At 48.2% G+C, this 57,973-nt stretch overlaps 5 non-coding genes across 5 annotated transcripts; all 5 read right to left on the reverse strand.

Annotated features, from left to right (window-relative positions):
- Positions 1-22,590: 22,590 nt before the first annotated feature.
- On the reverse strand, positions 22,591-22,663 carry trnar-ccu (transfer RNA arginine (anticodon CCU)). Its single transcript has one exon. It is a non-coding gene; the product is annotated as a tRNA-Arg (tRNA).
- Positions 22,664-27,683: 5,020 nt separating this feature from the next.
- Positions 27,684-27,756, reverse strand: trnar-ccu (transfer RNA arginine (anticodon CCU)). The gene has a single exon. It is a non-coding gene; the product is annotated as a tRNA-Arg (tRNA).
- Positions 27,757-28,113: 357 nt separating this feature from the next.
- trnar-ccu (transfer RNA arginine (anticodon CCU)) lies at positions 28,114-28,186 on the reverse strand. The gene has a single exon. It is a non-coding gene; the product is annotated as a tRNA-Arg (tRNA).
- An 8,849-nt stretch (positions 28,187-37,035) lies between these two features.
- trnar-ccu (transfer RNA arginine (anticodon CCU)) lies at positions 37,036-37,108 on the reverse strand. The gene has a single exon. It is a non-coding gene; the product is annotated as a tRNA-Arg (tRNA).
- Positions 37,109-51,467: 14,359 nt separating this feature from the next.
- Positions 51,468-51,541, reverse strand: trnar-ccu (transfer RNA arginine (anticodon CCU)). The gene has a single exon. It is a non-coding gene; the product is annotated as a tRNA-Arg (tRNA).
- Positions 51,542-57,973: the final 6,432 nt, after the last annotated feature.

The raw sequence follows: 57,973 nt of genomic DNA on the forward strand, positions 1-57,973 counted from the left end.
CCAGATATAATTGTCAGCTCATCGGCTGCTGAAATCCTCATCCATGGCCTTGTCACCTCCAATGTTAACTTGTCTGAATTCCGGCACGGGAGGTTGCCTGCCCCAGGAGAAAAAGAGGCGGGAGTGGTGGGGCTAATTTAAATGGCCATTTTAACGGTGGGCCCGACTAAGTCTCGCACACTTGAACCTGTGAATGAAAGCTGGTGTCAGGCAAAATCCTGGCCATAGGAAGTCCAGGTCAGGCCCATTTATTTTTACTTTTTATGGTTCCTTGTGAGGGCAGGGGAGGAGATGGGGAGATTGAGGGGGGGTGATGGGGAGATTGAAGTGGGGGGCGACAGGGAGAGGGAGAGGAAGTGATGAGGAGATTGAGGGGGGCAACAGGGAGAGGAAGAGGAGGTGATGAGGAGACGGGGGTGCGATGGGGAGAGTGATCGAGGGAGAGGGCGAGGGGTCTAGTGACTGAGAGATGGAGAGGAGGGAGGGGCGAAATGGGGGAGTGACGGAGTGAGGCAGGGGTCAGGAGGGAGACGGACGGAGAGGGATGGGGGGAGTGATTGAGGGAAGGAGGGGAGAGTAAGGGGAGCATGTGCTAGGGATGCTGATGTGGCCTGGGGTCTAATTTCCATCGATCTTCGGGCCTCTCGGTTCGGGCCTGTCCTGGTCGGCCCAGACCAAAATCTAACCCACAGATTTCATGCCACAGCCTGAAAGCTATGAGAATGACATCGAAACAACAACACAGAAACTGGGCGTTGGCCCCAACCAGTCGGTGCTGGTCTTGATCCCCCACACGAGCAGTATCCTAATCCCATGTGTCCGCCCTATCCCTTCGTTCCCCTTTCCATCAATCACCTGTCTAACCTGTTCTTAAATGTTGACACCATCCCTGCTGCAATCACTGTCTCCAGTAGTGTATCCACCATAACCCACAGCCTCACAGCCCTCTGTGCAAAAACCTTTCTACTGCTCTCTGTCCTCAATCTCTTCCATTTAATCCTGTATCTAGATTCACCATTACCTCTTGCCTTAAACCCGCTATTCCATGAACTTTTTCTATAACCTTATCTACTTGAGGTGCTGCTTTTAATGTCTTGTGCAGTTGAAGCAGATATTGCTGGCACCTTTTGTATTGGGTTATTTTAAAAGCTGTTTTCCTGACCCAGGATGCAGTGATCAACCTGAAGTCTGTCCAAGAACTCGCCAAAGACCTGGGCTTTGAATGGACCATTGTGGCTTCCGAGCTGGGATTCACAAGGGCGGAGATCGGCCGTTTTCACACGGCCTCTGTTCAGAAAAAGGTGCAAGCAAAGAAAATGTTAGAGAGCTGGTATGTCGAAAGCTCCATCACTAAAAATGAATAGTCTTAAGGAGTGGGATCTCACTAATGTTTCTGAGCCAGCATTTAATGCAATGACCCTCTCACCGTTCTGATATTGTCCGCAGCTCTCCAAACCGGCAGACAATGGGCCGTCTCCCACGGTACTTCAATGAAACATGTTTCAAGTGCAGTCACTTCAAAGTGAAGTTGTAACGACACCAAATAAGGGGGTAGAGTTAATATTTTTTTTTATTTGTTCATGGGATGTGGGTGTCGCTGGCAAGGCCGGCATTTATTGCCCATCCCTAAGAGGGCAATTAAGAATCAACCACATTGCTGTGGGTCTGGAGTCACATCTCGGCCAGACCGGGTAAGGACGGCAGGTTTCTTTCCCTAAAGGACATTAGTGAACCAGATGGGTTTTTATGACAATCTGGTAGTTTCATGGCTGTCATTACTGATATTAGTATTTTAATTCCAGATTTTTTAATTTTTTAAAATTTAATTAATTGAATTTAAATTTGCCAGCCGCCGTGGCTGGATTTGAACTCGCAACTCTGGATTTTCGTCCAGGCCTCTGGATTACTAGCCCAGTAACATAACCACTACGCTACCGTACCCTAATACTGAGGAGGACTGGGAGAAAATACAAGAAGACATCAATAAACTTGCAGAATGGGCGTGTAATTGGCAAATGAATTTCCATATACATTAAGTGCGAGGTGGTACATTTTGGGAGGAAGAATAAAGAGGCCACCTACTCCTTGGAAAATCAGAGTCTAAATGGGGTCGAGGAGCAGAGGGATCTGGTGGTCCAGATACGCAAATCACTAAAAGTAGCAACGCAGGTGAAGAAGGCCATAAAAAAGGCAAATCAAGCACTAGGGTTCATTTCTGGAGGAATAGAATTGAAAAGCAGAGAAGTTATGTTAAACATGTATCGAACCTTAGTTAGACCACACTTGGAGTATTGTGAACAGTCCTGGTCTCCATATTATGAAAAGGATGTGGAGGCATTGGAGAAGGTGCGAAAAAGATTTATTCGTCTGATACCAGAACTGAGAGGTTATACCTATCAGGAAAGATTGAACAAGCTGGGGCTCTTTCCTCTAGAAAAGAGAAGACTGAGGGATGACCTGATAGAGGTCTTTAAGATTATGGGAGGGTTTGAGGGTGTAGATTTAGAGAAAATGTTTCCACTTGCAGGGAGACCAGAACTTGGGGCCATAAATATAAGATAGTCGCCAATAAATCCATAAAGGAATTCAGGAGAAACATCTTTCCCCAGAGAGTGGTTAGAATGTGGAACTCGCTACCACAAGGAGTAGTTGAGGCGGCTAGTCTAGATACATTTAAGTGGAAACTAGATAAACACATGAGGGAGAAAGGAATAGAAGGATATGCTGATCGGGTTAGATGAAGAAGGGTGGGAGGAGGCTCGTGTGGAGCATAAACGCCGGCATGGACCTGTTGGGCCGAATGGCCTGTCTCTGTGCTGTACATTCTATGTAATGTAGGAAATGTGGCAACTAATTTACACACAGCAAGGTCCACAAACAGCAATGAGAGAAATAAACAGGTGATCTGTTCTCGATTTGATGTTGGTCGTTTTTCTTTTCCCAGAGGACATTGGACCAGTGGAACAGGTTGCCGGCTCGTGTGGTGAACACTGATTGGCTGTGTTGGTGGTTCCAGCTGTGGCTCAGTCAGTATCACATGTGTTTTTAATTCCGATGAGGTCACGGTTTCAAATCCTACTTCAGAGACTTGAAGTACATAATCTAGACTGACACTTAAGTGCTTTAATGAGAGAGTGTTGTGCTGTCTTTCAGGTCAGGTGTTTGTAAAAGATCACATGATGTTATTTTGGAGTTGCCCCAGTGTCCTGGCCAATATTCATCCCTCAACCAACATCACTAAAACAGATTATCTGGCCATTATCTCATTGCTGTTTGTGGGATCTTGCTGTGTGCAAATTGGCTGCCGCGTTTCCGACATTGTGACAATTACGACACTTCAAAATGACTTCATTGGCTGTAAAGCGCTTTGGGACGTCCTGAGGTTGTGAAAGGCGCCACATAAATGCAAGTTCTTTTCAAAAAATATATTTGCTCGAAGTCCTGTTTCTAGGACCAAGGGTGGAGATCACCTCGTCGAAGCGTTAGTTATCCTATAATATAAATCAGGGTCCATGTGATCTCCTGGACTAGTTTTGATCACCTCAAGGGGTCAGAGAGGAATTTTCCAGATTTTATTTCCCTAATTGTCCTACATTTATAATCTGTTTTTTTCACCTCTCCCAGGGGATTACACGGCTCTGGGTGGGTGGGGAGTATGTGTATCGAGATGCATAGGGCAGCACAAATTCATGGGACAGGCTAAATAGACCAGTTGGTCTTTTACTGTCTGTCACTTTCATTTGCTCGAGTGACTCCCAAACTCATTGCCTTCCCCATTAGGCCACTGGGGTCACAGCTACTACCACAGCCTTTGTGCAATTGGTCATTGCTCTACGCTCTCATAACATTCCACCTGTTCTTGTCGCCACTCACATTGTTTTTATCAATAAAAAAATCTGCCAATTCCACGCACTTCAGCAATAATTGGCAGCAGTTGTGAACACTTTTGATTTCCTAAAACAGTCCTGGCAAGTGTAGAAGAGAGTTCCGATCCCTGAATGGTGGGTTGACATCCGGTGGGGTACTCGTGTCTGATGGGAGCAGAGTAACGACCCCCCCCATTATATCTATCTGGTGGTCCTGGTAAGGAGTTGCGAGTCAGGGTAACAACTGTTCATGTTAGAATGGACTCTGACACGGGAAAAACCCAGAGCTGGATGGAAAGCAGTGCAAGAAATGGGTTTCCTCTTGTACTGTTAGGCATGGAAGAGGAGGAGAAGAAGAAGACAGTGTTCAGTAAAATGAGGAAATGAGGTAAAGGGACATGATTTGTCTGATAAATGCAGGTGACATTGTTCCCTGAGTATTGGGATGGCGCACAGCTCGGTAGAAGCATCGCATTGGTTTGTGCCACTGGAAAGCAAGTGACAGAGTGAGAAGGGTGCTGGACAGGAGCTCCCTGGATTGGTTGGTAAGTTAAAAGGAAAGCTCCCTGACTGTCACGGAATGCAGCAATGTTCAGAGAAGGTGTTTCAGCTTTTGTTTCAGTGCAAAAAACTGCTCCATCCCAGATGGAACTTGAACCCACAATCCCTGGCTTAGGAGGCTAGTGCCTTATTCATTAGGCCACTGGGGCTGAATGTAATAGGAGCTTGGTGCTTGCAACTTGCCCCTTTGTCCCTATCAATTCACTTCAAATTTGATGCCTTTTTATGGGCCATCCCTTTCTTTTCATCCACAATCACATTGTATCAGTTCCAAAGATCCCAGCAATGACGTGACAGGATCTGACTTGCTTTTGTGTGTCAGCAATTGGTACAGTTGAGTGTTGGGCAAAATGTTGACGGTTGGTGAAAAGCAAGTGGCTTTGTCGATGTTTCCTTGCTCGCCCTGGATATAAGTTCCGTCAATTTACAGGACATCTCCTGTGATTGAGCTCTTTGATCTCTCTGTAATTCAGCAATGAGGACAAAAAGCTGGCTTTCACACAATGTTGTTTATTTAACATCAAACTAACCCCACATGGAACTTGAATCCACAATCCCTGGTTTAGGAAGCCAGTATCTTATCCATTAGGCCACTGGGGCTAATGGATAAGATACTGGTTCTTGTGACCTGTCCCTTTGTCTCTATGGATTTACTTCCAAACTTGAGGCCTTTTTATTCACAATCACATTGTGTCAATTCCCAAGATCCCAGCAATAATGTGACAGGATCTGATTTGCTCTTGTGTGTCGACATCCCAGAGTATGAAAGGAAGTGGCCCTGGAAATAATGGATGCATTGGTGATCATCTTCCAAAATTCTATAGACTCTGGAACAGTTCCTCCAGATTGGAGGGTGGCAAATGTAATCCTACGATTTAAAAAAGGAGGGAGAGAAGAAACAGGGAATTACAGAGGTGGGGAAAATGCTCGAGTCTATTATAAAAGATGTGATAACAGAACACTTGGAAGGCATTAACGGGATTGGACCAAGTCAGCATGGGTTTATGAAAGGGAAATCATGCTTAACAAATCTACTGGAGTTTTTTGAGGATGTAACTAGTAGAATAGATAGGGGAGAACCAGTGGATGTGGTGTATTTGGATTTTCAGAAGACTTTTGATAAGGTCCCACACAAGAGGTTAGTGTGCAAAAGTAAAGCACATGGGATTGGGGGTAATATACTGGCATGGATTGAGAATTGTTTGACAGACAGGAAACAGAGAGTAGGAATAAACGGGTCTTTTTCCGGGTGGCAGGCAGTGACTAGTGGGGTACTGCAGGGATCAGTGCTTGCGCCCCAGTTATTCACAATATATATCAATGATTTGGATGAGGGAACTGGATGTAACATTTCCAAGTTTGCAGACGACACAAAGCTGGGGTGGAATGTGAGCTGTGAGGGGGATGCAAAGAGGCTCCAATGTGATTTAGACAAGTTGGGTGAGTGGGCAAGAACATGGCAGATGCATTATAACGTGGATAAATGTGAGGTTATCCACTTTGTTGTAAAAACAGAAAGGCAGATTATTATCTGAATGGTGATAGATTGGGAAAAGGGGAGGTGCAATGAGACCTGGGTGTCCTTGTACATTCAGGTGCAGCAAGCAGTTAGGAAGGCGAATGGTATGTTGGCCTTCATTGCAAGAGGATTTGAGTACAGGAGCAGAGATGTCTTACTGCAGTTGTACGGGGCCTTGGTGAGACCACATCTGGAGTATTGTGTGCAGTTTTGGTCTCCTTATCTGAAGAAGGATATCCTTGCCATGGAGGGAGTGCAACGAAGGTTTACCAGACTGTTTCCTGGGTTGGAAGGACTGATGTATGAGGAGAGATTGGGACGATTAGGCCTATATTCACTAAAGTTCAGAAGAATGAGAGGTGATCTCATCAAAACATATAAAATTCTAACTCCGTCCGAATATGGGTGAGATTCACTGGAATCGGTCCATATGGCTGAGCCTCCTCGGCACACTCAACTGAGTCAGGGTCAATTGTGGATTTTAGCCCCTCGATGGCTTTGGCTACAGGCCAGATGTAATTGTCAGCTGATTGGCTGCTGGAATCCTCATTCATGCCCTTGTCACCTCCAACTTTGACTATTCCAATGCTCTCCTGGCCAGCGTCCCATCTTCCACCCTCCGTAAACTTAAGCTCATCCAAAACTCTGCTGCCCATATCCTAACTCACACCAAGTCCCGTTCTCCCATCACCACTGTGCGCACTGACCTACATTGGTTCCCAGTCCGGCTCCTCCAATCCCTGCCTCTTTCACATCCCCGATTTTAATCACTCCACCGTTGGCGGCTGTGCCTTCAGCTGCCTGGGCCCCAAGCTCTGGAATTCCCTCCCTAAACCTCTCTGCCTCTCCACCTCTCTCTCCTCCTTTAAGACGCTCCTTAAAACCTACCACTTTGATCAAGCTTTTGATCACCTGTTCTAATATCTCCTTTTGTGGCTTGGTGTCAATTTTTGTCTAATTCCACTCCTGTGAAGCGCTTTGGGACATTTTACTACAGTAAGGATGCAATATAAATACAAGGTGTTTTTGTTGTTGATGTTGGAGCAGGTAATAACTCTGACGGTATCCAGCCTGCTGACCCACTGCCCAGTACATCCCAGACTCTGTTTCCCTTCACAGCAAGGGCTCTCCTCTCCACCACCTTTGTGTCACTGAAACTGATCATGTGTGGATGGGTTTATGGAAGAGTAGCACAGACAGAATGGCCAATACCTCAGACTGGGCAGAAATCCTGCTGGATCTCTTAGCAACTCCCTGGATAAGACAGGCAGCTCCTGGAAGGATGTATGTATTCCTTGCAGTTTTATGAAAAAGAACTGCCTGTCATAATTTCGGCTGTGCGTCTGGCAGAAAAAGATTGTCACCAGCGCACAGCACTTTGGATGAATTTCCATGTGCAGCACCTGAAGGTGGAAAGTTCCAAGCTGGGTGTGGCTGCACGTGAGTCTCAGAACCAGAGCAGAGACCCAGTGTCTCCGACTGAGTTTCCACTGAATCTTGGTGACAAATTCAGGGGGGAGGGATCAAAGTGAGAAACTGAAATCAAAAGATAGTGGTCACCTGTTGGTTTATGACCAATGCACTTCTCCCAATTGATTGTTGTGAAGGATGCAAATACAAATATACAACATCTTTGAAGGTGGCAGGACAAGTGGATAAGGCTGTTAAAAAAGCACAGGGGATCCTTGGCTTTATAAATAGAGGCATAGAGTTGAAAAGCAAGGAATTTATGGTCAATCTTTATAAATTACTGGTTAGGTCTCAGCTGGAGTATTGTGTTCAATTCTGGGCACCACACTTTAGGAAGGATGTCAAGGCCTTGGAGAGGGTGCAGAAGAGATTTATTGGAATGGTACCAGGGATGGGGGACTTCAGTTATGGGGAGAGACTGGAGAAGCTGGGATTGTTCTCCTTAGAACAGAGAAGTTTAAAGGGAGATTTAATCGAGGTGTTCAAAATGATGAAGGATTTTGATAGAGTGGATAGGGAGAAATTATTTCCACTGGCAGGAGGGTCGGTAACCAGAGGACACAGAGTTAAGATAATTGGCAAAATCTCCAGGGGGGAAATGAGGAGAAATTTTTTTACTCAGTGAGTTGTTCTGATCTGGAATGCACGGCCTGAAAGGGCGGTGGAAGCAGATTCAATAATTACTTTCGAAAGTGAATTGGATAAATACTTGAAACGGAGAAATTTTCTGGGCCACAAGGAATGAGCAGGGGAGTGGGACTAATTGGATAGCTCTTTCAAAGAGCCTGCACAGGCACGATGGGCTGAATGGCCTCCTCCTGCGCTGTATGATTCTATGACATGACAGAGTTCACCTGCTGGCACTCGCGCATCCTCCACAAGGCATTGGGATCCCTCACCGTGAGGAGTGCATCATCGGAGGCAGAGGAGTCTCTCACGGGCTCCTATCTGGGTTCTGGACCAGACAGGGAGCAGCAGCCTGGGACCCCCCCACCGCACCCCTCCTTTGGGCAGTGTGACGCAAGCATCAGGCACGGGGGATAAAACCATGCCTAACGCAAAGCCCGGAGACAGGGAAAGGGACCGTCCCCTTCACCACCACCGCTGCCCAACCCAGCCAAGGGGGGAAACCTATTTACATCCGCCAGGTCAAGCACATCCTGGGAGAGGTCAACCAGGGCCAAGGTAGGAACATCTTGACTTCAACACTTTTAAGTGTATAGACTCAAGCACCCTGGGTTCATAGTCTGAAAACCCTAAGTGCAGACATGTCAACACTTTAAGAGCACGAAGGACGATTTACCAAGGAAACAGACAAATCCTTAATTTCTCACTGAGGAACTCCCTGGGGTTTACCACTCAGTCTACGAGTGAATTTTTTAATATTCATTCATGGGATGTGGGCGTTGCTGGCGAGGCCGGCATTTATTGCCCATCCCTAATTGCCCTTGAGAAGGCGGTGGTGAGCCGCCTTCTTGAACCACTGCAGTCCGTTGGTGAAGGTTCTCCCACAGTGCTGTTAGGAAGGGAGTTCCAGGATTTTGACCCAGCAACGATGAAGGAACGGTGATATATTTCCAAGTCGGGATGGTGTGTGACTTGGAGGGAACATGCAGGAGGTGTTGTTCCCATGTGCCTGCTGCACTTGCCCTTCGAAGTGGTAGAGGTCGCGGACTTAGGAGGTGCTGTCGAAGTAGCCTTGGCGAGTTGCGGTAGTGCATCCTGTAGATGGTACATACTGAGGCCACGGTGCGCCAGTGGTGGAGGGAGTGAATGTTAAGGGTGGTGGATGGGGTGCTAATCAAGCGGGCTGCCTTGTCCTGGATGGGTGTTGAGCTTCTTGAGTGTTGTTGGAGCTGCACTCATCCAGGCAAGTGGTGAGTATTCCATCACAATCCCGTCTTGTGCCTTGTAGATGGTGGAAAGGCTTTGGGGAGTCAGGAGGTGAGTCACTCGCCACAGAATTCCCAGCCTCTGACCTGCTCTTGTAGCCACAGTATTTATGTGGCTGGTCCAGTTAAGTTTCTGGTCAGTGGTGACCCCCAGGATGTTGATGGTGGGGGATTTGGCAATGATAATGCCGTTGAATGTCAAGGGGAGGTGGTTAGACTCTCTCTTGTAGGAGATGGTCATTGCCTGGCACTTATCTGGCATGAATGTTACTTGCCACTTATCAACCCAAGCCTGGATATTGTTCAGGTCTTGCTGCATGCGGGCTCAGACTGCTTCATTATTTGAAGGGTTGCGAATGGAACTGAACACTCTGCAATCATCAGCGAACATCCCCAATTCTGACCTTATGATAGAGGGAAGGTCATTGATGAAGTAGCTGAAGATGCTGAGGCCTAGGACACTGCCCTGAGGAACTCCTGCAGCAATGTCCTGGGGCTGAGATGATTGGCCTCCAACAACCACTACCATCTTCCTTTGTGCTAGGTTTCACTCCAGCTACGAGAGAGTTTTCCCCCTGATTCCCATTGACTTCAATTTTACTAGGGCTCCTTGGTGCCACACTCGGTCAAATACTGCCTTGATGTCAAGGGCAGTCACTTTCACCTCACCTCAGGAATTCAGCTCTTTTGTCCATGTTTGGATCAAGGCTGTAATGAGGTCTGGAGCCGAGTGGTCCTGGCGGAACTCAAACTGAGCATTGGTGAGCAGGTGCCGCTTGATAGCACTGTCGACGACACCTTCCATCACTTTGCTGATGATTGAGAGTAGACTGATGGGGTGGTAATTGGCCGGATTGGATTTGTCCTGCTTTTTGTGGACAGGACATACCTGTGCAATTATTCTACATTGTCGGGTAGATGCCAGTGTTGTAGCTGTACTGGAACAGCTTGGCGAGAGGCGCAGCTAGTTCTGGAGCACAAGTCTTCAGTACTGCAGCCGGGATATTGTCTGGGCCCAGTAGCCTTTGCTGTGTCCTGTGCACTCAGTCGTTTGTTCATATCGCTTGGAGTGAACCGAATTGGCTGAAGACTGGCTTCTGTGATGGCGAGGATATCGGGAGGAAGCCTCGATGGATCATCCACTTCTGGCTGAAGATGGTTGCAAACGCTTCAAGCCTTGTCTTTTTTTACTCACGTGCTGGACTCCACCATCATTGAGGATGGGGATGTTTACAGAGCCTCCTCCTCCCGATAATTGTCCACCACCATTCACGACTGGATGTGGCAGGACTGCAGAGCTTTGATCTGATCCGTTGGTTGTGGAATCGCTTAGCTCTGTCTATGGCATGTTGCTTCTGCTGTTTAGCATGCATGTAGTCCTGAGTTGGAGCTTCACCAGGTTGGCACCTCATTTTTAGGTACACCTGGCGCTGCTCTTCTACACTCCTCGTTGAACCAGGGTTGATCTCCTGCCTTGTTAGTAATGGTCGAGTGAGGAATGTGCCGGATCATGAGGTTACAGATTGTGCTGGAATCCAATTCTGCTACTGCTGGATGCCCAGTTTTGAGCTGCGAGATCTGTTCTGAATCTATCCCATTCAGCACGGTGTAAGTGTCACACAACACGTTGGATGGTGGCCTCAGTGCGAAGACGGGACTTCATCTCCCCGAGGACTGTGCGGTGGTCACTCCTACCAATACTGTCGTGGACCGATTGATTGGTGAGGACGAGGTTAAGTAAGTTTTTTCCCCTCGTTTTGGTTCGCTCACCACCTGCCGCAGGCCCAGTGTGGCAGCTTTGCCCAACTGAGCCACCCTTGGTGATGGACATTGAAGTCCCTCCACCCAGAGTCCATTCTGTGCCCTGAGTGCTGCTCAATATGGAGGAGGACTGATTCATCAGCTGAGGGAGGGCGATAGGTGGTAATCACCACAGCAGGAGGTTCCCTTGCCCATGTTTGACCTGATGCCATTAGATTCGGAGTCAATCTTCTGGACTCCCAGGGCCACTCCCTCCTGATTGTATATCACTGCATGACTCCCTATGGTCGACTCTGTCCTGCCGGTGGAACAAGGCGTACCCAGGGATGGTGATGAAAGAGTCAGGGACGTTGCCTGAAAGGTATGATTCTGTGAGTGTGGCTATTGCTTGACCAGTTTGTGGGACAGCTCTCCCAATTTTGGCACAAGCCCCTTGCTCTTGCGTGAGGAGGAAATTTGCAGGGTCGACTGGGCTTGGTTTGCTTTTGTCGTGTCTCGGTACCTAGTCATCCTGTTCGTTTTTTTTCTTACTTCAACTCTTTTTTAAATGAGATTTTACAACTGAGTGGCTTGTTCCGCCATTTCAGAGGGCAATTAAGAATCAACCACATTGCTGTGGATCTGGAGTCACACATAGGCCAGACCAGGTACGGACTACAGGATTCCATGACTATCAGGTAGTTTCATGGCCACCTTCACTGATACTGGTATTTTAATTCCAGATTTTATTTAATTAATTGAATTTAAATTCCCCAGCTGCCGTGGTGGGATTTGAACTAATGACTCCGAGATTATTCGTCCAGGTCTCTGGATTATTGGTCCAGTAACACAACCACCATGCTACCGTACCCGTTAGTACAAGAATGATGTCAACATTTGCCCCACCGAACTGCCTTCCATCACCCAGTTCCTATTGAACATGAGTTCACCTTACCAACACCCAGTTGGGATGCCCACAAGTTACTGAGTGAATGAATTAACCCTATCTTGCCATATCGTCACAGAAGTCAGACAAGTCTTGCACTAACAATTGTTTATTAACTTCAAATCATGATTAGCAATAATCAAACATTGAGATGCAAATAATTAGTAGATCGGGTTATTAACAAAATGAATAGCAGGCACTTCAGTGATATTACAATAATTCAGCATTAACTGGGTCGCTGCTTATCAAATAGTCGTTGAGATCATTGCCTGAGATTGATATAAATTGGTGAAATTAATTTAGGACTAAACTCCTTAGTTAGCTGGCAAGTTAACAGCATTAGATAGCTAGTCTATTGGATAGATGATAGTGTGTGTGCTGGTGGTTAGCAATGTTTCCGGAACTTATATGAATTGCATTGATCAGCTGCTTGGTTAAACTGGTCGTCTTCACTTGGGACAATGGTATTGGCTTGTGGGATGTTGAGGTGATCAGCCTCCTTGTGTTGAGGTGTTCTCCGTTCCTCATGGATCCTCTGTCCTTTGGGCAAATCCACCTTACGCAGTGATAGCAGTATCCGGACTAGGTGGAGAGGGGAGAGGAGTGAGGGAGGTGAGAGAAGGTGAAAGTGGAGAACAGAAACTGAAGTTGAAAAGAGAGAGAGAGAGAGAGATGAATGGAAGGGAGAGAGTGAAACAGACGGCAAGGAGGTGAAAGATAGACACAGAAGCAGAGAGGAAGATACGCAAAGTGAGGGGGGAGAACGATGAAACTGGAGAAAAATGAGGCAAAGATGGAGGAGAGGGAGAGAGCAAGAAACAGAAATGGAGGAAGAGAGAAAAATGAATGTGAGGGAGGTGAGGGGGCGATGGAAGTGAAGGTGAGGCTCCAGCATTGAGGAGAGAGATATGAAAGGAGTGAGAGAGAAATAGAAGAAGATGAGAGAGCAATAATAAGTGGAGGAGGAGAAAGAGAAATAGAAGTGAAAAAGAAAGTGAGAAGCAGAATTGGAGGAGGAGAGAGAAAAACAGAAGTGAAGGAGGAGAAAATAAAAATGAGAATGGTGGAGAGAGAAACATAAGTGACGGAGGAAAAAGTGAGAAACAGAATGGGGCAGGAAAGAGAGAAAGTAAGAAATAGAATGTTGGAGGAGAAGAAAGTGGGAAATAGAAGTGGAAGAGGAAAAAGAGAAAGAGAAATGGGAGAGAAGAGAGAAACATAATGGTTGAGGAGAAGAAGGTGGGAACAGTTGTGGAGAAGATGGTGAGAAACAGAAGTGGAGAAGAGAGAGAAACAAAGCAGTGAAGCAGAGTGAGACTTTACTACACCCAGTATCCTCAGCTAGAGGAGGGAGAAAGACTGAGGGGGAGTTGGTGGGATGACATCACTTGCCAGAAATATCGACAGTCCTGCCTGACATGTCCCCGTGCCTGGATCGTGCATTGTCAGGGTAACATCCTGGTGGAGAGAGGAACATAGGAACAGGGGGAGGCCATTCAGCCCCTCAAGCCTACTCCGCCATTCAATTAGATCATGGCTGATCTGTATCTTATCTCCATCCCCTTAGTTCCCTAACCCTCAATACCCTCACCCAACAAAAATCGATCAATCTCAGTTTTGGAATTTTCAATTGACCCTCAGCCTGAACAGCTTTTTTGGGGGAGAGAGTTCCAGATTTCCATCACACTTTGTGTGAAGGCGGGATCAGCGATCGGGAGAGGGAGGGGGACAGAGATCGGGAGTGGGAGAGGGACAGCGATCGGGAGAGGGAGGGGGACAGCGATCGGGAGTGGGAGAGGGACAGCGATCGGGAGAGGGAGGGGGACTGAGAACCGGGGTGAGGGACGGGATCAGCGATCGGGAGACGATGCAGGACTGAGAACCGGGGTGGGGGGGGGGTCGAGTAGGGGAGCGGGCGGCAGTGGTTTTACTTTGGTGCCCACACGACCCCTCCTGCACCTCCTGGTTCCACATTCAGCGAAATATATTTAAAAATTGACCATTTTGATGGTGGCCCTTTAAGGACCCCTGGTGAGGCCGCACTTAGACCAGATTTTCCTGAATCCTGCCGGCGGGAACAGTACGAATGGGGGGGATGGTTAAGATGGGGAGAGTTCGGACTGTGTTTCCGACGTGTTCCCACACATCTTAACTTGGCTAAATTCAGGCACGGGAAGTTTGCCTGCCCCAGAGGAAAGAGAGGCGGGAGGGGGGGGCTGGTCGGCCCAGACCAAAATCTAACCCACAGTTTTCATGCCACAGCCTGAAAGCTTTGAGAATGACATAGAAATTACAACACAGAAACCGGGCGTTGGCCCCAACCAGTCGGTGCTGGTCTTGATCCCCCACACGAGCAGTATCCTAATCCCATGTGTCCGCCCTATCCCTTCGTTCCCCTTTCCATCAATCGCCTGTCTAACCTGTTCTTAAATGTTGACACCATCCCTGCTGCAATCATTGTCTCCAGTAGTGTATCCACCATAACCCACAGCCTCACAGCCCTCTGTGCAAAAACCTTTCTACTGCTCTCTGTCCTCAATCTCTTCCATTTAATCCTGTATCTAGATTCACCATTACCTCTTGCCTTAAACCTGCTATTCCATGAACTTTTTCGATAACCTTATCTACTTGAGGTGCTGCTTTTAATGTCTTGTGCAGTTGAAGCAGATATTGCTGGCATCTTTTGTATTGGGTTATTTTAAAAGCTGTTTTCCTGACCCAGGATGAAGTGATCAACCTGAAGTCTGTCCAAGAACTCGCCAAAGACCTGGGCTTTGAATGGACCATTGTGGCTTCCGAGCTGGGATTCACAAGGGCGGAGATTGGCCGTTTTCACACGGCCTCTGTTCAGAAAAAGGTGCAAGCAAAGAAAATGTTCGAGAGCTGGTATGTCGAAAGCTCATTTGCTAAAAATGAATAGTCTTAAGGAGTGGGATCTCACTAATGTTTCTGAGCCAGCATTTAATGCAATGACCCTCTCACCGTTCTGATATTGTCCGCAGCTCTCCAAACCGGCAGACAATGGGCCGTCTCCCAATGTACATGGTGACTGGGTGAGGTGCTGAGTGCGTAGTGGCAGGCATGGAGGAGAAATACTTGCATTTATATAGCACCTTTCATGGCCTCGGGACATCCCACAGTAGAAATACAGGGGCCTGTCAGTGCGAACTGCACAGTGTGAGCTGCTGAGAGTTTGGTATGTGTGGGAGTTTAAGGGTTAATCTCTTTAAATCTAGTGCCTATTGCTTTAACTTTTTAAGTTCAATTTTAAAGTTTACATTTTAAAGTTTCTGTCAGGCTTCAGCAGAGAGCTGCTGTAGCAAGTTAATTGTTTAGCTAGATTAAACTGGTACCTGAAGGTGGGGCAGGTCTGACTTCCCTGAGTCACAAACTGTAGAAATACAGGGGCCTGTCAGTGCGAACTGCACGGTGTGCGGACAACACAGTGTGAACTGCTGAGAGTTTGGTACGTGTGGGAGTTTAAAACAGTAGGGGAAGCACGTGCTGCTTTGCCTTGCTTTTCCGAACTTTTTCCCCAGAGCGGCAGTGGACCTGAAAGTAGAAGACTGAGATTGGGGAATAAAAGCAGCAGCAGACCTGCAACAAGAGACAACTACTGTGCGACGTCACAGGTGAGGCAGGAGAGTCCGAGAGGTGAGCAGAGTATAAAAGGGGAGACCTAGAGCGGGAAGAGAGTCTGAGAGTCTAAGGCAAGTCATGGCAGCAGAGCTCGCACCCGTGATATGCTCCTCCTGCACTATGTGGGAAGTCATGGACACTACCAGTGTCCCTGGCGACCATGTGTGCAGGAAGTGTGTCCAGCTGCAGCTACTGGCTAACCGTCTTTCGGAGCTGGAGCTGCGGGCGGATTCACTGTGGAGCATCCGCGATGCTGAGACAATCGTGGATAGCACGTTCAGTGAGGAGGTCACACCGCAGGTAAAGATTACGCAGGCAGAAAGGAAATGGGTGACCGCCAGGCAGAGTAAAAGCACTAGGCAGGTAGAGCAGGAGTCCCCTGGGGCCAGCTCCCTCTCAAACAGATATTCTGCTTTAGATACTGTTGGGGGAGATGACTTATCAGGGGAAAGCATCAAGAGCCAGGTTCGGGGCACCATGGGTGGCTCTGCTGCACAGGAGGGGAGGAATAAGAGTGGCAGAGCTATAGTGATAGGGGATTCAATTGTAAGGGGAACAGATAGGCGTTTCTGCGGCTGCAAACGTGACTCCAGGATGGTATGTTGCCTCCCTGGTGCTGGAGTCAAGGATGTCACGGAGCGGCTGCAGGGCATTCTGGAGGAGGAGGGTGAACAGCCAGTAGTCGTGGTCCATATCGGTACCAACGACATAGGTAAAAAAAGGGATGAGGTCCTGCAAGGTGAATTTAAGGAGTTAGGAGATAAATTAAAAAGCAGGACTTCAAAGGTAGTGATCTCAGGATTACTACCGGTGCCACATGCTAGTGAGTATAGGAACAGGAGAATAGACAGGATGAATGCGTGGCTGCAGGGATGGTGTAGGAGGGAGGAATTTCGATTCCTGGGACATTGGGACCGGTTCTGGGGAAGGTGGGACCTGTACAAGCGTGAACGGGTTACACCCGAGCAGGACCAGGACCAATGTCCTCGCGGGGGTGTTTGCTAGTGCTGTTGGGAAGGTTTAAACTAGAGTGGCAGGGGGATGGGAACCTGAGCGGGGAGTCAGAAGGGAGTAAAGTTGAGAGCAGCAAGAGAAGGGAAGACCCAGGGGAAATCTACAATACAAATAGTACAAACAGTTGTTCAAGAACAAGTGAAAGGGAAAAGCGTAGAGCAGCGGAAAGAAAGTGTACTTTAGGCACGACAGATAAAATAAAAACTAGAAGGCGTAAGGCGATTAACCCAGCATCAAAGCTGTGGCAGGGGGTTGGGAACCTGAGCAGGGAGACAGAGGAAAGCGTGTCAGGAAGGGACAGAAGGTATGGAGTAAAAGGTAAAGTGTTAACAAAGGTAAAAGCAGGAACTAAGTGTCACAAAACATATTTGAAAGTTCTTTATCTGAATGCACGTGGCATTCGTAACAAAATGGACGAGTTAACGGCACAAATAACTACGTATGGGTATGATCTTGTGGCCATTACAGAAACATGGTTGCAGGGTGACAACGACTGGGAATTAAATATGCCAGGGTATTTAACAATCAGGAAGAACAGGCAGGAAGGAAGGGGAGGTGGGGTGGCAATGTTAATAAGGGAAGGAATCACTGTAATACAGAGAAAAGATATTGGGACAAAGGATCAGGATAATGAAACAGTTTGGGTGGAGATAAGGAATAATAAGGGGAAAAAAACACTAGTGGCTGTAGTATATAGGCCTCCTAATAGTTGCAACTCTGCTGGGAGAAGTATTAATCAGGAAATAGTCGGGGCATGTAATAAGGGAACAGCTATAATTATGGGGGATTTTAACTATCATATTAACTGGACAAATCAAATTGGGCAGGGCAGCCTTGAGGAAGAGTTTATTGAGTGTATTAGGGATGGATTTCTTGAGCAGTATGAAACTGATCCTACTAGGGGGCAAGCTACCTTGGACCTGGTCCTGTGTAATGAGCCAGGATTAATTAATAATGTCCTAGTTAAGGATGATGTGGAGATGCCGGTGATGGACTGGGGTTGACAATTGTAAACAATTTTACAACACCAAGTTATAGTCCAGCAATTTTATTTTAAATTCACAAGCTTTCGGAGATTTTCTCCTTCCTCAGGCAAATGTTTCAAGAGCTCCTGAAACATTTCAAGGAGCTCTTGAAACATTTGCCTGAGGAAGGAGAAAATCTCCGAAAGCTTGTGAATTTAAAATAAAATTGCTGGACTATAACTTGGTGTTGTAAAATTGTTTACAACTAGTTAAGGATCCCCTTGAAATGAGTGACCATAACATGGTTACATTCCATATCCAATTAGAGGGTGAGAAGGTTGGTTCTCAAACAAGCATACTGAGCTTGAATAAAGGAGACTATGATGGTATGAGAGCGGAATTGATTAAAGTGGACTGGGAAAATAGTTTAAAGGGTAAGACAGTACATGAGCAGTGGTGTTCATTTAAGGAGTTATTTTACAACTTTCACAAAATATATATTCCACTGAGGAAAAAAGGGTGTAAAAGAAATGACAGCCATCCGTGGCTAAGTAAAGAAATTAAGGATAGCATCTGACTAAAAACAAGGACATATAAGGTAGCCAAACTTAGTGGGAGGATAGAAGATTGGGAAGTCTTCAAAAGACAGCAAAAAGTAACGAAAGGATTGATTAAGAAAGGGAAGATAGATTATGAAAATAAATTAGCAAAAAATATAAAAACAGATAGCAAGAGTTTCTACAGTTATATAAAAAGAAAAACGGTGGCTAAGGCAAACGTAGGTCCCTTAAAGGATGAGACCGGGAAATTAATGGTGGGAAACATGGAGATGGCAAAAATGCTGAACAAATATTTTGTTTCAGTCTTTACAGTAGAGGACACTAAGAATATCCCAACACTGGACAAACAGGGGGCTCTAGGGGGGGGAGGAGCTAAATACGATTAAAATCACTAAGGAATTGGTACTCAGTAAATTAATGGGACTCAAGGCGGATAAATCCCCTGGACCTGATGGCTTGCATCCTAGGGTCTTGAGGGAAGTGGCAGTAGAGATTGTGGATGCTTTGGTAATAATTTTCCAAAATTCTCTGGACTCGGCAAAGGTCCCGGCAGATTGGAAAACTGCTAATATAACACCCTTATTTAAAAATGGTAGTAGGCAGAAGGCTGGAAATTATAGACCAGTTAGCCTAACATCTGTGGTGGGTAAAATTTTGGAGTCTATTATTGAGGAGACAGTAGCGGAACATTTGGATAAACATAATTTAATAGGACAAAGTCAGCATGGCTTTACGAAGGGGAAGTCATGTCTGACAAATTTGCTTGAGTTCTTTGAGGACATAACGTACAGGGTGGATAAAGGGGAACCAGTGGACGTAGTGCATTTAGACTTCCAGAAGGCATTCGACAAGGTGCCACATAAAAGATTATTGCTCAAGATAAAGAATCACTGGATTGGGGGTAATATTTTGGCATGGGTGGAGGATTGGTTATCTAACAGGAAGCAGAGAGTTGGGATAAATGGTTCATTCTCGGACTGGCAACCAGTGGCCAGTGGTGTTCCGCAGGGGTCGGTGCTGGGTCCCCAACTCTTTACAATCTATATGAACGATTTGGAGGAGCGGACCGAGTGCAACATATCAAAGTTTGCAGATGATACAAAGATGGGAGGGAGAGTAGAGAGTGAGGAGGACATAAAAAACCTACAGGGGGATATAGACAGGCTGGGTGAGTGGGCGGAGATTTGGCAGATGCAATACAATATTGGAAAATGTGAGGTTATGCACTTTGGCAGGATAAATCGGAGAGCAAGTTATTATCTTAATGGCGAGAAACTGGAAAGTACTGCAGTACAAAGGGATCTGGGGGTCCGAGTGCAAGAAAATCAAAAGGTTAGTATGCAGGTGCAGCAGGTGATCAAGAAGGCCAACGGAATGTTGGCTTTTATTGCGAGGGGGATAGAATATAAAAACAGGGAGGTATTGCTGCAGTTATATAAGGTATTGGTGAGACCGCACCTGGAATACTGCATACAGTTTTGGTCTCCATACTTAAGAAAAGACATACTTGCTCTCGAGGCAGTACAAAGAAGGTTCACTCGGTTAATCCCGGGGATAAGGGGGCAGACATATGAGGAGAGGTTGAGTAGATTGGGACTCTACTCATTGGAGTTCAGAAGAATGAGAGGCGATCTTATTGAAACATATAAGATTGTGAAGGGGCTTGATCGGGTGGATGCGGTAAGGATGTTCCCAAGGATGGGTGAAACTAGAACTAGGGGGCATAATCTTAGAATAAGGGGCTGCTCTTTCAAAACTGAGATGAGGAGAAACTTCTTCACTCAGAGGGTAGTAGGTCTGTGGAATTTGCTGCCCCAGGAAGCTGTGGAAGCTATATCATTAAATAAATTTAAAACAGAAATAGACAGTTTCCTAGAAGTAAAGGGAATTAGGGGTTACGGGGAGCGGGCAGGAAATTGGACATGAATTTAGATTTGAGGTTAGGATCAGATCAGCCATGATCTTATTGAATGGCGGAGCAGGCTCGAAGGGCCGATTGGCCTACTCCTGCTCCTATTTCTTATGTTCTTATGTAGCACTTCAATGAAGTACGTTTCAAGTGTTGTCACTTCAAAATGAAGTTGTAACGACACCAAATAAGGGGGTAGAGTTAATACTGAGGAGGACTGGGAGAAAATACAAGAAGACATCAATAAACTTGCAGAATGGGCGTGTAATTGGCAAATGAATTTCCATATACATTAAGTGTGAGGTGGTACATTTTGGGAGGAAGAATAAAGAGGGCACCTACTCCTTTGAAAATCAGAGTCTAAATGGGGAAGAGGAGCAGAGGAATCTGGGGGTACAGATACACAAATCAGTAAAAGTAACAAAGCAGGTTACTAAGGCCATAAAATAGGCAAATCCAGCACTAGGGTTCATTTTGAGAGGGATAGAATTGAAAAGCAGAGAAGTTATGTTGAACTTGTATCGAACCTTAGTTAGACCACACTTTGAGTACTGAGAACAGTACTGGTCTCCATATTGTATAAAGGATATATTGAGAATAGACTGATGGGGCAGTAATTGGCCGGATTGGATTTGTCCTGCTTTTTGTGGACAGGACATACCTGGGCAATTTTCCACATTGTCAGGTAGATGCCAGTGATGCAGCTAATTACATTCGATGTAATTCTATGTAATGTAGGAAATGTGGCAGCTAATTTACACACAGCAAGATCCCACAAACAGCAATGAGAGAAATAAACAGGTGATCTGTTTTTTTTGGGATTTTGGTTGAGGGAAAAATATTGTCCCGGACATCGGGGAGAACTCCCCTGCTCTTCTTAGAAATAGTTCCATGGGATCTTTTACATCCACCTGAGAGGGCCTCAGTTTAACGTCTCATCCAAAAGACGGCACCTCCGACAATGCAGCACTCCCTCAACACTGCACTGGAGTGTCAGCCTGAAGTGGGACTTGAACCCACAACCTTCTGACTGAAACTTTGAGCCAAGGCTGATACAGAAAAGTTGGTCTGATCGGTGCTCCGAGAGACTTGCGCATATAATCTAGGCTGACACTTTACTACAGTACTGAGGGAGAGCTGTGCTGTATTTCAGGTCAGGTGTTTTTGAAAAATGACATGATATTATTTTGGAGTTCTCCCCGGTGTCCTGGCCAATGTTCAACCCTCAACAAACATCACTAAAATAGATTATTGGGTCGTTATCTCATTGCTGTTTGTGGGATCTTGCTGTGCGCAAATTGGCTGCTGCGTTTCCTACATTACAACAGTGACTACACTTCAAAATTACTTCATTGGCTGTAACGCGCTTTGAGACGTCCTGAGGTCATGAAAGGTGCGCTATAAATGCAAGTTCTTTTAAAAAGACGTTTCTTCAAAGTCCTGTTTCTCGGACCACGGCGGAGATTACTTTGTAGAAGAGTTAGTTATCCTGTAATATAAATCAGTGCCTATGTGATCTCCTGGACTAGTTTTGATCACCTAAAGGGGTCAGAGAGGAATTTTTGGATTTTATTTCCGAAATTGTCCTCCATTTTAAATCTTTTTTTTCACCTCTCCCAGGGGATTACATTGCTCTGGGTGGGTGGGGAGTATCTGTATCGAGATGCATAGGGCAGCACAAATTCATGGGACAGGCTAAATAGACCAGTTGGTCTTTTCCTGTCTGTCACTTTCATTTGCTCGAGTGATTCCCAAACTCATTGCCTTCCCCATTAGGCCACTGGGGTCACAGCTACTACCACAGCCTTTGTGCAATTGGTCATTGCTCTACGCTCTCATAACATTCTACCTGTTCTTGTCGCCACTCACTTGGTTTTTATCAATAAATATATCTGCCAATTCCACACACTTCAGCAATGATTGGTAGCAGTTGTGAACACTTTTGATTTCCTAAAACAGTCCTGGCAAGTGTAGACGAGAGTTCCGGTCCCTGAATGGTGGGTTGACATCCGGTGGGGTACTCGTGTCTGATGGGAGCAGAGTAACGACCCCCCCCCATTATATCTATATGGTGGTCCTGGTAAGGAGTTGTGAGTCAGGGTAAGAACTGTTCATGTCAGAGGGGACTCTGACACTGAAAAAACCCAGAGCATGACCTGCTGGATGGAAAGCGGTGCAAGAAATGGGTTTCCTCTTGTACTGTTAGGCATGGAAGAGGAGGAGAAGAAGAAGACAGTGTTCAGTAAAATGAGGAAAGGAGGTAAAGGGACATTATTTGCCTGGAAAATGCAGGTGACATTGTTCCCTGAGTATTGGGATGGCGCACAGCTTGGTAGAAGCATCGCATTGGTTTGTTCCACTGGAAAGCAAGTGACAGAGTGAGAAGGGTGCTGGACAGGAACTCCCTGGATTGGTTGGTAAGTTAAAAGGAAATCTCCCTGACTGTCATGGAATGGAGCAATGTTCAGAGAAGGTGCTTTGGCTTTTGTTTCAGAGCAAAAATCTACTTCACCCCAGATGGGACTTGAACCCACAATCCCTGGCTTAGGAGGCCAGTGCCTTATCCATTAGGCCACTGGGGCTGCACAGTATTGATGTTTGGTGCTTGTGACCTGCTCCTTTGTCTCTATGGATTCACTTCCAAACTTGAGGCCATTTTATTCACAATCACATTGTGTCAATTCCAAAGATCCCAGCAATGATGTGACAGGATCTGATTTGCTCTTGTGTGTTGGACATTGGAGTATTTTGAATTGGAGCAATGTGATTTGCCCCATGGCTCTCGGACTAAATATGACGATTAGTGAAGAGGAGGGCCCCACGATTACAAATCGTCCAATCAAATTAAAATGTCTACAACTAAAAATAAAATTAACCAATGATCTGGTTCCTTTCGTTAGTGACACAGTTGCTGTCCTGTGTCGCCCACGAAGGCTTCAAGTGTATTGGTGGAGCCCACGCGATCCCTCTCCAAGGTCACCCGGGTGTGTTGAAGGCCGTGGAACAGAGGCCAGCAGTCAGAACAATCCTCCATGTGGATGCTTCCAGTGGATGGTGGTTTTAGCCTGGCCCAGGAACATCCCCACCAGGGGTTCATCTGATCCGCTCACCCCCCGCCTCTCTCCCCCACCCTGTGCACTGGGTGCCCGAAGACAAGGACTTCAAGGTAACCAAAACTTGAGGTGCGGCCCCTTTAAATAGTGAAACAGGGGTTGCAACCTCCGGTACTATAAATAAAGATAATGTATATCTTCATCCAACCCACAAAATGGACAAGTGGCCGGGTATCTGTGAAATGGCCGAGGAGAATGTTCATGCAACCCTCTCCACCCCAGATCTCCAATGGTGCAGAGGAGGAACCCCAAATACAGGGCTTTCCTGAGGGGACACTCGCCTCTGCCGGCCAGCAGGATATTACCCGAGGGCATGTCGGGACGGAAGGCGAGGGAGAGTATGCAGCAGTGTCCTGTTCAGGAAATCCCTCCACTCAGAGCAGAATGGGCCCAAGGGAATCTCCGAGAGATGCCTCAATTTGGGAGACCGTGTTTCCCGAGGGAGGCTTCGGTGCCTCGCGCCGATGAGCAGCTCCGTCTGAATATGGGTGAGATTCACCGGAACCGCTCCATATGGCTGAGCCTCCTCGACACACTCAACTGAGTCAGGGTCAATTGTGGATTTTAGCCCCTGGATGGCTTTGGCTACAGGCCAATTGTAATTGTCAGCTCATCGGCTGCTGGAATCCTCATCCATGGCCTCGTCACCTCCAATATTAACTTGTCAGAATTCAGGAACGGGAGGTTGCCTGCCCCTGAGGAACGAGAGGCGGGAGTTGGGGGGCTAATTTAAATGACCATTTTAACGGTGGGCCTGATTAAGGCTCGCACACTTGAACCTGCGAATTAAAGCTGGTGTCAGGGAAAATCCTGGCCATAGGAAGTCCGGGTAAGGCCCGTTTATTTTTACTTTTTATGGTTCCTTGTGAGGGCAGGGGAGGAGATGGGGAGATTGAAGTGGGGGGCGACAGGGAGAGGGAGAGGAAGTGATGAGGAGGGGGGCGATGAGGAGAGTGATCAAGGGAGAGGGCGAGGGGGCTAGTGACTGAGAGATGGAGAGGAGGGAGGGGGCGAAGTGGGGGAGTGACGGAGTGAGGCGGGGGCGGGAGGGAGAGGGAGTGAGATGGATTGGGGGGAGTGATCGAGGGAAGGAGGGAGAGTAAAATGGAGCTCGTGCCTTGGATGCTGATGAGGCCTGGGGTCCAATTTCCATCGATCTTCGGGCCTCTCGGTTCGGGCCTGTCCTGGTCGGCCCAGACCATAACCGAACCCACAGTTTTCATGCCACAGCATGAAAGCTGTGAGAATGACATCGAAATTACAACACAGAAACTGGGCGTTGGCCCCAACCAGTCGGTGCTGGTCTTGATCCCCCACACGAGCAGTATCCTAATCCCATGTGTCCGCCCTATCCCTTCGTTCCCCTTTCCATCAATCACCTGTCTAACCTGTTCTTAAATGTTGACACCATCCCTGCTGCAATCACTGTCTCCAGTAGTGTATCCACCATAACCCACAGCCTCACAGCCCTCTGTGCAAAAACCTTTCTGCTGCTCTCTGTCCTAAATCTCTTCCATTTAATCCTGTATCTAGATTCACCATTACCTCTTGCCTTAAACCCGCTATTCCATGAACTTTTTCGATAACCTTATCTACTTGCGGTGCTGCTTTTAATGTCTTGTGCAGTTGAAGCAGATATTGCTGGTACCTTTTGTATTTGGTTATTTTAAAAGCTGTTTTCCTGACCCAGGATGCAGTGATCAACCTGAAGTCTGTCCAAGAACTCGCCAAAGACCTGGGCTTTGAATGGACCATTGTGGCTTCCGAGCTGGGATTCACAAGGGCGGAGATCGGCCGTTTTCACATGGCCTCTGTTCAGAAAAAGGTGCAAGCAAAGAAAATGTTAGAGAGCTGGTATGTCGAAAGCTCCATCACTAAAAATGAATCGTCTTCAGGAGTGGGATCTCACTAATGTTTCTGAGCTAGCATTTAATGCAATGACCCTCTCACCGTTCTGATATTGTACGCAGCTCTCCAAACCGGCAGACAATGGGCCGTCTCCCAATGTACATGGTGACTGGGTGAGGTGCTGAGTGCGTAGTGACAGGCATGGAGGAGAAACACTTGCATTTATATAGCACCTTTCATGGCCTCGGGACATCCCACAGCACTTCAATGAAGTACGTTTCAAGTGTAGTCACTTCAAAGTGAAGTTGTAACGACACCAAATAAGGGGGTAGAGTTAATACTGAGGAGGACTGGGAGAAAATACAAGAAGACATCAATAAACTTGCAGAATGGGCTTGTAATTGGCAAATGAATTTCCATATACATTAAGTGTGAGGTGGTACATTTTGGGAGGAAGAATAAAGAGGCCACCTACTCCTTGGAAAATCAGAGTCTAAATGGGGTCGAGGAGCAGAGGGATCTGGGGGTCCAGATACACAAATCAGTAAAAGTAGCAACGCAGGTTAATAAGGCCATAAAAAAGGCAAATCAAGCACTAGGGTTCATTTCTAGAGGGATAGAATTGAAAAGCAGAGAAATTATGTTGAACTTGTATTGAACCTTAGTTAGACCACACTTGGAGTACTGAGAACAGTCCTGGTCTCCATATTATACAAAGGATATATTGAGAATAGACTGATGGGGCAGTAATTGGCCGGATTGGATTTGTCCTGCTTTTTGTGGACAGGACATACCTGGGCAATTTTCCACATTGTCAGGTAGATGCCAGTGATGTAGCTAATTACATTCGATGTAATTCTATGTAATGTAGGAAATGTGGCAGCTAATTTACACACAGCAAGATCCCACAAACAGCAATGAGAGAAATAAACAGGTGATCTGTTTTTTCGGGATTTTGGTTGAGGGATAAATATTGTCCCGGACACTGGGGAGAACTCCCCTGCTCTTCTTAGAAATAGTTCCATGGGTTCTTTTACATCCACCTGAGAGGGCAGACGGGCCATCAGTTTAACGTCTCATGCAAAAGACGGCACCTCCGACAATGCAGCACTCCCCCAGCATTGCACTGGAGTGTCAGCCTGAAGTGGGACTTGAACCCACAACCTTCTGACTGAAACTTTGAGCCAAGGCTGATACATAAAAGTTTACCTGATCGGTGTTCCCAGAGACTTGAGCATATAATCTGGGCTGACACTTTAGTGCAGTACTGAGGGAGAGCTGTGCTGTATTTCAGGTCAGGTGTTCTTGAAAAATGACATGATATTATTTTGGAGTTCTCCCCGGTGTCCTGGCCAATATTCAACCTTCAACCAACATCACTAAAATAGATTATCGGGTCATTATCTAATTGTTGCTTGTGGGATCTTGCTGTGCAAATTGGATGCTGCATTTCCTACATGACAACAGTGACTACACTTCAAAATTACTTCATTGGCTGTAAAGCGTTTTGGGACGTCCTGAGGTCATGAAAGGTGCTATATAAATGCAAGTTCTTTTAAAAGACGTTTCCTCAAAGTCCTGTTTCTCGGAACAAGGTGGAGATTAATTTGTAGAAGAGTTAGTTATCCTATAATATAAATCAGGGTCTATGTGATCTCCTGGACTAGTTTTGATCACCTAAAGGGGTCAGAGAGGAATTTTCCAGATTTTATTTGCCAAATTGTCCGACATTTATAATCTGTTTTTTCACCTCTCCCAGGGGATTACACGGCTCTGTGGGGAGTATCTGCATCGAGATGCATAGGGCAGCACAACTTTATGGGACAGGCAAGATAGACCAGTTGGTCTTTTCCTGTCTGTCACTTTCATTTGCTCGAGTGACTCCCAAACTCATTGCCTTCCCCATTAGGCCACTGGGGTCACAGCTACTACCACAGCCTTTGTGCAATTGGTCATTGCTCTACGCTCTCATAACATTCTACCTGTTCTTGTCGCCACTCACTTTGTTTTTATCAATAAATATATCTGACAATTCCACACACTTCAGCAATGATTGGTAGCAGTTGAGAAAACTTTTGTTTTCCTAAAACAGTCCTAGCATGAGTAGACGAGAGTTCTGGTCCCTGAATGGTGGGTTGACATCCGGTGGGGTACTCGTGTCTGATGGGAGCAGAGTAACGACCCCCCCCATCATATCTATCTGGTGGTCCTGGTAAGGAGTTGCGAGTCAGGGTAACAACTGTTCATGTTAGAATGGACTCTGACACGGGAAAAACCCAGAGCATGACCTGCTGGATGGAAAGCAGTGCAAGAAATGGGTTTCCTCTTGTACTGTTAGGCATGGAAGAGGAGGAGAAGAAGAAGACAGTGTTCAGTAAAATGAGGAAAGGAGGTAAAGGGACATTATTTGCCTGGAAAGTGCAGGTGACATTGTTCCCTGAGTGTTGGGATGGCGCACAGCTTGGTAGAAGCATCGCATTGGTTTGTGCCACTGGAAAGCAAGTGACAGAGTGAGAAGGGTGCTGGACAGGAACTCCCTGGATTGGTTGGTAAGTTAAAAGGAAAGCTCCCTGAGTGTCATGGAATGCAGCAATGTTCAGAGAAGGTGTTTTGGCTTTTGCTTCACAGTCAAAAATTACTTCACCCCAGATGGGACTTGAACCCACAATCCCTGGCTTAGGAGGCCAGTGCCTTATCCATTAGGCCACTGGGGCTGTTTGTAATAGATGCTTGGTGCTTGCAATTGCCCCTTTGTCTCTATCAATTCACTTCAAATTTGATGCCTTTTCATGGGCCATCCCGTTCTTTTCACACACAATCACATTGTATCAGTTCCAAAGATCCCAGCAATGACGTGACAGGATCTGACTTGCTTTTGTGTGTCAGCAATTGGTGCAGTTGAGTGTTGGGCAAAATGTTGATTTTGAGTGACTTTGTCGATGTTTCCTTGCCCCTCCTGGGTATAAGTTCCATCAATTTACAGGACACCTCCTGTGATGGAGCTCTTGAAATTTTATTAATGAGCATGAAGAGCTGTTTTTCACAGAATGCAGTTAGTTTAAAATCAACCACACCCCAGATGGGACTTGAACCCACAATCCCTGGCTTAGGAGGCCAGTGCCTTATCCATTAGGCCACTGGGGCTGCACTCTATTGGTGTTTGGTTCTTGTGACCTGCCTCTTTGTCTCTATGGATTCACTTCCAAACTTGAGGCCTTTTTATTCACAATCACATTGGGCTCGATGTTACCAGGGCTGCGGGTTCGTGGCGGGGGGGATATCGGGCGCGTGGGTAACGCGCCCGGTGAAATCAGTCAGGTCCCCGCGCAATCGCAGCCCAATTGGATCCACTGACCTGGTCTTCTGGGTTTCCCACTGCTGATCTGTGCGTCGGGCGGGCTGCGCATGCGCAGTAAGATCTGTCAGCTGGAGGAGCTCTATTTTAAGGGGCAGTCCTCCACTGACAGATGCTGCAACAAACAGAAAAAATCACAGCATGGAGCAGCCCAGGGGGAAGGCTGCTTCCAGTTTAATGATGCCTCACTCCAGGTATCAATACATGGGGTGAGGAGGAGGGGGAGGACAGAGATCTTCCCCCAGGCAGGCAGGAGGAAGCGGCCTGCCTCTGCCACCAGGAAGGCCTGGCTCGAGGTGGCAGAGGAGGTCACCAGCACCACCAACATATCGCCCACCTGCATACAGTGCAGAAGGCGCTCCAATGACCTAAGTAGGTCAGCCAAAGTGAGTACACTTACTCTTTCCCCTACACTCCGTCTGCCACATCACCGCCCCCACCCCACATCTCCTTCTGCACTGCCAACACTGCTCTGTCACATCACCCCTCACACCCACTCAAACCTCATCCTCATCGTACCTGCACCTACTCACCTCGCCAGTACTCATCCCGCCACTACCACTCAACCCAATCCTCATACAATCTCATGGCTCTATCTCATACTCACCCTCTCATGCATCTCTTTCACGGTCAGCCTCACTCAACCTGCCACTACCTGTGCTGCAGCCACAGGGCATGCATCACATATGTGCAGTAGGCAGCTTAAGGCAAACGTGTCGTGAGCATGAAGGGGATGCACAAGGGTGTTTGAGGGTTTGTCATGGTTGTTACTTATATTGAATTTCTGACCAACTCACATTACATATTATATTGGCACCACTACTGCCATGTCTTCGCGAATCTTGTCTGGTCTGTGCAATAATGCCCTTTCCTGAGGATCATGATGAAGACCCACAACTGATGCCACCCATTGTGTCACTGCAGAGTGCGTGTAGGTGTATTTGCAGGGCTCTTTTGTGCAGACGGCTGAGAGACGTCGGCGATGTCCCCGGTTGCACCCTGGAAGGATGCGGAGGAGAGGTTGTTGAGGGCAGTAGTGACTTTGACAGCGACAGGTAAGAAGATGGTGCTCGGGCCAGCCAGGAGTAGCTTGGCATGAAGGAGGCTGCAGATGTCCATGACTACATGTTGAGTGACTCTGAGCCTCCGTGTGCACTGCTGCTCAGAGAGGTCCAGGAAGCTGAGCCTCGGCCTGTGGACCCTGTGTTGAGGGTAGTGCCCTCTGCGACACATCTCTCTCTGCGGTAGCCCTCCCTCCTGCTGTGCAGGTGGATGTGTCACAGCACTCTGTTGTGGAGCTCCATGTGTCAGAGGTGGACGGCGTGGATGGCGAGGCTGGTGAGGCTGGCGATGCTGTTCGCCCTCCGAGGAGGTCCTTACTGCAGCTACGGCGGCCCCCATCCGGAAGATGTACATCTGGGGGGGTCCGCAAGGTAGGTACATGTGACTGGACCCCGGGGTAAGCGTGCAAGTTGGTGACTTTGATTGTCAGGAGGAGGGTGGTGGAGGCCAAACTTTGTCCCAAGTGACAAAGTGGCCTCCTGCAATGGGTGAGGGTCTCACCCCCCCACCTGTCAAATGGACCTTTGCAGCTGCCACAGGCTGATGGCTGCAACAGGTCCATTTCAACTTGGAGTGTTTTCCCCATTGTGGGAAACAGTCCCAGTTTGCTCTAAAATCCCAACCCTCCTCACATAATCCCTTAATCAGGTCAGTTAATGACCTGAACAAGCGAAATAAATGTCTTCAAGTGGAATCCCGCTGGCTTTAATTGCCTGCGGGATTCCCACCAGCGGGGGCTGCGCGCGCACGCCGGCGCGTCAGCAGGGACCCTGGAAGTGCGCTGGTTCCAGGTGGGCTCCGGTCCCACTCCGGGATTTCCCAATTTTCGGGGCCCCCCCGCCAGGAACGCACCCGATAGCGGGTGCTAAAATGATGCCCATTGAGTCAATTCCAAAGATCCCAGCAATGATGTGACAGGATCTGATTTGCTCTTGTGTGTTGGACATTGGAGTATTTTGAATTGGAGCAATGTGATTTGCCCCATGGCTCTCGGACTAAATATGACGATTAGTGAAGAGGAGGGCCCCACTATTACAAATCGTCCAATCAAACGAAAATGTCTACAACTAAAAATAAATTAACCAATGATCTGGTTCCTTTCGTTAGTGACACAGTTGCTGTCCTGCGTCGCCCACGAAGGCTTCAAGTGTATTGGTGGAGCCCACGCGATCCCTCTCCAAGGTCACCCGGGTGTGTTGAAGGCCGTGGAACAGCGGCCAGCAGTCAGAACAATCCTCCATGTGGATGCTTCCAGTGGATGGTGGTTTTAGCCTGGCCCAGGAACATCCCCACCAGGGGTTCATCTGATCCGCTCACCCCCCGCCTCTCTCCCCCACCCTGTGCACTGGTTGCCCGAAGACAAGGACTTCAAGGTAACTAAAACTTGAGGTGCGGCCCCTTTAAATAGTGAAACAGGGGTTGCAGCCTCCGGTACTGTAAATAAAGATAATGTATATCTTCATCCAACCCACAAAATGGACAAGTGGCCGGGTATCTGTGAAATGGCCGAGGAGAATGTTCATGCAACCCTCTCCACCCCAGGTCTCCAATGGAGCAGAGGAGGAACCCCAAATACAGGGCTTTCCTGAGGGGACACTCGCCTCTGCCGCTGAGCAGGATATTACCCGAGGGCATGTCGGGACGGAAGGCGAGGGAGAGTATGCAGCAGTGACCTGTTCAGGAAATCACTCAGAGCAGAATGGGCCCAAGGGAATCTCCGAGAGATGCCTCAATTTGGGAGGCCGAGTTTCCCGAGGGAGACTCCGGTGCCTCGGACCAATGAGCAGCTCCATCCGAATATGGGTGAAATTCACCGGAATCGCTCCATATGGCTGAGCCTCCTCGACACACTCAACTGAGTCAGGGTCAATTGTGATTTTAGCCCCTGGATGGCTTTGGCTACAGGCCAGATGTAATTGTCAGCTCATCGGCTGCTGGAATCCTCATCCATGACCTTGTCACCTCCAATCTTGACTATTCCAATGCTCCCCTGGCCGGCCTCCCATCTTCCACCCTCCGTAAACTGAAGCTCATCCTAAACTCTGCTGCCCGTATCCTAACTCACACCAAGTCCCGTTCTCCCATCACCCTGTGCTCGCTGACCTACATTGGCTCCCGGTCCAGCAACACCTCGATTTTAAAATTCTCATCCTTGTGTGCAAATCCCTCCATGACCTCGCCCCTCCCTATCTCTGTTACCTGTAACCTCCTACCACCCTCTGAGATCTCTGTGCTCCTCCAATCCCTGCCTCTTTCACATCCCCGATTTTAATCACTCCACCGTTGGCGGCTGTGCCTTCAGCTGCCTCAGACCCAAGCTCTGGAATTCCCTCCCTAAACCTCTCTGCCTCTCCACCTCTCTCTCCTCCTTTAAGAAGCTCCTTAAAACCTACCACTTTGATCAAGCTTTTGATCACCTGTTCTAATATCTCCTTTTGTGGCTCGGTGTCAATTTTTGTCTAATTCCACTCCTGTGAAGAGCTTTGGGACATTTTACTACAGTAAGGATGCGATCTAAATACAAGGTGTTTTTGTTGTTGATGTTGGAGCAGGTAATAACTCTGACGGTATCCAGCCTGCTGACCCACTGCCCAGTACATCCCAGACTCTGTTTACCTTCACAGCAAGGGCTCTCCTCTCCACCACCTTTGTGTCACTGAAACTGATCACGTGTAGATGGGTTTATGGAAGAGTAGCTCAGACAGAATGGCCAATACCTCAGACTGGGCAGAAATCCTGCTGGATCTCTTAGCAACTCCCTGGATAAAACAGGCAGCTCCTGGAAGGACGTACGTATTCCTTGCAGTTTTATGAAAAAGAGCTGCCTGTCATAATTTAGGCTGTGCGTCTGGCAGAAAAAGATTGTCACCAGCGCACAGCACTTTGGATGAACTTCCATGTGCAGTACCTGAAGGTGGAAAGTTCCAAGCTGGGTGTGGCTGCACGTGAGTCTCAGAACCAGAGCAGAGACCCAGTGTCTCCGACTGAGTTTCCACTGAATCTTGGTGACAAATTCAGGGGGGAGGGATCAAAGTGAGAAACTGGAATCAAAAGATAGTGGTCACCTGTTGGTGGGAACATGTCACTGACCCACTCTGCCCGTCACACGGGGAGACCGAAACCATGGAGGCAAAACTAATCGCTTGGGAAAAATCTTATTTTTTAAAACTTTAATAAATGATTTAGTGGAATTCAATACAATTACAAGGCATGCCAAACTGGTTACCAGGGCAATATGGGTCAGAGGTCAGAGGGCAGACAGCACGAAATGATCGAATCCAAATGTCACAGATTGCTGTGTAAATCGCTGATCAGAAATCAAAGTCAGTCCCTGAACGTGTTCTTTCCGATGAAAGCTCGTTATTCTCTAAACCAGATCAATAATTTTACTACACACCAGACCCAAGTGTTCACACTATATTCACTCATTTTGAGATCACACCTTCATGACGATGAACGGGAGCTTGTCTCCTCCACCTGAGCCCAGATTTTCTGATCACGTGATTTGAAACACTGGGTTATTCCCGCTGTTAACCTCGGTTCTGCCTCTCAGTACAGAGCTTGCTCTATGGGTGCTTACACACACATGGACAGCTACTCTCCCAATTTCAAATGAATTGATAGTCCATGAGGGGTAGGACTGCCTCCTCTCCGACATGGACTCCCGTTCCTGTCAGCACTAAAGAATGTGAAAGTGACATTCTTTTTGGCTTATTTTAAACATTGGTGCCCCTTAATCAGCTTGAGTGATGATTTAATCATTCAGTGCTGTAAGGGGTTTCTTTTTCTACTGTTTCTCGGGCTTATAATAGGTCAGCCAGTTATGTTTTTCCTGAGCTGCCCTGCCCGCAGTGCGGTTGCGAATCGCTTACCCCTTCCTGATTCTGAGCTGAGGACTTATCGAGTGGTAACAAAGACAGACAAACAGACCAGTGGATTGGTACAAGGAAAACCAATGTTTATTAATTAGAAAACTAAAACTACAAGGTAAACAGTATAATACAGAAGATAAAGAAATCGCTATGGATGTAATACAGTCTTCCACTTATCGGGTTGAAAGAAACAGACACATCGAGGGAAAATTCTAAAATCACAAGTTTAGCAATATCCCTTAACCCCCAACCTTACACTTATGCTAGGTTGTCTTGTGGCAGCCAGAAAATTAACGCTCACCGGTGAAAACAGATGAAAAGGCCTGGCCCCTGTGCCTGCTGCTGCCGTCGACATGTGGTTGCGAGGTTTACTGGATGCCTTCCTTCTTAGTTGCTAGCAGACAGACAGGATAGGGCCAAGAGGCGAAGAGAACAGCTCCCTGCTCGAAATATACTGGGCAGCTTCAGTTATACCCTCTTGGTAGCAGGTTTTTTCATACCTTATCAGCTTGCTTCATTGTTTGATTTAAGCACGAAACGTAAGACAAAGGACCCCATCTCTGGCCCATTTACATTATGGCCGTTTCCTGTGTCGATCTGTTCGCTAACTGCTTTACCATTGTTCCGAATGTACCTTGATGGTTCACCTTTTGTCCTGCGATCACTTCCTGCTCGAATTTTGATGTGTTGGCCGGCCATGTTGATAGCTTGCCTCAGGGCTAGGATGCAACTGCATTGTTTAAAGAAACCTGTCTGAGACACGAAGCCTGCCAAGTTGTTGAGAATGCAATTTCAAATCTGCCGGTCCTCGGCCATGTGTCTGACTGCAGCCATTTTGAGAGACCTTGGATTTTTTAAAACAGTCACACCAGGGTTTCTTGAATAACTCCAATAAATCTTTGGGGTGGGGGGAACATGTGAAATTTTGCGAATCCCTTCAGTGCTGATCAAGTATTGCTGGGTTTAATTCGATGGGGACTGAAGGTGTGGAGCTCGTGTTGTACAGCTCCCGGACACAGACATATGTCAATTTAAGTGTCCTCCGATTTTCCAATATCTTTGTTAAAGATGGGAGCAGTGAAAAGAAGGAACTTCCATTGATATGATGCCTTTTACAACCTCAGGACGTCCCAAAGCGATTCACAACTAATGAAGTACTTTTGAGGTGTCGACTGCGGGAGCCTCAAAAAGAACGAACTTCCATTTATATCGTGCCTTTCATGGCCTCAAAACATCTCAAAGTGCTTCAAATGATATACTTTTGAAGTGTAGTCCATAAACAGCAATGAGATAAATGGCCAGACAATCTGTTTTTGGTGGTGTTGTATGAGGGATAAATGTTGACCAGGACACTGGGAGAACTCCCCTGCTCTTCACCTGAGAGGCCAGACTGGGTCTCGGTTTAGTGTCTCATTCTCAAGGATGAAAGTGTTAGACCAGCTTCTGTGCTCAAGTCTCTGGGGCTGGAAACCTCAACCTTCTGACTCAGAGGTGAGAGTGCTACCACTGAGACATGGATTCATTGTCCTGGTCACAGAAGGAATGGGAAAATGAGAAGGCAGAGGAATGGTGCAGATACTTTATATTGAAACTAGAATAACAGCAAAAGTGCACACTTGTTTTTGTTAGTTGATAAAATTATGAAATGATGAAGAATAACCTGTTTATAAGAAAAAGACTCTGATCTGTTTCAAAACTTTGTTTCTTGCAAATTTGTTTAGGTATGAAAAATCATGGAGCAAAATGAAGAAAACAAAGATGCTGCAGGATGCTTTGGAGAGGGCCGGGCGGAAGGACTTGGCAGATAAACTGCGATGTCTGCACTGGGGGCACCAGAAACTCAGTAGCCGTGTGGAGCTGCCCTCAGCCTTCCCATTCCTCATCACAGTTCACAAGACCATCAATAACAGGGAGGGCCTGCAGAAGATCAATCAGCTCAGCCAGAAATAGTAAGGAAAGGCAATTGCTCTCGTGTCTTCTGACCACCGTGCTTTCTAAAATACAGAGTGACCTTAGTAAACTGAAAGTGTTACTTCTATCGTATAAATCTGTGGAGATGTGAAAGGCATAATAAAAATGGCAAACATTTCAGTGGTTCTGCATTTTTCCTCCACAACTTCAGAATGTATCTGATTCTTTTTCCTTCTGAAGGTCCAAATACCATTCCTCAGGGTACCATACACTTACTGTCTGGCTCCTACTAACAGCCAACCAGAGCGGGTACCTGAGATTGTGTGAGAGGATCCTGCAGTGGGTCAGTGTCCAACTCCCCCAATCTTCTCTCTCTGGGCAAGTCTCAAGCCTCTTCTTGGTGCATTCCCCAGCTGGAATCAGGAACTCTGCTGTCGAGGTATGTGTCCTGCCAGCCCATAGCACAGAACATTGAGGCCTAACACATATCGCAGCAATACTGTGCCTTTACACCTTGGTCAGGCCTCAGTTCGGATACTGTGACCAGTTTTGGTGGTCTCACAAGGTGGGGGATATTGAGGCTTTGGAAAGGATGCAGAAGAGGGCTTCAAGATTAATTCCCATTTTAGAACAGTTCTCCCACCCAGATAGGGTCAACAAGCTGGGTCTCTATATTTAGTGAAGTGTAGACTCAGGGGTGATTTGATCGAGGTTTATAAAATAATGAAGGGTTTAGACTGTGTTTAGTGTGGACCAATTATTTCAACTGAATAGTTGAGGGAGGACCAGGGGTCCCGTTTACCAGTTATTTAAGGGCAGATCGAGATTTGATGTTGGTCGTTTCTTCCTTTCCCAGAGGACAGCGGACCAGCAGGACAGGTTACCGGCTGGTCTGGAGAACACTGATTGGCTGTATTTATGATGTCAGCTGTGGCTCAGCCAGTAGCACTCTTATCACTCAGTTAGAAGGTCATGTGTTCAAGTCCCACTCCAGAGACTTGAGGACAGAGTCCAGGCTGACACTTCAGTGCAGCACTGAGGGAGAGCTGTGCTGTATTTCAGGTCAGGTGTTTGTGAAAGATCACATGATATTATTTTGGAGTTCTCCCCGGTGTCCTGGCCAATATTCATCCCTCAACCAACATCACGAAAACAGATTATCTGGTTATTATCTCATTGCTGTTTTTGGGATCTTGCTGTGCGCACATTGGCTGCTGTGTTTCCTACATTAGAACAATGACTACACTTTAAAACTACTCCATTGGCTGTAAAGCGTTTTGGGACGTCCTGAGGTTGTGAAAGTATTGACATCTGGTGGGATACTCGTGTCTGATGGGAGCAGTGTAACGACCCCCTAATCATATCTATCTGGTGGTCCTGGTACGGTCAGGGTAAGAACTGTAGAAGGGACTCTGACATGGAAAAAACCCAGAGCATGACCTGCTGGATGGAAAGTGGTGCAAGAAATGGGTTTCCTCTTGTACTGTTAGGCATGGAAGAGGAGGAGAAGAAGAAGACAGTGTTTGGTAAAATGAGGAAAGGAGGGAAAGGGACATTATTTGCCTGGAAAATGCAGGTGACATTGTTCCCTGAGTATTGGGATGGCGCACAGCTCGGTAGAAGCATCGCATTGGTTTGTTCCACGGGAAAGCAAGTGACAGAGTGAGAAGGGTGCTGGACAGGAACTCCCTGGATTGGTTGGTAAATTAAAAGGAAAGCTCCCTGACTGTCAAGGAATGGAGCAATGTTCAGAGAAGGTGTTTTGGCTTTTGTTGCAGAGCCAAAAGTTGCTTCACCCCAGATGGGACTTGAACCCACAATCCCTGGCTTAGGAGGCCAGTTCCTTATCCATTAGGCCACTGGGGCTGTATATAAATAAAGCTTGTTGCTTGCAATCTATTCACTGCTAAATTTGATGCCTTTTTATGGGCCATCCCTTTCTTTTCAGACACAATCACATTGTATCAGTTCCAAAGATCCCAGTAATGACGTGACAGGATCTGACTTGCTTTTGTGTGTCAGCAATTGGTACAGTTAAGTGCTGGGCAAAATGTTGATTTTATGTGAAAAGCAAATGGTTTTGTTGAAGTTTCCTTGCTCCTCCTGGGAAAAAGTTTCATCAATTCAAAAGGGCACATCCTGTGATTGAGTTCTTTCATCTGTCTGTATTTCAGCAATGAGTTGGTTTGTACAGAATGCAGTTGGTTTAAAACTAACCTCACCACAGCTGGGACTTGAACCCACAATCCCAGATTTAGGAGGCCAGTGCTTTATCCATTAGGCCACTGGGGCTGTACACCATGGGTGTTTGGTGCTTGTGACCTGCCCCTTTGTCTCCATGGATTCACTTCCAAACTTGAGGCCTTTTTATTCACAATCACATTGTGTCAATTCCAAAGATCCCAGCAATGATGTGACAGGATCTGATTTGCTCTTGTGTGTTGGACATTGGAGTATTTTGAATTGGAGCAATGTGATTTGCCCCATGCCACTCGGACTAAATATGACGATTAGTGAAGAGGAGGGCCCCACTATTACAAATCGTCCGATCAAATTAAAATGTCTGCAACTAAAAATAAAATTAACCAATGATCTGGTTCCTTTCGTTCGTGACACAGTTGCTGTCCTGTGTTGCCCACGAAGGCTTCAAGTGTATTGGTGGAGCCCACGCGATCCCTCTCCAAGGTCACCCGGGTGTGTTGAAGGCCGTGGAACAGCGGCCAGCAGTCAGAACAATCCTCCATGTGGATGCTTCCAGTGGATGGTGGTTTAAGCCTGGCCCAGGAACATCCCCACCAGGGGTTCATCTGATCCGCTCACCCCCCGCCTCTCTCCCCCACCCTGTGCACTGGGTGCCCGAAGACAAGGACTTCAAGGTAACTAAAACTTGAGGTGCGGCCCCTTTAAATCGTGAAACAGGGGTTGCAACCTCCGGTACTGTAAATAAAGATAATGTATATCTTCATCCAACCCACAAAATGGACAAGTGGCCGAGTATCTGTGAAATGGCCGAGGAGAATGTTCATGCAACCCTCTCCACCCCAGATCTCCAATGGTGCAGAGGAGGAAACCCAAATAAAGGGCTTTCCTGAGGGGACACTCGCCTCTGCCGGCCAGCAGGATATTACCCGAGGGCATGTCGGGACGGAAGGCGAGGGGGAGTATGCAGCACTGACCTGTTCAGGAAATCCCTCCACTCAGAGCAGAATGGGCCCAAGGGAATCTGCGAGAGACATCTCAATTTGGGGGGCCGAGGTTTCTGAGGGAGACTTCAGTGCCTCGTGCCGATGAGCAGCTCCGTCCGAATATGGGTGAGATTCAACGGAATCGCTCCATATGGCTGAGCCTCCTCGACACACTCAACTGAGTCAGGGTCAATTGTGGATTTTAGCGCCTGGATGGCTTTGGCTACAGGCCAGATGTAATTGTCAGCTCATCGGCTGCTGGAATCCTCATCCATGGCCTTGTCACCTCCAATCTTGACTATTCCAATGCTCTCCTGGCCGGCCTCCCATCTTCCACCCTCCCGTAAACATAAGCTCATCCAAAACTGTGCTGACCGTATCCTAACTCACAACAAGTCCCGTTTTCCCATCACCCCTGTGCTCGCTGACCTACTTTGGCTCCCGGTCCAGTAACACCTCGATTTTAAAATTGTCGTCCCTGTTTTTAAACCCCTCAATGACCTTGCCCCTCCCTATCTCTGTAACCTGTAACCTCCTACAACCCTCTGAGATCTCTGAGCTCCTCGAATCCTTGCCTCCTTCAGATCTCTGATTTTAATCCCTCCATCATTGGCGGCCGTGCCTTCAGCTGCCTCGGATCTAACCTCAGGAATTCCCTCCCTAAACCTCTCTGCCTCTCCACCTCTCTCTCCTTCTTTAAGACGCTCATTAAAACCTACCACTTTGATCAAGCTTTTGATCACCTGTTCTAATATCTCCTTTTGTGGCTCATTGTCAATTTTTGTCTAATTGTGATTTACCAGAATGGTACCAGGGATGAGGGACTTCAGTTATGGGGAGAGACTGGAGAAGCTGGGATTGTTCTCCTTAGAACAGAGAAGTTTAAAGGGAGATTTAATCGAGGTGTTCAAAATCATGAAGGATTTTGATAGAGTGGATAGGGAGAAATTATTTCCATTGGCAGGAGGGTCGGTAACCAGAGGACACAGAGTTAAGATAATTGGCAAAATCTCCAGGGGGGAAATGAGGAGAATTTTTTTGCTCAGTGAGTTGTTCTGATCTGGAATGCACGGCCTGAAAGGGCGGTGGAAGCAGATTCAATAATAACTTTCAAAAGGGAATTGGACAAATACTTGAAAAGGAGAAATTTGCAGGGCAACAGGGAACGAGCAGGGGAGTGGGACTAATTGGATAGCTCTTTCAAAGAGCCGGCACAGGCACGATGGGCCGAATGGCCTCCTCCTGCGCTGTTCAGGGAAGATCATGCCTTACAAATTTGATTGAATTCTTTGAGGAAGTGACAAGGAGGATTGATGAGGGTCGTGCAGTGGATGTTGTCTACATCGATTTTAATAAGGCATTTAACAAGGTCCCACCTGGCAGACTGGTCAGAAAGGTAAAAGCCCATGGGATACAGGGAAAGGTGGCGAATGGGATCCAAAATTGGCTCAGTAACAGGAAACAAAGGGCAAAAGTCGATGGATGTCTTTGTGAATGGAAATCTGTTTCCAGTGGTGTGCCACAGGGCTCAGTGTTGGGTCCCTTGCTGTTTATGGTATATGTTAATGATTTGGACTTGAATGTAGGGGGCATAATTGGCAAATTTGCAGACGACACAAAAATTGGCCGTGTCGTTGATAGTGAAGAGGATAGCTGTAGACTCCAAGAAGATATCAATAGGTTGGTGGAGTGGGCGGAAAAGTGGTAAATGGAGTTCAACCCGGAGAAGTGTGAGGTAATGCACTTAGGGAGGGCAAAAAGTAAAAGGGAATACGCAGTAAATAGGAATATATTGAGAGGGGTAGAGGAAGTGACAGACCTTGGAGTGCATGTGCACAGGTCCTGAAGGTGGCAATACAGGTAGATAAGGTTGTGAAGAAGGCATACGGAATGCTCTCCATTATTAGCCGAGGTATAGAATACAAAAGCAGGGATGTAATGATGGAACTATATAAAACACTGGTAAGGCCCCACAGCTGGAGTATTGTGCGCAGTTCTGGTCACCACATTACAGGAAGGATGTAATTGCTCTGGAGAAAGTGCAGAGAAGATTTACAAGAATGTTGCCTGGGCTTGAAAATTGCAGCTATGAGGAGAGATTGGATCGGCTGGGGTTGTTTTCCTTGGAGCAGAGGAGGCTGAGGGGAGACTTGATTGAGGCGTACAAAATTATGAGGGGCCCAGATAGAGTGGACAGGAAGTACCTGTTTCCCCTAACGGAGAGTTGAAGAACTAGAGGACATAGATTTAAGCTGATTGGCGGAAGGATTAGAGGGGACATGAAGAAAAACTTTTTTACCCAGAGGGTGGCGGGTGTATGGAATTCACTACCCGAATTGGTGGTAGAGGCAAGGATACTCAACTCTTCAAAAAGTACCTGGACCTGCACCTAAAGTGCTGTAAGCTGCAGGGCTACGGATCGGGTGCTGGAAGGTGGGATTAGAATGGGCACCTGGTTGTTCTTCGAGCTGGCGCGGACACGATGGGCTGAATGGCCCCCTTCTGTGCTGTATCTTATCTATGGTTCTATGGTTCTGATTCTAACACAAGGCAGTCGTGCATCCTCCGCAAGTCAATGGGATCCCTCACCGTGAGGAGTTCATCATCGCCATGAGCTGAAAGGATCGCCTCCACACTCGGCTTGTACAGAGACAGTCCCAACAATCTGTTGCATAAGAGGTGCAGGAAAGACTCTGTGCAGATCAAATATAACTGGCCTGACATGGGGCCTCTTGATATTCTCCTCTCCCAAACCACAGGTTGGGGTGGGGCCATCAAAGATCCATTAACCTTACTCAGACACTCAGCAGTGGCAAAAAGAAATGGGATCCGGGCGACGAAATGTGTCCCAAGCCCCAAAGTCCACAGGAGACCTAACAGATATTGGTGATCCACCCCATCGAGGGCCTTCTCCTGACCACCACCTCAACATCAATCGCAGCATCAACAATTCACCCACCATCCTCCTCCAGGTTGTCGTCCTTATCCCACAAGCCAATACCATTGTCCCCAGTGAAGACGACCAGTTTAACCAAGCAGCTGATCAATACAATTCCTACAAGTTCTGGAAACATTTCTAACCACCAGCACACACACTATCATCTATCCAATAGACCAGCTATCTTGTTGTCCTCAGCCATTCTACCTCGACCCCACCCCCAGGATCGGAGGCAGAGGAGTCCCTCATGGGGTCCTTGGTGGGTTCTGGGCCAGACAGGGAGCAGCAGCCTGGGGCACCCCACCCCATCCTTTGGGCAGTGTGACTCACGTATCAGGCACGGGGGATAAAACCATGCCTGACACAGAGCCTAGAGACAGGGAAAGGGACCGTCCCCTTCACCACCACCGCTGCCCAACCCAGCCAAGGGGGGAAACCTATTCACATCCACGACCAGGTCAAGCACATCCTGGGAGAGGTCAACCAGGGCCAAGGTCGGAACATCTTGACTTCAACACTTTTAAGTGCATAGACTCAGGCACCCTGGGTTCATAGACTCAACACACTAAGTGCACGGATGTCAGCACTGTACGAGCACTAAGGACGGTATCTTGATAAATATCAATCAAGGAAACAGACAAATCCTTAACTTCTCGCCAAGGAACAGTCAGGGGTTTACCGCCCAGCCTACGAGTGAATGCTGGCAACGTTTGCCCCACCGAACTGCCTTCCATCACCCAGTTCCTATTGAACATGAGTTCACCTTACCATCACCCAGTTAGGATGCCCACAAGTTACTGAGTGAATGAATTAACCCTATCTTGCCATATCGTCACAGAAGTCAGACAAGTCTTCAACTAACAATTGTTTATTAACTTCAAATCATGATTAGCAATACTCAAACATTGAGATGCAAATAATTAGTAGATAGGATTATTAACAAAATGAATAGCAGGCACTTCAGTGATATTACAATAATTCAGCATTAACTGGGTCGCTGCTTATCAAATAGTCGTTGCCTGAGATTGATATAAATTGGTGAAATGAATTGAGGAGTAAACTCCTTAGTTAGCTGGCAAGTTAACAGCATGAGATAGCTAGTCTATTGGATAGATGATAGTGTGTGTGCTGGTGGTTAGCAATGTTTCCAGAACTTATATGAATTGTATTGATCAGCTGCTTGGTTAAACTTGTCGTCTTCACTTGGGACAATGGTATTGGCTTGTGGGATGTTGAGGTGATCAGCCTCCTTGTGTTGAGGTGTTCTCCGTTCCTCATGGATCCTCTGTCCTTTGGGCAAATCCACCTTACGCAGTGAGAGCAGTATCCGGACTAGGTGGAGAAGAGAGAGGAGTGAGGGAGGTGAGAGAAGGTGAAAGTGGAGAACAGAAACTGAAGTTGAAGAGAGAGAGAGAGAGAGAGATGAATGGAAGGGAGAGAGTGAAACAGATGGCAAGGAGGTGAAAGAGAGACACAGAAGCAGAGAGGAAGATACGCAAAGTGAGGGGGGAGAACGATGAAACTGGAGAAAAATGAGGCAAAGATGGAGGAGAGGGAGAGAGCAAGAAACAGAAATGGAGGAAGAGAGAAAAATGAATGTGAGGAAGGTGAGGGGGCGATGGAAGTGAAGGTGAGGATCCAGCATTGAGGAGAGAGATATGAAAGGAGTGAGAGAGAAATAGAAGAAGAGGAGAGAGCAATAATAAGTGGAGGAGGAGAAAGAGAAATAGAAGTGAAAAAGAAAGTGAGAAACAGAATTGGAGGAGGAGAGAGAAAAACAGAAGTGAAGGAGGAGAAAATAAAAATGAGAATGGTGGAGAGAGAAACATAAGTGACGGAGGAAAAAGTGAGAAACAGAATGGGGCAGGAAAGAGAGAAAGTGAGAAATAGAATGTTGGAGGAGAAGAAAGTGGGAAACATCCTGGTGGAGAGAGGAACATAGGAACAGGAAGAGGCCATTCAGCCCCTCGAGCCTACTCCGCCATTCAATTAGATCATGGCTGATCTGTATCTTAACTCCATCTACCCGCCTTAGTTCCCTAACCCTCAATACCCTCACCGAACAAAAATCGATCAATCTCAGTTTTGGAATTTTCAATTGACCCTCAGCCTCAACAGCTTTCTCGGGGGAGAGAGTTCCAGATTTCCATCACCCTTTGTGTGAAGGCGGGATCTGTGATTGGGAGAGGGAGGGGATCAGCGATCGGGAGAGGGAGGGGGACAGCGATCGGGAGAGGGAGGGGGGCAGCGATCGGGAGAGGGAGGGGGCAGCGATCGGGAGGGGGAGGTGTACAAGAGGGGTGCGGGCAGCAGTGATTTTACTGTGGTGCCGAGACGACCCCTCCTGCAGCTCCTGGTTCCACATTCAGGTAAATATATTTAAAAATTGACCATTTTGATGGCGGCCCTTTAAGGACCCCTGGTTGGCTGCACGTAGACCAGGTTTTCCTGAATCCTGCCGGTGGGAACAGTACGAATGGGGGGGATGGTTAAGATGGGGACAGTTCGGACTGTGTTTCTGACATATTCCCAAACATCTTAACTTGGCTAAATTCAGGCACGGGAAGTTTGCCTGCCCCAGAGGAAAGAGAGGCGGGAGAGGGGGGCTGATCGGCCCAGACCAAAATCTAACCCACAGTTTTCATGCCACAGCCTGAAAGCTGTGAGAATGACATAGAAATTACAACACAGAAACTGGGCGTTGGCCCCAACCAGTCGGTGCTGGTCTTGATCCCCCACACGAGCAGTATCCTAATCCCATGTGTCCGCCCTATCCCTTCGTTCCCCTTTCCATCAATCACCTGTCTCACCTGTTCTTAAATGTTGACACCATCCCTGCTGCAATCACTGTCTCCAGTAGTGTATCCACCATAACCCACAGCCTCACAGCCCTCTGTGCAAAAACCTTTCTACTGCTCTCTGTCCTCAATCTCTTCCATTTAATCCTGTATCTAGATTCACCATTACCTCTTGCCTTAAACCCGCTATTCCATGAACTTTTTCTATAACCTTATCTACTTGAGGTGCTGCTTTTAATGTCTTGTGCAGTTGAAGCAGATATTGCTGGCACCTTTTGTATTTGGTTATTTTAAAAGCTGTTTTCCTGACCCAGGATGCAGTGATCAACCTGAAGTCTGTCCAAGAACTCGCCAAAGACCTGGGCTTTGAATGGACCATTGTGGCTTCCGAGCTGGGATTCACAAGGGCGGAGATTGGCCGTTTTCACACGGCCTCTGTTCAGAAAAAGGTGCAAGCAAAGAAAATGTTAGAGAGCTGGTATGTCGAAAGCTCCATCACTAAAAATGAATCGTCTTAAGGGGCTCGAATTTAGCAGGCCTGCGGGTTCCCAGCGGGTGGTCCTCCGGGAGCGTGGAAAACGCGGACGGCTAATTGTGTGCGTCCCCCACGCGATCGCGGGATAATTGGACCCATTAAGCCCTGCTTCCGGGTTCTGCGCTCCCCAGCTGCGTGCCGGCCGGCTGCGCATGCGCAGTACCGTCGACGCGATGTAGGAGCTCCAGTTAAAGGGGCAGTCTCCCAAAGCCCCTCCTGCTGCAAGCAAGAGGTCTGGGAGAATGGCTCAACAAAGGGGAAAGGCTGCGCCCCGTTTTTCAGATCTGGCACTGCAGCTGATGCTGGAGGGCGTGAGGATGAGGAGGGAAACACTCTTCCCAGAAGATGGGCGCAAGTTCCCTGCCGCCGCAACCAGGAAGGCATGGGCAGAGGTGGCGGCGGAGGTGAGCAGCAGGGGCAACACCCCAAGGACTTGGGAGCAGTGCCGCAAGCGCTTCAATGACCTGACTAGGTCTGGCAAGGTGAGTACACCAACGCACCCTCCCACATCCCGTCCCCACCATCACGCCAAGCAGATCACAACCCCCTCCTGCACAGCCACCACTGCGCTCCATCAGCAATCCTCACAGCCACTCATTCACCATCCTCGCCGTGCACGCAAGTACCCACCGTCCCTGACCCCACCCGAACACTACCACACACCCCACTCCCCATGCAATGGGATGGGCACGTGGCCCACGCTTCCTCCCATCCGTTCCGCGCCACGCTCAACCCAACCGCACCGATGCTCGATGCGTCTCACGATGCAAGACGCACCCACTCACACATCTGTGTTTTGCCTTCACAGGAGAAGAGAAGCAAGAACAATAGGGAAAGGGCACGCACCGAAGGTGGGCCGCCGCAAGTGGTGGAGCTCACCGACGCAGATGTGGAGGCGCTCGACCTCGCCCGCATGCGACATTGCCTGTCGGTGGCCGATGGCGAGTGTGTCGCTGCCGAAACGGCCGGTATGGGAAAGCTGACACTCAACACCCATGATCGCGAGTTACCGTCTCATCACCTGCCATCAGGCGCACTGTCAAGTTGGTCCACATGCCTCAAAGTGCCCTCTGTTCTCTTGCAGGTCCGTCTTTGGGTCAAGCGAGCGTGGAGGGCGATTCCTCAGAGGACATGGCGGTCTCTGAGGGTGCATCGTCACATCAGAGCCAACCATCCACCAGCGCAGAGACACGCACCTCGGTGGGTCCCCCTCGCCAACTAGTTGGGGTAGCACTTGGTGAGTCACTGCGCACGAGTGAGCATGAGCAGACCCTGGTGGCAGGGGCAGCCGCGGAGGGTCCGCGACGGAGGGAGCACTCATCTCCAGGCTCTGCTCAGCCGGACCCAGATGCTGAACCCAGGGGGCCACCAGTGAAAAGGAGAGTCGTCGAGGGCCACCAGCTAATTGCTTAGGTACTGGCAGAGGTGCCGCGCGCATTGTCCACAATAGCGCAGGCGATGGAGGAGTCCACCTCCTGCATGTGGGCATTGGTGGCGCAGGCACAGGAGGGTACCGGCGACACAGTGTCGCGGGTAGGTGCGGGACTGTCTGCGGTGGAGGACAGGCTGGCCTCCCTCGAGCGTCACGCACAGCTCCACTTCGAGTCCTTGCAGGCCCTGACAACGTCTGTACGGATTCAGGGTGAGCAACATTCCGACGCCACCAACAGGCTGAGGGATACACTAGGGGTGGCCTTGCAAGGCCTCACACATGCCATCCAAACTGCCGTCCAGCAGGGTGGAAGGGGTGATGTGGGCCGAGGCCAAGAGAGGGATGATGGTGACCGGGGACATGGAAGCGGGGACGCCTCTCAAGGCGTCCCCACGTCCCACCCGTCGCCCACCTCTCAACCAGTACCCGCAATGGTGCCTCCTCTCCAGGTGGCCGAGTCTGCCCCTGCCCCGGTGCAGGAGGAGCAGTCTGTGGAGGTGCCCTCACGGGCACCGAAACCCAGGGGCCGTCCGCCAAAAGCATCTACCCGGTCAAGGCAAGAAGACGAGCAACCTGCCACTACCTCTGCTGGAGCCACAGGGGTAGCACCACGTAGGTGTTCCCGGAGAAGAATTGCAAAGGCCTTATAATCACAAAGGGAATACACCAGGGTGTTTATTATTTTGTACTTTGTTTCTTATATAATGTCACATTCCAGATATTAAATAGTCTATTCTCACCACTCCTGCCACCTCTCGTCCATTCTTCCGCGGCTTGTGCAATAGTTGCGTTCCGTGGAGGCCATCATGACGGCGAACACCTGCTGCCGCCCATTGGGCACACTGCTGTGGGTGCAGGATTACTGGCAGCACTCTTCAGTGGAGGGGGCTGGTATGGCCGCTCGCATGTGCAGGTGAGGAGATGCGAGCGCCTCGCAGTGTCTGACTCTAGGAGAACCGTTGACGTATGAGTGCGTCCCTGGCCCGGCGACCATCCCGGTGAGTCGCGGCTCGGCGCATGGGTCGTCCAACATCCTCGGGCGCGTCCTCCTCCTCCGCCTCCTCCTCCTCCTCCTCCTCCTCCTCCTCCTCCTCGCCCTCGCCTTCCTCAATGTGGGTGGCGGGTGTGGATGGGGCCTCCTCCAGCGGCACCCCTCTCTGTTGGGCCATGTTGTGCAGGGCACAGCAGACAACTATGATTCGTCCCACTCTGAATGGTGTGTATTGGAGCGCTCCCCCAGAACGATCAAGGCACCTGAAGCGCATCTTGAGAAGCCCTATGGTCTGCTCAATTGTAGACCTGGTAGCAGTGTGGCTGTCATTGTACCGACGCTCCGGCTCAGTGATGGGGTTCCTCAGAGGTGTCATGAGCCACGTGTGGAGGGGATACCCCTTGTCGCCGAGGAGCCAGCCGTTGCCGGCGTTGGGTGCCTGCAGGATGGGCGGGATGGCGGACTCCCTGAGGACGAAGGCATCGTGGCAGCTGCCGGGGTATCTGGCGCACACGTGTAGGAATCTCTGGTGGTGGTCACAGATGAGCTGGGCGTTCATGGAGTGATACCCCTTCCTGTTGATGAACAGCCCTGGCTCATGTGGAGGTGCCCGTATTGCGATGTGGGTGCAGTCGATTACACCCTGCACCCGTGGGAAGCCGGCCATGGCATGGAATCCAACCGCCCTCTCCATCTGGCTGCGCTCGTCCATGGCGAAGTTGATGTAGTGGGAGGCCCTGCGGAACAACCCATCGGTGACCTGCCTTATGCACTTGTGTGCAGAGGACTGACAGACCCCGGTGATGTCCCCGGTGGCACCCTGGAAGGAACCGGATGCGAAGAAGTTGAGGGCAGTGGTGACTTTGACGGCGACAGGTAAGAAGATGCTGCTTGGTCCATCAGGGAGCAGCTCGTCGTTAAGGAGGCTGCAGATGTCGGCGACTACCTGGCGATTGACTCTGAGCCTCCGTATGCACTGCTCCTCGGAGAGGTCCATGAAGCTGAGCCTCGCTCTGTACACCCTGTGCGGAGGGTAGTGCCTCCTGCGACGCATCTCTCTCTGCGGTTGCCCTCCCTCCTGCTGTGCAGGTGGGTGTGCCGCAGCACCATGTTGGGGGGCCCCACCTCTCCGAGGCGGACGGCGTGGACTGCGAGGCTGCTGGGGCTGGTCATCCTGTTCGTCCTCCGGCGATGTCAACGCACCACCCATCTGGCAGGTGTTGGTGTGAGGGGTTGTGCAGGGTAGGTGGGTGGGTCCTCGGACTGGGGCTGCGGTTTCGTGTCGGTCTGTCCTCTGGCTTGGCGGGGGTTGGTGGAGGGCAGGGGTTGCCCTATGTGACGCGGTGGCGTCCTGCGTGGGTGAGGGCTCTCCCCCGTGGAGCGCACCTTGGCACCTGCCACAGGCTGCTGGCTGCAACACGCCTGGTTTGAAGGGTCCTGTTTCCCCCAGTGTGGGAAACTGACTGCGTTGAACCTAAAATCCCACACTTCCTCTTTTGACAGCTGCTTCAGCTCATTAACTGACCACAATGAGCAAGTTAAGTGCTCTCAAGTGGAACCCCGCTGGCTTTAATTGCCTGCGGGATTCCCACCAGCGGGGCTTTCGCGCGCAGCTCCGCACGTCAGCGCGGTACCCGGAAGTGGCCGGGATTTCGTCCGAATCCGGTCACGTGATCGGAGATCGGGATTTTCGGGGCCCCCCCGCTGGAAACCCGCAGGTAACCCGACCCTAAAATCGAGCCCAAGGAGTGGGATCTCACTAATGTTTCTGAGCTAGCATTTAATGCAATGACCCTCTCACCGTTCTGATATTGTACGCAGCTCTCCAAACCGGCAGACAATGGGCCGTCTCCCAATGTACATGGTGACTGGGTGAGGTGCTGAGTGCGTAGTGTCAGGCATGGAGGAGAAACACTTGCATTCATATAGCACCTTTCATGGCCTCGAGACATCCCACAGCACTTCAATGAAGTACGTTTCAAGTGTAGTCACTTCAAAGTGAAGTTGTAACGACACCAAATAAGGGGGTCGAGTTAATACTGAGGAGGACTGGGAGAAAATACAAGAAGACATCAATAAACTTGCAGAATGGGCGTGTAATTGGCAAATGAATTTCCATGCACATTAAGTGTGACGTGGTACATTTTGGTCGGAAGAATAAAGAGGGCACCTACTCCTTTGAAAATCATAGTCTAAATGGGGTCGAGGAGCAGAGGGATCTGGGGGTCCAGATACACAAATCAGTAAAAGTAGCAACGCAGGTTAATAAGGCCATAAAAAGGCAAATCCAGCACTAGGGTTCATTTCCAGAGGGATAGAATTGAAAAGCTGAGAAGTTATGTTGAACTTGTATCGAACCTTAGTTGGACCACACTTGGAGTACTGAGAACAGTCCTGGTCTCCATATTATATAAAGGATATATTGAGAATAGACTGATGGGGCAGTAATTGGCCGGATTGGATTTGTCCTGCTTTTTGTGGACAGGACATACCTGGGCAATTTTCCAAATTGTTGGGTAGATGCCAGTGATGTAGCTAATTACATTCGATGTAATTCTATGTAATGTCGGAAATTGGCAGCTAATTTACACACAGCAAGATCCCACAAACAGCAATGAGAGAAATAAACAGGTGATCTGTTTTTTTTGTTTGGTTTTGGTTGAGGGATAAATATTGTCCCGGACACCGGGGAGAACTCCCCTGCTCTTCTTAGAAATAGTCCCATGGGATCTTATACATCCACCTGAGAGGGCAGACAGGGCCTCAGTTTAACATCTCATCCAAAAGACGGCACCTCCGACAATGCAGCACTCCCTCAGCACTGCATTGAAGTGTCAGCCTGAAGTGGGACTTGAACCCACAACCTTCTGACTCAATCTTTAAGCCAAGGCTGATGCATAAAAGGTGGTCTGATCGGTGCTCCCAGAGACTTAAGCACATAATCTAGGCTGACACTTTAGTGCAGTACTGAGGGAGAGCTGTGCTGTATTTCAGGTCAGGTGTTTGTGAAAGATCACATGATGTTATTTTGGAGTTCTCCCCGGTGTCCTGGCCGATATTCATCCCTCAACCAACATCAATAAAATAGATTATCGGGTCATTATCTCATTTTTGCTTGTGGGATCTTGCTGTCCGTGAATTTGCTGCTGCATTTCCTACATTACAACAGTGACTACACTTCAAAATTACTTCATTGGTCTATAAAGCGTTTTGGGATGTCCTGAGGTCATGAAAGGTGCGATATAAATGCAAGTTCTTTTAAAAGACATTTCCTCAAAGTCCTGTTTCCAGGACCAAGATGGAGATTAATTTGCAGAAGAGGTCGCTATCCCATAATATAAATCAGGGTCTATGTGATCTCCTGGACTAGTTTTGATCACCGAAAGGGGTCAGAAAGGCATTTCCAGATTTTATTTCTCCAATTATCCTCCATTTTTAATCTTTTTTTTCACCTCTCCCAGGGGATGACACGGCTCTGGGTGGGTGGGGAGTATCTGTATCGAGATGCATCGGGCAGCACAACTTTATGGGACAGGCTAGATAGACCAGTTGGTCTTTTCCTGTCTGTCACTTTAATTTGCTAGAGTGACTCCCAAACTCATTGCCTTAACCATTAGGCCACTGGGGTCACAGCTACCACCACAGCCTTTGTGCAATTGGTCATTGCTCTACGTTCTCATAACATTCTGTTCTTGTCGCCATTCAATTGGTTTTTATCAATAAATATATCTGCCAATTCCACACACTTCAGCAATGATTGGTAGCAGTTGTGAACACTTTTGATTTCCTCGAACAGTCCTGGCAAGTGTCGACGAGAGTTCTGGTCCCTGAATGGTGGGTTGACATCCGGTGGGGGACTCGTGTCTGATGGGAGCAGAGTAACGACCCCCCCCCATCATATCTATCTGGTGGTCCTGGTAAGGAGTTGCGAGTCAGGGTAACAACTGTTCATGTTAGAATGGACTCTGACACTGAAAAAACCCAGAGCATGACCTGCTGGATGGAAAGCAGTGCAAGAAATGGGTTGCCTCTATTACTGTTAGGCATGGAAGAGGAGGAGAAGAAGAAGACAATGTTCAGTAAAATGAGGAAAGGAGGTAAAGGGACATTATTTGCCTGGAAAGTGCAGGTGACATTGTTCCCTGAGTATTGGGATGGCGCACAGCTTGGTAGAAGCATCGCATTGGTTTGTTCCACTGGAAAGCAAGTGACAGAGTGAGAAGGGTGCTGGACAGGAACTCCCTGGATTGGTTGGTAAGTTAAAAGGAAAGCTCCCTGACTGTCATGGAATGCAGCAATGTTCAGAGAAGGTGTTTTGGGGTTTGTTTCAGTGTGAAAAACTGCTTCACCCCAGATGGGACTTGAACCCACAATCCCTGGCTTAGGAGGTCAGTGCCTTAATCCATTAGGCCACTGGGGCTGCATACTATTGGTGTTTGGTGCTTGTGACCTGCCCCTTTGTCTCTATGGATTCACTTCCAAACTTGAGGCCTTTTTATTCACAATCACATTGTGTCAATTCCAAAGATCCCAGCAATGATGTGACAGGATCTGATTTGCTCTTGTGTGTTGGACATTGGAGTATTTTGAATTGGAGCAACATAATTTGCCCCATGGCTCTCGGACTAAATATGACGATTAGTGAAGAGGAGGGCCCCACTATTACAAATCGTCCGATCAAGTTAAAATGTCAACAACTAAAAATAAAATTAACCAATGATCTGGTTCCTTTCGTTAGTGACACAGTTGCTGTCCTGCGTCGCCCACGAAGGCTTCAAGTGTATTGGTGGAGCCCACGCGATCCCTCTCCAAGGTCACCCGGGTGTGTTGAAGGCCGTGGAACAGCGGCCAGCAGTCAGAACAATCCTCCATGTGGATGCTTCCAGTGGATGGTGGTTTTAGCCTGGCCCAGGAACATCCCCACCAGGGGTTCATCTGATCCGCTCACCCCCCGCCTCTCTCCCCCACCCTGTGCACTGGGTGCCCGAAGACAAGGACTTCAAGGTAACTAAAACTTGAGGTGCGGCCCCTTTAAATAGTGAAACAGGGGTTGCAACCTCCGGTACTGTAAATAAAGATAATGTATATCTTCATCCAACCCACAAAATGGACAAGTGGCCGGGTATCTGTGAAATGGCCGAGGAGAATGTTCATGCAACCCGCTCCACCCCAGGTCTCCAATGGAGCAGAGGAGGAACCCCAAATACAGGGCTTTCCTGAGGGGACACTCGCCTCTGCCGGCCAGCAGGATATTACCCGAGGGCATGTCGGGACGGAAGGCGAGGGAGAGTATGCAGCAGTGACCTATTCAGGAAATCCCTCCACTCAGAGCAGAATGGGCCCAAGGGAATCTCCGAGAGACCGAGTTTCCCGAGGGAGACTTCTGAGCCTCGCGCCAATGAGCAGCTCCGTCCGAATATGGGTGAGATTCACCGGAATCGCTCCATATGGCTGAGCCTCCTCGACACACTCAACTGAGTCAGGGTCAATTGTGGATTTTAGCGCCTGGATGGCTTTGGCTACAGGCCAGATGTAATTGTTAGATCATCGGCTGCTGGAATCCTCATCGATGGCCTTGTCACCTCCAATCTTGACTATTCCAATGCTCTCCTGGCCGGCCTCCCATCTTCCACCCTCTGTAAACTTAAGCTGATCCAAAACTCTGCTGCCCGTATCCGAACTCACACCAAGTCCCGTTTTCCCATCACCCCTGTGCACACTGACCTACTTTGGCTCCCGGTCCAGTAACACCTCGATTTTAAGATTGTCATCCCTGTTTTTAAATCCTTCCATGACCTCGCCCCTCCCTATCTCTGTAACCTGTAACCTCCTACTCTGAGATCTCTGCGCTCCTCCAATCCTTGCCTCTTTCAGATCCCCGATTTTAATCGCTCCATCGTTGGCGGCCGTGCCTTCAGCTGCCTCGGATCTAACCTCTGGAATTCCCTCCCTCAACCTCTCTGCCTCTCCACCTCTCTCTCCTTCTTTAAGATGCTCCTTAAAACCTACCACTTTGATCAAGCTTTTGATCACCTGTTCTAATATCTGCTTTTGTGGCTCGGTGTCAATTTTTGTCTGATTGTGATCTACCAGAATGGTACCAGGGATGAGGGACTTCAGTTATGGGGAGAGACTGGAGAAGCTGGGATTGTTCTCCTTAGAACAGAGAAGTTTAAAGGGAGATTTAATCGAGGTGTTCAAAATCATGAAGGATTTTGATAGAGTGGATAGGGAGAAATTATTTCCATTGGCAGGAGGGTCGGTAACCAGAGGACACAGAGTTAAGATAATTGGCAAAATCTCCAGGGGGGAAATGAGGAGAATTTTTTTACTCAGTGAGTTGTTTTGATCTGGAATGCACGGCCTGAAAGGGCGGTGGAAGCAGATTCAATAATAACTTTCAAAAGGGAATTGGACTTCTACTTGAAAAGGAGAAATTTGCAGGGCAACAGGGAGCGAGCAGGGGAGTGGGACTAATTGGATAGCTCTTTCAAAGAGCCGGCACAGGCATGATGGGCCAAATGGCCTCCTCCTGCGCTGTTCAGGGAAGATCATGCCTTACAAATTTGATTGAATTCTTTGAGGAAGTGACAAGGAGGATTGATGAGGGTCGTGCAGTGGATGTTGTCTACATCGATTTTAATAAGGCATTTAACAAGGTCCCACCTGGCAGAAAGGTAAAAGCCCATGGGATACAGGGAAAGGTGGCGAATGGGATCCAAAATTGGCTCAGTAACAGGAAACAAAGGGCAAAAGTCGATGGATGTCTTTGTGAATGGAAATCCATTTCCAGTGGTGTGCCACAGGGCTCAGTGTTGGGTCTCTTGCTGTTTATGGTATATGTTAATGATTTGGACTTGATTGTAGGGGGCATGATTGGCAAATTTGCAGACGACACAAAAATTGGCTGTGTAGTTGATAGTGAAGAGGATAGCTGTAGACTCCAAGAAGATATCAATGGGTTGGTGGAGTGGGCGGAAAAGTGGTAAATGGAGTTCAACCCGGAGAAGTGTGAGGTAATGCACTTAGGGAGGGCAAAAAGTAAAAGGGAATACACAGTAAACGGGAATATATTGAGAGGGGTAGAGGAAGTGAGAGACCTTGGAGTGCATGTGCACAGGTCCCTGAAGGTGGCAATACAGGTAGATAAGGTTCTGAAGAAGGCATACGGAATGCTCTCCATTATTAGCCGAGGTATAGAATACAAAAGCAGGGATGTAATGATGGAACTGTATAAAACGCTGGTAAGGCCCCACAGCTGGAGTATTGTGCGCAGTTCTGGTCACCACATTATAGGAAGGATGTAATTGCTCTGGAGAAAGTGCAGAGAAGATTTACAAGAATGTTGCCTGGGCTTGAAAATTGCAGCTCTGAGGAGAGATTGGATAGGCTGGGGTTGTTTTCCTTGGAGCAGAGGAGGCTGAGGGGAGACTTGATTGAGGTGTACAAAATTATGAGGGGCCCAGATAGAGTGGACAGGAAGTACCTGTTTCCCCTAACGGAGAGCTCAAGAGCTAGAGGACATAGATTTAAGCTGATTGGCGGAAGGATTAGAGGGGACATGAAGAAAAACTTTTTTATCCAGAGGGTGGCGGGTGTATGGAATTCACTACCCGAATTGGTGGTAGAGGCAAGGATACTCAACTCTTCAAAAAGTACCTGGACCTGCAACTAAAGTGCTGTAAGCTGCAGGGCTACGGATCGGGTGCTGGAAGGTGAGATTAGAATGGGCACCTGGTTGTTCTTCGAGCCGGCGTGGACACGATGGGCTGAATGGCCCCCTTCTGTGCTGTATCTTATCCATGGTTCTATGGTTCTATGATTCTAAGACAAGGCAGAGTTCACCTGCTGGCACTCGCGCATCCTCCGCAAGTCAATGGGATCCCTCACCGTGAGGAGTACAGCATCGCCATGAGCTGAAAGGATCGCCTCCACACTCGGCTTGTACAGAGACAGTCCCAACAATCTGTTGTATAAGAGGTGCAGGAAAGACTCTGTGCAGATCAAATATAACTGGCCTGACATGGGGCCTCTTGATATTCTCCTCTCCCAAACCACAGGTTGGGGTGGGGCCATCAAAGATCCATTAACCTTACTCAGACACTCAGCAGTGGCAAAAAGAAATGGGATCTGGGCGACGAAATGTGTCCCAAGCCCCAAAGTCCACAGGAGACCTAACAGATATTGGTGATCCACCCCATCGAGGGCCTTCTCCTGACCACCACCTCAACATCAATCGCAGCATCAACAATTCACCCACCATCCTCCTCCAGGTTGTCGTCCTTATCCCACAAGCCAATACCATTGTCCCCAGTGAAGACGACCAGTTTAACCAAGCAGCTGATCAATACAATTCCTACAAGTTCTGGAAACATTTCTAACCACCAGCACACACACGATCATCTATCCAATAGACCAGCTATCTTGTTGTCCTCAGCCATTCTACCTCGACCCCACCCCGAGGATCGGAGGCAGAGGAGTCCCTCACGGGGTCCTTGGTGGGTTCTGGGCCAGACAGGGAGCAGCAGCCTGGGGCTCCCCCACCCCGTCCTTTGGGCAGTGTGACTCACGCATCAGGCACGGGGGATAAAACCATGTCTGACACAAAGCCCAGAGACAGGGAAAGGGACCGTCCCCTTCACCACTACCACTGCCCAACCCAGCCAAGGGGGGAAACCTATTTACATCCACGAGCAGGTCAAGCACATCCTGGGAGAGATCAACCAGGGCCAAGGTAGGAACATCTTGACTTCAACACTTTTAAGTGTATGGACTCAAGCACCCTGCGTTCATAGACAGAACACACTAAGTGCACGGATGTCAGCACTGAAAGAGCACTAAGGACGGTATCTTGACAAATATCTATCAAGGAAACAGACACATCCTTAACTTCTCGCCAAGGAACAGTCTGGGGTTTACCGCCCAGCCTACGAGTAAATGATGTCAACGTTTGCCCCACCGAACTGCCTTCCATCACCCAGTTCCTATTGAACATGAGTTCACCTTCCCAACACCCAGTTAGGATGCCCACAAGTTACTGAGTGAATGAATTAACCCTATCTTGCCATATCATCACAGAAGTCAGACAAGTCTTGAACTAACAATTGTTTGTTAACTTCAAATCATGATTTTCAATACTCAAACAATGAGTATGCCAATAATTAGTAGATCGGGTTATTAACAAAATGAATAGCAGGCACTTCAGTGATATTACAATAATTCAGCATTAACTGGGTCGCTGCTTATCAAATAGTCGTTGAGATCAGTGCCTGAGATTGATATAAATTGGTGAAATTAATTTTGGACTAAACTCCTTAGTTAGCTGGCAAGTTAACAGCATGAGATAGCTAGTCTATTGGATAGATGATAGTGTGTGTGCTGGTGGTTAGCAATGTTTCCAGAACTTGTATGAATTGTATTGATCAGCTGCTTGGTTAAACTGGTCGTCTTCACTTGGGACAATGGTATTGGCTTGTGGGATGTTGAGGTGATCAGCCTCCTTGTGTTGAGGTGTTCTCCGTTCCTCATGGATCCTCTGTCCTTTGGGCAAATCCACCTTACGCACTGAGAGCAGGATCCGGACTAGGTGGAGAGGGGAGAGGAGTGAGGGAGGTGAGAGAAGGTGAAAGTGGAGAACAGAAACTGAAGTTGATGAGAGAGAGAGATGAATGGAAGGGAGAGAGTGAAACAGACAGCAAGGAGTTGAAAGAGAGACACAGAAGCAGAGAGGAAGATACGCAAAGTGAGGGGGGAGAACGATGAAACTGGAGGAAATGAGGCAAAGATGGAGGAGAGGGAGAGAGCAAGAAACAGAAATGGAGGAAGAGAGAAAAATGAATGTGAGGGAGGTGAGGGGGCGATGGAAGTGAAGGTGAGGGTCCAGCATTGAGGAGAGAGATATGAAAGGAGTGAGAGAGAAATAGAAGAAGAGGAGAGAGCAATAATAAGTGGAGGAGGAGAAAGAGAAATAGAAGTGAAAAAGAAAGTGAGAAACAGAATTGGAGGAAGAGAGAGAAAAACAGAAGTGAAGGAGGAGAAAATAAAAATGAGAATGGTGGAGAGAGAAACATAAGTGACGGAGGAAAAAGTGAGAAACAGAATGGGGCAGGAAAGAGAGAAAGTGAGAAATAGAATGTTGGAGGAGAAGAAAGTGGGAAATAGAAGTGGAAGAGGAGAAAGAGAAAGAGTAATGGGAGAGAAGAGAGAAACATAATGGTTGAGGAGAAGAAGGTGGGAACAGCTGTGGAGAAGATGGTGAGAAACAGAAGTGGAGAAGAGAGAGAAACAAAGCAGTGAAGCAGAGTGAGACTTTACTACACCCAGTATCCTCAGCTAGAGGAGGGAGAAAGACTGAGGGGGAATTGGTGGGATGACATCACTTGCCAGAAATATCGACAGTCCTGCCTGACATGCCCCCGTGCCTGGATCGTGCATTGTCAGGGTAACATCCTGGTGGAGAGAGGAACATTGGAACAGGAAGAGGCCATTCAGCCCCTCGAGCCTACTCCGACATTCAATTAGATCATGGAAGATCTGTATCTTAACTCCATCTGCCTGCCTTAGTTCCCTAACCCTCAATACCCTTACCCAACAAAAATCGATCAATCTCAGTTTTGGAATTTTCAATTGACCCTCAGCCTCAACAGCTTTTTTGAGAGAGAGAGTTCCAGATTTCCACCACCCTTTGTGTGAGGGCGGGATCAGCGATCGGGAGTGGGAGGGGGACAGCGATCGGGAGAGGGAGGGGGACAGCGATCGGGAGAGGGAGGGGGACAGAGATCGGGAGAGGGCGGGGTACAGCGATCGGGAGAGGGAGGGGGAAAGAGATCGGGAGAGGAAGGGGGACAGCAAA

Source organism: Heptranchias perlo, chromosome 11, assembly GCF_035084215.1.
Source record: "Heptranchias perlo isolate sHepPer1 chromosome 11, sHepPer1.hap1, whole genome shotgun sequence".
Classification (NCBI taxonomy): Eukaryota; Metazoa; Chordata; class Chondrichthyes; order Hexanchiformes; family Hexanchidae; genus Heptranchias; species Heptranchias perlo.